Source organism: Ammospiza caudacuta, chromosome 26 (genome assembly GCF_027887145.1).
Source record: "Ammospiza caudacuta isolate bAmmCau1 chromosome 26, bAmmCau1.pri, whole genome shotgun sequence".
Lineage (NCBI taxonomy): Eukaryota > Metazoa > Chordata > Aves > Passeriformes > Passerellidae > Ammospiza > Ammospiza caudacuta.
In genome coordinates this window covers 3633665-3703704 of record NC_080618.1, presented here as the reverse complement: position 1 = coordinate 3703704, position 70040 = coordinate 3633665, and the positions used below count along the sequence as shown (strand labels likewise).

General features: G+C 49.9%; 3 protein-coding genes across 3 annotated transcripts; all 3 read right to left on the bottom strand.

The window, feature by feature from the left end:
- Positions 1 to 13371: 13371 nt before the first annotated feature.
- NKX3-1 (NK3 homeobox 1) lies at positions 13372 to 17866 on the bottom strand. The gene is made up of 2 exons (XM_058820072.1): positions 17626 to 17866; positions 13372 to 13754 (listed from the first exon to the last, which is right to left on the bottom strand). Exons 1-2 carry the CDS (start codon positions 17864 to 17866, stop codon positions 13372 to 13374), a joined length of 624 nt encoding a protein of 207 aa, XP_058676055.1.
- A 9886-nt stretch (positions 17867 to 27752) lies between these two features.
- NKX2-6 (NK2 homeobox 6) lies at positions 27753 to 31917 on the bottom strand. Its single transcript, XM_058820070.1, has 2 exons — positions 31830 to 31917; positions 27753 to 28279 (listed from the first exon to the last, which is right to left on the bottom strand). Exons 1-2 carry the CDS (start codon positions 31915 to 31917, stop codon positions 27753 to 27755), a joined length of 615 nt encoding a protein of 204 aa, XP_058676053.1.
- A 15253-nt stretch (positions 31918 to 47170) lies between these two features.
- STC1 (stanniocalcin 1) lies at positions 47171 to 62470 on the bottom strand. The gene is given in 6 exon segments (XM_058820318.1): positions 47171 to 47441; positions 55975 to 56186; positions 58295 to 58437; positions 61960 to 62104; positions 62178 to 62434; positions 62437 to 62470. Coding segments are annotated over 6 exon segments (1062 nt in total).
- Positions 62471 to 70040: the final 7570 nt, after the last annotated feature.

Sequence of the window (70040 nt, the reverse complement as noted above, 5' to 3'; positions counted from 1 at the left end):
TCCTTCATTTCCACCCTCTTTCCTTGATTTCCACCCCTTTTCCTTGATTTCTGTCCCTTTTCCTTAATTTCCACAATTTTCCCTCAATTTCTGAAATTTTCCCCTTGTTTTCAACCCTTTTCCTTTATTTCTACCTCTTTCCCTAATTTCCACCCCTTTTCCTTGATTTCTGTCCCTTTTCCTTGATTCCCTACCTATTTTCCTTAATTTCCACCCCTTTTGCTGGATTTTCACCCCTTTTCCTTGATTTCTGTCCCTCTTTCTTAATTTCCACAATTTTCCTTCATTTCCACCCTCTTTCCTTGATTGCCACCCCTTTTCCTTAATTTCCACCCCCCTTTCCCTTAATTCCCCAAATTTTTCCTTAATTTTCACCCTCTTTCCCTGATTTCCACCACTTTCCCTTGATTTCCCATTCCCAAGAGCTTTCCTGCTCTCCTGGGAGAACATCCCCACACCCCAAAGGATCCATTCCCATTCCCAAGAGATTTCCCTCTCTCCTTTGGAGGCTCCCCACATCCCAAAGGATCCATTCCTGAGAGCTTTCCTGCTCTTCTCCGGGGAAAAAAAAATCCCAAAGGATTCCTCTTCATTCCTGAGACTGTTCCTGCTCTTCTGGGAAAACATTCCCGCATCCCAAAGGATTCATTCCCATTCCTGAGAGTTTTCCCTCTCTTCTCCTGGGAGAACATCCCCACATCCCAGAGGATTCATTCCCATTGCCAAGAGCTTTCCTGCTCTTCTCCGGGGGAAAAAAAATCCCAAAGGATTCCTCCTCATTCCTGAAAGCTTTGCTGCTCTTCTCCTGGGAAAACACCCTCACATCCCAAAAGGTTTGTTCCCATTCCCAAGAGTTTTGCTGCTCTTCTGGGAAACATCCCAAAGGATCCACCCTCATTCCCATTTCTCTTCTGGGAGACACCCCCAACATCCCAAATGATTCATTCCCATCGCTGAGAGATTCCCTGCTCTGCTGCTGGGAAAACATCCCAAAGGATCCATTCCAGTTCCTCAGAGCTTTCCCACTCTTCTCCTGGGACAACATCCCCACATCCCAAAGGATTCCTCCTCATTCCCAAGGGCTTTCCTGCTCTTCTGGAAAACATCCCCACATCCCAAAGGATTCATTCCCATTCCCGAGAGCTTTCTCTCTCTCCCCTGGAGTATCCCCACATTCCAGAGGATTTATTCCCATTCCCGAGAGCTTTCCTGCTCTTCTCCTGGGACAACATCCCCACATCCCAAAGGATTCATTCCCATCCCAAGAGCTTTCCCACTCTTCTCCTGGGAGAACATCCCCACATCCCAACAGATTCATCTTCATTCCCAAGGGCTTTCCTGCTCTTCTGGAAAACATCCCCACATCCCAAACGATTGCTCCTCATTCCCAAGAACTTTCCTGCTCTTCTGGAAAACATCCCCACATCCCAAAGGATTCATTCCCATCCCAAGAACTTTCCTGCTCTTCTCCTGGGAGAACATCCCCACATCCCAACAGATTCATCTTCATTCCCAAGGGCTTTCCTGCTCTTCTGGAAAACATCCCCACATCCCAAACGATTGCTCCTCATTCCCAAGAACTTTCCTGCTCTTCTGGAAAACATCCCCACATCCCAAAGGATTCATTCCCATCCCAAGAACTTTCCTGCTCTTCTCCTGGGAGAACATCCCCACATCCCAACAGATTCATCTTCATTCCCAAGGGCTTTCCTGCTCTTCTGGGGAAACACCCCCACATCCCAAAGGATCCATTCCCATTCCTAAGAGCTTTCTCTCTCTCCCCTGGAGTATCCCCACATCCCAAAGGATCCATTCCCATTCCCGAGAGCTTTCCCACTTCTTCTCCTGGGAAACACCCCCACATCCCAAAGGACACATCCCCATTCCTGACAGATTCCCTCTCTCCCCTGGAGTACCCCCACATCCCAGAGGATTTATTCCCATTCCCAGGAGCTTTCCCTGCCTCCCTGCAGCCCCAGGGCTGTCCCTGCCCTTCCCACCCCTCCGCAGCTCCAAACCCGTTCCCTGCCCTTCCCACCCCTCCAGCCCGGCCTTTCCTTGGCTGCAGTCCCTGGGTTTCTGCCAGCGCTGTGGTTCAGGCCATGCAAATGTTCCTCAGCAGCTCCATTATCCACGGGAGCCTCCTCCCTCCCTCCCTCCCTCCCTCCCTCCCTCCCTCCCTCCCTCCCTCCCTCCCTCCCTCCCTCCCTCCCTCCCTCCCTCCCTCCCTCCCTCCCTCCCTCCCTCCCTCCCTCCCTCCCTCCCTCCCTCCCTCCCTCCCTCCCTCCCTCCCTCCTGTGTTTTTCGGGAGTTTTTTATCCACCCCTCAAGCCTGGAGTTCTTACAGCCATTATTTCATTTTCCCCTCTTGTTTCCCTCCAGCCCCACAGGAGAAGCAGCCCTGGGGAATTCTGCCCCTCCCCGACCTTCCCTCAGGGAATTCTGCCCCTCCCGGGCCCTCCCTCAGGGAATTCTGCCCCTCCCAGACCTTCCCTCAGGGAATTCTGCCCCTCCCAGACCTTCCCTCAGGGAATTCTGCCCCTCCCCGACCTTCCCTCAGGGAATTCTGCCCCTCCCGGGCCCTCCCTCAGGGAATTCTGCCCCTCCCGACCTTCCCTCAGGGAATTCTGCCCCTCCCCGACCTTCCCTCAGGGAATTCTGTCTTTCCCGGGCCCTCCCTCAGGGAATTCTGCCCCTCCCGGGCCCTCCCTCAGGGAATTCTGCCCCTCCCGGGCCCTCCCTCAGGGAATTCTGCCCCTCCCGGACCTTCCCTGGGGAATCCTGTGGCTCCAAGGAGCTGCTGGAGTGTCTGGGATGAACAAACCCCATGAAAACCCTTCCAAGGATATTTACCCGTGGGTTTGTTCTGGTTCCCAGTGTCCCGTGAGCTGCCAGGGCCCAGCCATGCCCGGCCCCGAGGGGACAGCGGTGCCACCAATGCCACAGCCGGGCTGGCACCCCCGGCAGGGGCAGAGCGGGGTGGGAGCAGCGCCCTTGGCCCCGAGCAGGGGCAGCGTTGTGCCAGCGCCAGCCCTGGGACAATCCCACGGATCAGGAGGGATTTAAAGGATATTTCCCCTTCCCTCGGGCACGAACAGGAATTCTGCTTCCCCGGGGCTGGAGGAACCCCCTGGCTCCGGGGTCAGGTGTGGGATTTTCCCCAGTTCCCATTAATCAATGGGATATTTATCTCTGGGAATGACTGATGCCTTCACGCTCCGCAGGGATTTCCTTCTCAAACAGCTCAGCCCCTTTTTTGTTTGCCCTGCTGTTGTGTGCTTGGAAAATAAAGGGAGAACTGACGGGAAGTGTGATTAATGTCCATAAAACCCCAACGGGACGGGAGGGGAGCGGGGAGGGCAGGGCTGAGCTGCCCAAGGGGTTTCTCCCAACAGAGCTGGGCTGGATCTGGAGCTGCTGCCTCATCCCTGCTCCATCCCAGAAGATTTTGGCAGGATCCCACCTGGATTTGGCTGTTTGGCAGGAAAATTTGGGATGGGGCTGGGTTGGGGAGCAGGGGGGGCTCAGCAGGGTTATCCAGCAGGAAATCCCAAATCCAGGCTGGCTGTGGGGCCGAGGCTGTTCTGGGACAAACCAGCCCTTGGAGAGGAGCTTTTCCCATCCCCTGATGGGATCTGCTGGGCTGGGCTCCATCCCCAGCTCCTTTTTCCCATTTTATTCCTGATTTGGGTTTTTTTTTTTTGGTAATTTTTTTTTTTTTTTTTTTTTTTTTTTTTGCATTTACCAGGATAGAAATTGAACTTGGCCATAAGGACGGGATTGGGGCTGATTTTCCATCTGGGAAGGAAGGAGGGAGTGTGGGGAGAAGTGGGATTGAAATCAGTCCCTCCACACCCTCCGAGGAGGAACACACACGGTGAGAATTGCCAGGACAAATGGGAATTCCCAGCACAAATCCCTGAATTTATGGTCCTAAAAAAAACCCCAAACCTGCCCCTGCCTGGGATTCCAGGACTATGGAAAGTAGAAATAACCAGGATGGGGCTTCCAAACCCCTGGATTGCTGAAATTGTGGGGTTTGGGGGTGATAAGGAAAGAATTTCACTTGAAAACTCTGAATTTTGGGGAATAATCAGCTGGAAATGGGATCAGGGGTGCTCAGGGATGTTGTGCTGAAATTGGGGGATTTTGGGGTGATAAGGAAAGAATTTCACTTAGAAACTCTGAATTTTGGGGAATAATCATCTGGAAATGGGATCGGGGTGCTCAGGGATGTTGTGCTGAAATTGTGGGATTTTGGGGTGATAAGGAAAGGATTTCACTCATAAATTCCAACTTTCTGGAATAATCATCTGGAAATGGGATCAGGGGTGCTCAGGGATGATTTTGGCCTGGCTGGAGGAGGGTTGGGGCAGGATTGGGTGCTGAGCACCTGAAATGGGGATGGGTGAAGATTTTGGGGCGATTCCTCACTCAAACCTCACTCCAGGGAGTTGTGTCCCAGTTTTTGGTGCTGCTGGGACACCCGGGGTCACTCACAGCAGAAACAGGCATGGAAAGAATCCCAAACTTGGAATAAAAATCCCAAACCTGGGATGAAAACCCCAAACCCAGGATAAAAGCCTTCAAACTTAAAATAAACACCCCAAAAGCAGGATAAAAACCCCAAACCCAGGATAAAAAACCCCAAATCCGTGATAAAAACCCCAAACCTGGGATAAAACTCCCAAATGTGGGATAAAAACCCCAAATCCATGATAAAACCCCCGAAGGCAGGATAAAACCCCAAACCCAGGATAAAAACTCCAAACTCAGGACAAAAGCCCCAAACACAGGATTAAAACCCCAAACCCAGGACAAAAACCCCAAACCCAGGACAAAACCCCCAAACCCAGGACAAAAACCCCCAAACCCAGGATTAAAACCCCAAACCCAGGATTAAAACCCCAAACCCAGGATTAAAACCCCAAACCCAGGATTAAAACCCCAAACCCAGGATTAAACCCCCAAACCCGGGACAAAATCCCCAAACCCAGGACAAAAACCCCAAACCCAGGACAAAAACCCCCAAACCCAGGACAAAACTTCCAAACCTGGGATAAAAACCCCAAAGGCAGGACAAAAACCCCAAATTCAGGAGAAAAGCCCCAAACACAGGATAAAAACCTCAAACCTGGGCTAAAACCCTAGCCACAGGATAAAAACCCCAAACCCATGATAAAAACCACCAACCCTGGGGTAAAACCCCCAAACCCAGGACAAAACCCCAAACCCAAATGGGATAAAAAACCCAAACCCAGGATAAAAACTCCAAACTCAGGACAAAAGCCCCAAACACAGGATTAAAACCCCAAACCCAGGATAAAAACCCCCAAACCCAGAACAAAAACCCCCAAACCCAGGACAAAACTTCCAAACCTGGGATAAAAACCCCAAAGTCAGGATAAAAACCCCAAATTCAGGAGAAAAGCCCCAAACACAGGACAAAAACCCCAAACCCATGATAAAAACCACCAACCCTGGGGTAAAACCCCCAAACCCAGGACAAAAATCCCAAACCCAGGACAAAACTTCCAGACCTGGGATAAAAACCCCAAACCCAGGACAAAAACCCCCAAACCCAGGACAAAAACCCCAAACCCAGGATAAAAACTCCAAACTCAGGACAAAAGCCCCAAACACAGGATTAAAGCCCCAAACCCAGGACAAAAATCCCAAACCTGGGATAAAAACCCCAAAGGCAGGATTAAAACCCCAAATTCAGGAGAAAAGCCCTAAACACAGGATAAAAACCTCAAACCTGGGCTAAAACCCTAGCCACAGGATAAAAACCCCAAACCCATGATAAAAACCACCAACCCTGGGGTAAAACCCCCAAACCCAGGACAAAAACCCCAAACCCAAATGGGATAAAAACCCCAAAGGCAGGATAAAAACTCCAAACTCAGGACAAAAGCCCCAAACACAGGATTAAAACCCCAAACCCGGGACAAAAACCCCCAAACCCAGGATTAAAACCCCAAACCCATGATAAAAACCACCAACCCTGGGGTAAAACCCCTAAACCCAGGACAAAACCCCCAAACCCGGGACAAAACTTCCAAACCTGGGATAAAAACCCCAAAGGCAGGATAAAAACCCCAAACCCAGGACAAAAAGCCCCAAACCCAGGATTAAAACCCCAAACCCAGGACAAAAACCCGAAACCCAGGACAAAAATCCCAAACCCAAATGGGATAAAAACCCCAAACCCAGGACAAAAACCCCAAACCCATGATAAAAACCACCAACCCTGGGATAAAACCCCCAAACCCAGGACAAAAATCCCAAACCCAAATGGGATAAAAACCCCAAACCCAGGACAGAAACCCTCGGCAGCCGCTCGTTCCTGGCCCAGCTCCTGCAGTTTTATTCCAGAGGGTCCCAGAGCAGCAGGAATGGGGCCAAAACCAGAGATAAAACCCAAGATAAAATCAGGGATAAAAACAGAGATAAAAACGGAGATAAACCCGAGATAAAACCACAACTGTGGGGTCTGGGCAGAGCTTTTGGGGTCTGCAGCACCACCAGGAGATTTGGGCTTGGGGACCCCGAGCAGGAACAAAATCAGCTGGGACAGAAACGTTGCCCAAAAAGTACCCAGCAAATCCAGGTTAGAGCTCATCTTAGTTCAGGTCTCAGTTTCAGTTTTGATCTCATTTTTAGTTCAGGTCTCATTTTTAGTTCAGATTTTATTTCCAGTTCAGATTTTATTTTCAGTTTAGATCTCATTTTTAGTTTAGGTCTCATTTCCAATTTAGATCTCAATTTTATTTTAGATTTGATTTTCAGCTTAGATTTTTTTCAATCTAGATCTCATTTTTATTTTAGATCTCATTTCCAGCTTGGTTCTAATTTTCACTTCAGATCTCATTCCTAGTTTAGACTTAATTTTCAGTTTAGATTTATTTTCCATTTCCGGTTTAGATCTCATTTGATTTAGATCTCAATTTCAGTTTATATTTCGAGTTTAGATTTTATTTTCAGTTTAAATCTAAACTTTATTTTTGATCTCTTTTCCAGTTTAGATCTCATTTTCCAGTTTAGGTCTCATTTTCCAGTTTAGGTCTCATTTCCAGTTTAGATTTAAATTCCAGTTTAGATTTCATTTTGAGTTTAAATCTAAACTTTATTTTTGATCTCTTTTCCAGTTTAGATCTCATTTTACAGTTTAGCTCTCATTTCCAGTTTAGATTTAAATTCCAGTTTAGGTTTAACTTACAGTTTAGATTCATTTTCCAGTTCAGTTTCATTCCCAGTTTAATCCCCTTTTCCCATCCCATTCCTCCCAGTTTAACGTTCCCATCCCAGCCCGTGCCGTGCGGGATGCTCCGAGCTGGTTTTAGCTTAAACTCGGTGTCCGAGCCGGTTTTAGCTTAAACTCGGTGTCCATGCATGTCCGAGCCGGTTTTAGCTTAAACTCGGTGTCCATGCATGTCCGAGCCGGTTTTAGCTTAAACTTGGTGTCCGAACCGGTTTTAGTTTAAATTCAGGGTCCGTGCCTGTCCGAGATAGTTTGAGCTTAAACTCGGCGTCCGTGCCTGTGGGAGCCGGTTTTAGTTTAAGCTCAGTGTCCGAGCTGGTTTTAGCTTAAACTCAGTGTCCGTCCGAGCCGGTTTTAGCTTAAGCTCGGGGTCCATGCTTGTTCGAGCTGGTTTTAGTTTAAGCTCAGTGTCCGAGCCGGTTTTAGCTTAAGCTCGGGGTCCATGCTCGTTCGAGCTGGTTTTAGTCTAAATTCTGCGTCCGAGCCGGTTTTAGCTTAAGCTCAGTGTCCGTGCCTGTCCGAGATGGGTTTAGTTTAAGCTCGGTGTCCGTGCTGGTTTTAGTTTAGGCTCATTCCCCGAGCCGGTTTTAGTTTAAACTCTGTGTCCGAGCAGGTTTTAGCTTAAGCCAGGTCCGTGCCTGTCCATGCTGGTTTTAGTTTAAACTCGGTGTCCGAGCCGGTTTTAGCTTAAGCCCAGTGTCCAAGCCGGTTTTAGTTTAAACTCTGTCCGTGCTGGTTTTAGTTTAAACTCGGTGTCCGAGCCGGTTTTAGCTTAAACTCAGTGTCCGTGCTTGTCAGAGCTGGTTTTAATTTAAGCTCGGTGTCCGTGCCTGTCTGAGCCGGTTTTAGCTTAAACTCGGCGTCCGTGCCGGTTTTAGTTTAGACTTTGTGTTGGGGCCTGTCCGAGCTGGTTTTAGTTTAAGCTCGTTCCATGAGCTGGTTTTAGTTTGAGCTCGGTGTCGGAGCCGGTTTTAGTTTAAACTCGGTGTCCGTGCCGGTTTTAGCTTAAGCCGGGTGTCCGAGCCGGTTTTAGCTTAAACTCGGCCTCCGACTGGTTTTAGCTTAAGCTTGGTGTCCGTGCCTGTCCGAGATGGGTTTAGTTTAAACTCAGTGTCCGCGCTTGTCAGAGCTGGTTTTAGTTTAAGCTCGGTATCTGTGCCTGTCCGAGCTGGGTTTAGCTTAAACTCGGTGTCGGTGCCGGTTTTAGATTAAGCCCGGTGTCCAAGCCAGTTTTAGTTTAAACTCAGTGTCCGTGCTTGTCAGAGCTGGTTTTAGCTTAAGCTCGGTGTCCGTGCACGTTTTAGTTTAAGCTCTGTGTCCGAGCCGGTTTTAGTTTAGGCTCGTTCTCCGAGCCGGCTCTGGCTTAAGCCAGGTCGGTGCCTGCCCATGCTGGTTTTAGTTTAAACTCGGTGTCCGAGCCGGTTTTAGTTTAAGCTCGGTGTCCGTGCTTGTCAGAGCTGGTTTTAGCTTAAGCTCGGTGTCCGTGCACGTTTTAGCTTAAACTCTGTGTCCGAGCCGGTTTTAGTTTAGGCTCGTTCTCCGAGCCGGCTCTAGCTGAAGCCAGGTCCGTGCCTGCCCATGCTGGTTTTAGTTTAAACTCGGTGTCCGAGCCGGTTTTAGTTTAAACTCGGTGTCCGGTTTTAGTTTAAACTCGGTGTCCGGTTTTAGTTTAAACTCGGTGTCCGAGCCGGTTTTAGTTTAAGCCCGGTCCATGCTGGATTCCAGCAGCCCCGCGGGATCCGGGCAGGAGGTGCCCTCGGGGGGGCACAAAGGGATTTTTTTTTTTTTTCTGAGGTGAATAAAGGGATTTTTGTTGCTGCCAGCGGACAAGAGCAGGGATGGGAACATTTTGTAACATTTTCCCTCCGTCCTTCCCTCTGTCCTTCCCTCGGCAATCCGGGATCCTCGGGGGCTGCCCGGCCCTGGCAGAAAAACGGAGCTGGAGATAGGAAAAGTTACTTTTCTGAAAAGTTATTGTCCTGAAAGTGCCAATCGCAGAGGCACGGCTCGGCCCCCGGAGCGCAGAAATTCTGATAGCGAGAGAAAAATTCCCAGCTCCGAGTTCGGCGTCCTCCACTCCCTGCCCTCCCTTCCCTGCAGTTTTGCCACGGAATTTTCGCCTCCTCTGCCTGGGAGCTCGGAGGATTCAGCAGATGAAAGAGAAATCCCAAAAATTCCTGTGGAAAAGGGGAAAACCCGGGCAGTTCTTCCCCTTCTTTGTTGGCTGCTCCAGGAGGGAATTTTCATTTTCATGGGAAGAGCAGGAATCACAGGAACACTGCTGGAGCTTCCCAGGGAAGAAACCTCGGTGGATTTTAATTGCAGGAGATGAAATCTGCTCCAGCAGAGCTTTGCTGAGTTAGTCCAGCTGAGAAAATGCATTTCCAGCTGAGAAAATCCATTAAAATTCATTCAAGGAAGTATTCAGAAAATATTTAAGGAAATATTCCTTAATGTCCAATGTTAAGGATGTTTTCCATCTACAAAAGGAAGCGATAAAGGAAATCTCCTTTTCTCGTGGAATCGATGAGATTTTAAGTATAATTAGTTTTTGAAATTTTGAATTTTTGCTGTTCTCTGAGTGCAAATGGGAAATTTCCCCCTAAAAACGACTCGTGGGGATTGTCCCGTTGCTGTTGTGGTGCCCCAGCGCTGGGATTTGGGCAGCTCCAAGGAATCCCGGGGTGATTTGGGGCTGGAAAACCACAACCGCCACCCCGAAATTGCATTTTCAGTGGGGATTTGCTGCTCTGCAGGTCCCGGAGCGCTCGCAGGGCCAACACCCGGATATGCAAAGCTCGTCTGTCATTGTCCCATTGTCCCATTGTCCCTGCCAGGGTGGCACCCGGGGCACCTCCGGCTGGGGAAGGGATCTGGGCACCTCCAGGGACGGGGCAGCCGCGGGTGCCCTGGGAATTCCCAGAGCGCTGCAATCAAACGCTGAATTAAATGCAATTAAAATGTCTTTGGTTATTTCAGTGTCAGTGGTTTGTGCTGGGACTGAAAATCCCACCCCTGATCTGATCTAGGAAGGGCAACGCAGAGTTCGAACACCCCAAATTTAGGGGAAAAAAAAAATTACATTTTCCACCTAAAAATGCGGTTTTTACCAGGAGGGGCTCCAAGCTCCATCCAGAGCAGATTTGGGCACTTCCAGGGATGGGGCAGCCACGGATTCCCTGGGAATTCCCAGAGCACTGCAATCAAACACTGAATTAACTGATATTAACATTTTGGGCTGGTTTTGGTTATTTCAGTGTTAGTGACCAGAGAAGTTTGTGCTGCCACTGAAAATCCCACCCCTAACCTGCTCTAGGAAGGGCAACGCAGAGTTATAACACCCCAAATTTAGGGGAAAAAAAAAAATTACATTTTCCACCTAAAAATGCGGTTTTTACCAGGAGGGGCTCCAAGCTCCATCCAGGGCAGATTTGGGCACTTCCAGGGATGGAGCAGCCACGGATTCCCTGGGAATTCCCAGAGCACTGCAATCAAACACTGAATTAACTGATATTAAAATTTTGGGCTTTTTTGGGTTATTTCAGCGTTAGTGAGGAGCAAACTTTGAGCTGCCACTACTGCCAATCCTTCTGCTCTGAATTTAAGGAAAAACTGGATATTTTCCTCCCAAAAAGCCAGGAGGTGCTCCAAGAATTCCCCAGGGCAGGAAGGGCCAGGTGGCCTCAGCTCCAGCCTGGATTTGGGCGCTTCCAGGGATGGGTTGCCCTGGGAATTCCCAGAGCACTGCAATGAAAATTTGGGGCTCTTTCTCAATTATTTCAGTGTTAGTGATGAGACAATTTCATGCTGCCACTACAAAACGCTGCCACTGCAATCCCTCCCTTCTGGATTAATGAAAAACCAAATCTTTTCCACCTAAAAAAGCCATTTCTACCCAGAGGTGCTACAGGAAAGGACGTAGTAGAGTCAGGGCAGGTAGAGCCAGGCACCCTCAGCTCCAGCCTGGATTTGGGCACCTCCAGGGATGGAGCAGCCACGGATTTGCTGGCAATTCCCAGGGCACTGCAATCAAACACTGATATAAAAGTTTCTTTGGTCATTCCAGTGTTAGTGATGAGACAATTTCACGCTGCCACTACAAAACATTGTCACTGCAATCCTTCCCCTCTGGGTTTATGGAAAACCAGACCTTTTCCACCTACAAAAGCCATTTCTACCAGGAGGGGCTCCAGGATTTGACATAGAACAGGCAGGGCAGGTAGGGCCAGGTGCCCCTGAGCTCCAAACCTCATCCAGCCTGGATTTGGGTGCTTCCAGGGATGGAGGGGCCAAGGATTCCCTGGGAATTCCCAGAGCACTGCAATTAAGATTTTGGGCTCTTTTTCAATTATTTCAGTGTTAGTGATGAGACAATTTCACGCTGCCACTACAAAACATTGTCACTGCAATCCTTCCCCTCTGGGTTTATGGAAAACCAGACCTTTGCCACCTACAAAAGCCATTTCTACCAGGAGGGGCTCCAGGAGTTGATGCAGTACAGGCAGGGCAGGTAGGGCCAGGTGCCCTCAGCTCCAGCCTGGATTTGGGTGCTTCCAGGGATGGCTTGCCGTGGGAATTCCCAGAGAACTGCAATTAAGATTTTGGGCTTTTTTTCACTTATTTCAATGTTAGTGATGAGACAATTTCACACTGACACTACAAAACGCTGCCACTGCATTCCTTCCCCTCTGGATTTATGAAAAGTCACCTAAAAAAGCCATTTCTACCACGAGGAGCTCCAGGATTTGACATAGTACAGGCAGGGCAGGTAGGGTCAGGTGCCCTCAGCTCCAAACCTCATCCAGCCTGGATTTGGGTGCTTCCAGGGATGGAGGGGCCATGGATTCCCTGGGAATTCCCAGAGCACTGCAATCAAACACTGAATTAACTGATATTAAATGTTCTGCAGTTATTTCAGTGTTAGTGATGAGACCATTTCACGCTGCCACTACAAAACCCTCTGAATTTATGGAAACCAGACCTTTTCCACCTAAAAAAGCCATTTCTACCAGGAGGGGCTCCAGGAGCTGACGTAGTAGAGTCAGGGCAGGTAGGGCCAGGTGCCCTCAGCTCCAGCCTGGATTTGGGTGCTTCCAGGGATGGCTTGCCGTGGGAATTCCCAGAGCACTGCAATTAAGATTTTGGGCTCTTTTTCAATTATTTCAGTGTTGGTGATGAGACAATTTCACGCTGCCACTACAAAACGCTGCCACTGCAATCCCTCCCTTCTGGATTTAGGGAAAAACAACTTAAAAAGCCATTTCTACCAGGAGGGGCTCCAGGAACTGATGCAGTACAGGCAGGGCAGGTAGGGCCAGGCACCCTCAGCTCCAGCCTGGATTTGGGCACTTCCAGGGATGGAGCAGCCACGGATTTGCTGGGAATTCCCAGAGCACTGCAATCAAACACTGAATTAATTGATATTAAAGTTTCTTTGGTTATTTCAGTGTTAGTGATGAGACAATTTCACGCTGCCACTACAAAACCCTCTGGATTTATGGAAAACCAGACCTTTTCTACCTACAAAAGCCATTTCTACCAGGAGGGGCTCCAGGAACTGATGCAGTACAGGCAGGGCAGGTAGGGCCAGGTGCCCTCAGCTCCAGCCTGGATTTGGGCACCTCCAGGGATGGAGCAGCCACGGATTCGCTGGGAATTCCCAGAGCACTGCAATCAAACACTGAATTAACTGATATTAACATTTTGGGCTGTTTCTTTGGTTATTTCAGCGTTAGTGATGAGACAATTTCACGTTGCCACTATGGAACATTGCCACTGCAATAACTCTCCTCTGGATTAAGGAAAAAACACCAAAAAAGCCATTTCTACCAGGAGGGGCTCCAGGATTTGACGTAGTACAGGCAGGGCAGGTAGGGCCAGGTGTCCTCAGCTCCAAATCTCCTCCAGCCTGGATTTGGGCACTTCCAGGGATGGAGGGGCCAAGGATACCCTCGGAATTCCCAAAGCATTGCAATCAAACACTGAATTAACTGATATTAAATGTTCTTTGGTTATTTCAGTGTTAGTGATGAGACCATTTCACGCTGCCACTACAAAACCCTCTGAATTTATGGAAACCAGACCTTTTCTACCTACAAAAGCCATTTCTACCAGGAGGGGCTCCAGGAGTTGACGTAGTAGAGGCAGGGCAGGTAGGGCCAGGCGCCCCTGAGCGCCAGCAGCGACATTCCCGGGAATTCTGGCGCTTCCTGCCGCGAGTCCAAGCGGCTCATCCCGGCCACCACCTGTTTCCTCTTGGTCTTGTACCTCCTGTTCTGGAACCAGATCTTCACCTGGGTCTCGGTGAGCTGCAGGTGCCGGGCCAGGTGCGCTCTCTCGGGGGCTGACAGGTATTTCTGGTGGCTGAATTTGCGCTCCAGCTCGATCACCTGGCTGTGCGAGAAGGCGGCTCGGGAGCGTTTGCCCGGCCTGGGGGGCGGTGGGGCCGCGGAGGGGCCGCGCTCGGGCAGGAACGGCCCCGGCGGCGCTTCTGGAAGGGAAAAACGGGAAAGAAACGCTTGGAAAAATCCCCATTGGGGAAAGATTCCCACTGGGATAAAAATTCCCACTCGGATAAAATTCCCGCTTGGACGCAAATTCCCTCTTGGACGAAAGTTCCCTCTTGGACGAAAATCCTCGCTTGGATGAAAATCCCACCGGGACAAAAATTCCTACTTGGGCAAAATTCACACCTGTACAAAAATGTCCACTTGTGCAAAAATTCCCACCTGACAAAAATCCCCACTTGGATTGGACACAAATTCCCACCTGGATAAAAATTCTCACTTGGACTAAAGTTCACACCTGGAAAAAAATCCCCACTTGGACAAAAATTCCTACTTGGACAAAATTCACAACTGGAAAAAAATCCTCACCTGGACAAAATATTCCCGCTTGGACACAAATTCCCACTGGGAGAGAAATTCCCACCTGGGATAGGATTGGACATCTGGACAAAAATTCCCAGTTGGATATAAATTTCCACTTGGACAAAAATCCCCTCCTGGACAAAAGTTCTCACTTGGACAAAAATTCCCATGCAGAAAAATTCCACCTGGACGAAAATCCCCACTTGGACACAAATTCCCGCCTGGACACAAATTCTCACTTGGGTAAAAATTCCCACCTGGACAAAATATTCCCATTCAGAAAAAAGTTCCCACTCGGATAAAAAACCCCACCTGAAAAAAATTCCCACTTGGGCAAAAATCCCAACTTGCACAAAAATTCCCACTAGGATAAAAATTCCCACCTGGACACAAATTCCCATTGGGACAGAAATTCCCACCTGGGACAGGATAGGATAGGATAGGACAGGACATCTGGACAAAAATTCCCACTTGGACACGAAATTCCCACCTGCACAAAAATCCGAACTTGGACACAAATTCCCACCTGGACAAAAATTCCCACTGGGAGAGAAATTCCCACTTAGGATAGGATATGATAGGACAGGACAGGACATCTGGACAAAAATTCCCACTTGGACACAAAGCCCCACCTGGACAAAATTCCCCTCCTGGACAAAAGTTCTCACTTGGACAAAAATTCCCATGCGGAAAAATCCCACTTGGACAAAATCCCCACTTGTCCAAAAATTCCCACCTGCACAAAAATCCCCACTTGGACAAAATATTCCCACTTGGACAAAATATTCCCACTTGGACACAAATCCTGGCTTGGAAAAAATTCCCACTTGGACAAAAGTTCCCACCTGGACAGAAATTCCTACTTGGACAAAATTCACACCTGGACAAAAAATCCTCACCTGGACAAAGTGTTCCCGCTTGGACACAAATCTCCACTTGGACAAAATATTCTCACTTGGACACAAATTCCCACCTGGACAAAAATTCCCACTTCCAGGGAAGTCTCACCCACAACAGCTAAAACCCCTCAGATAAATTTATTTCCGGAGTTAATCCCTTTTTGAGCGTTATCCAAATGGAAATCAGCCAATTCTTTTGGCTTTTGGCCATTTCTCCGTTTATTTTCTTAAGGTGTGAACAGAAGCTCGAGAAAACACCCAAGGGATTGAATGAATTCCCAGTTTGTGAATCCTGGTTGTCCCTGGAATCCCAGAGCTTTTATGTCGGAATTCCTGTTAACAGAATTGGGCTGGAAAGCCAAAATTCCCCTGGCAGGGCTGTCGGAGCCAGAGCTGGTGCTGGAGAATTCCAAAGGGATTTGGGGCTGTTTGGGCAGGGAAAGGCTGACTCCCCTCTCCAAAAATCTTGTCCCCAGATTCCTGTGTCCCACTGGGATTTTGGGATGCTGCTTCTCCCCCTCTGGGCAGCCCCTTCCCAAGGTGCCTTTTCTGGGATCTGATGAAAGGGAATTTCTTACTGAAGCTTTTGTAGAAATGCATCAAATTGGGTTTTTAGCAACATTTTAGGCAGATTCTGAGCTTGGAGCCCTTTGGGGCACTGGGGAAAGGTTCTCACTCAGTCTCTGAATTCCTTATGCTCCTCTGCTCCAGCTCAGACATTCCTGGAGTTTAATCCAAGAGTGGCTCCAGCAGCTGGGTCTGGATCCTGATCCATTCCTGATCAATGCTCTGACACCCCTGATCCATTCCTGATCAATCCCTGATTCATCTCTGATCCATTCCTGATCAATCCCTGATTCATCTCTGATCCATTCCTGATCAATCCCTGATTCATTCCCTGATTCAACAAGCACAGCCACTCCTGATCCATTCCCAGTCCTCGACCCAAGCACAGACTCTCCTGATCCATGCTCAGACACTCCTGATCAATCCCCGATCAATCCCTGATCCAAGCACAGCCATTCCTGATCCATGCCCAATCCATTCCCAATCCATTCCTTATTCCAGACTCAGACAATTCTCGATCAATTCCCAATCCATCCCCAACCGAAGCGCAGGCTGTCCTGATCCATTCCTTATCCCAGACTCAGACATTCCTGATCCAATCACGATCCTTTCCAAATCCACCCTCGAAGCACAGACTGTCCTGATCCATCCCTGATCCATTCCCGATCCATTCCCTGATCCAAGCACAGCCGTTCCTGATCCATTTGTGATCCATCCCTGATCCAAGCACAGCCGTTCCTGATCCATTCCTGATCCATTCCTTATCCCAAGCACAGCCGTTCCTGATCCATTCCTGATCAATCCCTGATCCATTCCCTGTCCCAAGCACAGCATTCCTGAGCCATTCCCTGATCCATTCCTGATCAATCCCTGATCCATTCCCTGTCCCAAGCACAGCCATCCCTGATCCATTCCTGATCCATTCCAGATCAATTCCCAGTCCATTCCCTGTTCCAAGCACAGCCATTCCCGATCCATCCCAAATCCACTCCTGATCCATTCCCAATCCATTCCTGGTCCATCCCTGATCAATTCCCTGTCCCAAGCACAGATGTCCCGATCCATTCCCAATTCATCCCCAGTCCACCCCTGATCCATTCCTGATCCATTTCTGATCCACCCCTGATCCATTCCTGATCCGTTTCTGATCCACACCTGATCCATTCCTGATCCGTTTCTGATCCACACCTGATCCATTCCTGATCCACTCCCGATCCATTCCCTGTCCCAAGCACAGCCATTCCTGATCCATTCCCAATCCATCCCCGCTCCATCCCCGATCAATTCCCAATCAATTCCCAATCCATTCCCTGTCCCAAGCACAGCCATTCCCGATCCATCCCCGATCGATTCCCGATCAATTCCCAATCCATTCCCTGTCCCAAGCACAGCCATTCCTGATCCATTCCCAATCCATCCCCGCTCCATCCCCGATCAATTCCCAATCAATTCCCAATCCATTCCCTGTCCCAAGCACAGCCATTCCTGATCCATTCCCAATCCATCCCCGCTCCATCCCCGATCAATTCCCAATCAATTCCCAATCCATTCCCTGTCCCAAGCACAGCCATTCCCGATCCATTCCCGATCCATCCCCGATCGATTCCCGATCAATTCCCAATCCATTCCCTGTCCCAAGCACAGCCATTCCTGATCCATTCCCAATCCATCCCCGCTCCATCCCCGATCAATTCCCAATCAATTCCCAATCCATTCCCTGTCCCAAGCACAGCCATTCCCGATCCATCCCCGATCGATTCCCGATCAATTCCCAATCCATTCCCTGTCCCAAGCACAGCCATTCCCGATCCATTCCCGATCGATTCCCGATCGATTCCCGATCGATTCCCAATCCATTCCCTGTCCCAAGCACAGCCATTCCCGATCCATCCCCGATCGATTCCCGATCAATTCCCGCTCCATCCCCGATGGATTCCCGCTCCCTCCCTCCCGCCCCAGCACAGCCGTTCCCGTTCCGTTCCCGTTCCCGTTCCCGTTCCGTTCCGTTCCCGTTCCCCCGGCTCACCCGGCTCTGCTCCCCGCGCTGTCCCGGGGGCTCCGCTGGGCTGGGGACCCTCGGGGGGCGCTCCCGTGGCCGCGCTGCCCGCGCTGCTCCCCTCGGGGGCCGCTCCCCGCTCCTCGTTCCCGCTGCCCGGGGCTCGCTCGGGCTCCCGCAGGATGTCCTGGATGAGGAAGGAGCTGCGGGGCCGTGCGGGGCCGGGCCCGGGGGAGCCGCTCATGGCCGGGGGGGTGCGGGCCGAGCTCATGCCCGGGGCTCGCTGCGGCCCCGCCCGGCCCTGCCCGCATTTATCCGGCCCGGGCCAAACCTCCCGGGGCTGATTGGAGCGCCCGCACGGTCCCGCCCCTGCCCGGGGCTCGGCTTTGGGGCGCTGCCTTCCCCATCCCGCTCCCGGAGTCCCTCCTGTGGATTTGGGGGGTCACAGCCGCCCCTCCGCGCCTCCTTCGCTCTCTCTGCTCACAAACCCCCCCCCGCACCTGAAGACGAGCGCGTGGATTTGGGATCAAATGCGTCCGGGCTGGGATTTTTTGGAAGAGCATCCTTGGAGGAGCTCTGCATCCATCACCCCGGTCCCAGCTCTGCTCCCCTCGCTCACGGGAGCTATTTGGGAAAACGCTCCCACGAGCGTTTCCACCCCTGAGCTCTTCGGGAAAATGCTGCTTCCACAGGGAAAAGCACGGAAATAAAATGGTTGGGTGGTTTAAAAATTTATTTTGAGGGTTTTCCTCAAATGGGAATGATTTCCACCCCTGAGCTCTTTAGGAAAAATCTGCTTCCAGGGGGAAAAGCACGGAAATAAAAGGGTTGGGTGGTTTTAAATTTGTGATGGGAATGATTTCCACCCCTGAGCTATTTGGGAAAGTGCTGCTTCCACAGGGAAAAGCAGAGAAGTAAAATGGTTGGGTGGTTTTAAAATTTATTTTGAGGGTTTTCCTCAAATGGGAATGATTTCCACCCCTGAGCTCTTTGGGAAAACGCTGCTTCCACGGGGAAAAGCAGAGAAATAAAAGGGTTAAGTGGGTTTTAAATTTATTTTGTGGGTTTTCCTCAAATGCATCCCCTTTGATGAACTCCCAGCGTCTCGGAAAACGGGGAAATGTCAAAGCTTTGCAAAGCTGCCTGGGGATGATTTAAAAGCCAGGGAGAGCAGCTCCAGAGGCAAATCCTGGCATGGAAAAGGCTGAAAGTTCAAGTCTGAACCTCAGACTAATCCCTCAGGTCATTTAAGAAGCCTCAACACCTTTAACAACAAAGTCTCGGTCACCCAAAAGGAGCAAAATCCAAATAAAAACACAGAGGGAGCCGCCTGCTGGAGCAGATTCTGTCCTGAGGATCCGATTTGTTTGTGGTTGTTGGAAAACAACCCCAGCAGCCTCGGGATCCCCCGGATGTGGGAAAAAAAGGGATTAAAAATTCACCTGGTGCCATCCCAAGGCAAATCCATCTCCTGGGGAAGGTCCCGTGGGAGCTCTGGGGATGCTCATGAGCAGAATCCCTGAGAATTGCGGGCAGTTTCTATTTAAATAAATCTCTAAATATGAATTTATCTCTAAATATGAATATTATCTCTAAATATATAATTTATCTAAATATAAATTCATATAAATATGAATTTATAAATATGAATTTATAAAAAAAATTATTTATTTACTCCTCCACCTCTGCTGTCTCCAAACCCCTTTTCCTGCTGGAATATCAGCCCTGTTGCCTCCTTTAATTCCCAAACCCATCCCCTTCAGCCCGGCCTGGCTTTTTTTTTTTTACCCTTAAAAAGGGAAACAAAAGATTTTCCTCAAATCCCCCACGGGCTTTGTTGATTCTACAGGAGGTGTTTGGTTACAGCCGCCGGTTTGTGCAAACGCGCCCCAAATTTGGCTTTTCCAGCCCTTTTTTCCTTCTGCAGCCTCTGGTTTGGGAATTATCCCCCCAAGCTTGGGAAAGCTCAGGGGCTGCAGTGGCTGAGCCTGGGTTTGGGCAGAGAAAGGGAATTTTGGGCAGAATTATGGAGGAATTGGGAAAATCCTGAGCTGGGAGGGACCCACGGGCTCATCGAGTCCAAATCGTGCCCTGGGCGATCCCAACAATCCCAGCCCGTCCCTGGGGGCTTTGCCCGGAGCTCTCACCATTCCCAATTCCAGGCTTTTATTCCTGGGGGAAAAAAGAAAATAATTCCTTCCTTATTTCTGCCTTCATTTGGGGGAGATTCCTGGGATTTGTGGCTGGAGCTCCAAGGAAAATCCCGGTGTTGTTGGGGATTTCAGGTGAGGGCAGGGAAAAGGAATTCCCTGTGGGATTGCAGGGAAAATGGAATTCCATGTGGAGTTGCAGGGAAAAAGATCTTGTGGAATTCAGGGAAAAGGAATTCCCTGTGGGATGGCAGGGAAAATGGAATTCCATGCGGAGTTGCAGGGAAAAAGATCTTGTGGAATTCAGGGAAAAGGGAATTCCCTGTGGAACTGCGGGGAAAATGGAATTCCATGAGGAGTTGCAGGGAAAAAGATCTTGTGGAATTCAGGGAAAAGGAATTCCCTGTGGGATGGCAGGGAAAATGGAATTCCATGTGGAGTTGCAGGGAAAAAGATCTTGTGGAATTCAGGGAAAAGGAATTCCCTGTGGGATGGCAGGGAAAATGGAATTCCATGCGGAGTTGCAGGGAAAAAGATCTTGTGGAATTCAGGGAAAAGGAATTCCCTGTGGGACTGCGGGGAAAATGGAATTCCATGTGGAATTGCAGAGAAAAGGGATTTTCCTGAGGGATTCAAGGGTGAGGAGAATTCCCTGTGGATTTACAGGGAAAAGGACCCTGTGGAATGCAGGGGAAAGGGAATTCCCAGTGGGATTGAAGGGAAGAGGGAATTCCATGTGGAATCACAGGGAAAAGGAATTCCCTGTGCAACTGCAGGGGAAAGGGAATTCCTTACGGAATTGCAGGGGAAAGGGAGTTCCCTGAGGAATTGCAGGGAAAATTAATTCCCTGTGGAACTGCAGGTGAAGGGAATTCCCAGTGGAATTGAAGGGAAAAGGGAATCCCTGGGGAACTGCAGGGAAAAGGAAATTCCCTGTGGAAATGAAGGGAAAAGGACACTGTGGAATTGCAGGAAAAAAGGAGTTCCCTGTAGAATTGCGCGGGAAAAGGATTTTCCTGTGGAACTGCAGGGGAAAAGAGAATTTTCTGTGGATCTGCAGGGAAAAGGACCCTGTGGAATTCAGGAAAAAGGAATTCCCTGTGGAATTGCAGGGGAAATTAATTCCCCGTGGAACTGCAGGGAAAAGGACCCTGTGGAATTCCAGGTAAAGGAATTTTTCTGTGGAATTGCAGGGGAAAGGGAATTCAAGGGAAAAGGGAATTCCATGTGGAATCACAGGGAAAAGGGAATTCCATGTGGAATCACATGGAAAAGGACCTCGTGGAACTGCAGGGAAAAGGGAATTCCTGTGGAATTGCAGGGAAAAGGGAATTCCCTGTGGGATTCAAGGGTGAGGAGAATTCCCTGTGGATTTACAGGGAAAAGGACCCTGTGGAACTGCAGGGGAAAGGGAATTCCTTGCGGAATTGCAGGGAAAAGGGAGTTCCCTGAGGAATTGCAGGGAAAATTAATTCCCTGTGGAACTGCAGGTGAAGGGAATTCCCTGTGGAATTGAAGGGAAAAGGACACTGTGGAATTGCAGGAAAAAAGGAGTTCCCTGTAGAATTGCACAGGAAAAGGATTTTCCTGTGGAACTGCAGGGGAAAAGAGAATTTTCTGTGGATCTGCAGGGAAAAGGACCCTGTGGAATTCAGGAGAAAGGAATTCCCTGTGGAACTGCAGGGGAAATGAATTCCCCGTGGAACTGCAGGGAAAAGGACCCTGTGGAATTCAGGAGAAAGGAATTCCCTGTGGAACTGCAGGGGAAATGAATTCCCCGTGGAACTGCAGGGAAAAGGACCCTGTGGAATTGCAGGTAAAGGAATTTTTCTGTGGAAATTGCAGGGGAAAGGGAATTCAAGGGAAAAGGGAATTCCATGTGGAATCACAGGGAAAAGGGAATTCCATGTGGAATTCAAGGGAAAAGGGAATTCCATGTGGAATCACAGGGAAAAGGACCTCGTGGAACTGCAGGGAAAATGGAATTCCATGTGGAGTTGCAGGAAAAAGGGATTTTCCTGTGGGATTCAAGGGTGAGGAGAATTCCCTGTGGATTTACAGGGAAAAGGACCCTGTGGAATGCAGGGGAAAGGGAATTCCCAGTGGGATTGAAGGGAAGAGGGAATTCCATGTGGAATCACAGGGAAAAGGAATTCCCTGTGCAACTGCAGGGGAAAGGGAATTCCTTACGGAATTGCAGGGGAAAGGGAGTTCCCTGAGGAATTGCAGGGAAAATTAATTCCCTGTGGAACTGCAGGTGAAGGGAATTCCCAGTGGAATTGAAGGGAAAAGGGAATCCCTGGGGAACTGCAGGGAAAAGGAAATTCCCTGTGGAAATGAAGGGAAAAGGACACTGTGGAATTGCAGGAAAAAAGGAGTTCCCTGTAGAATTACGCGGGAAAAGGATTTTCCTGTGGAACTGCAGGGGAAAAGAGAATTTTCTGTGGATCTGCAGGGAAAAGGACCCTGTGGAATTCAGGAAAAAGGAATTCCCTGTGGAGCTGCAGGGGAAAGGGAATTCCCCGTGGAACTGCAGGGAAAAGGACCCTGTGGAATTGCATGTAAAGGAATTTTTCTGTGGAAATTGCAGGGGAAAGGGAATTCAAGGGAAAAGGGAATTCCATGTGGAATCACAGGGAAAAGGGAATTCCATGTGGAATCACATGGAAAAGGACCTCGTGGAACTGCAGGGAAAAGGGAATTTTCTGTGGAATTGCAGGGAAAAGGGAATTCCCTGTGGGATTCAAGGGTGAGGAGAATTCCCTGTGGATTTACAGGGAAAAGGACCCTGTGGAACTGCAGGGGAAAGGGAATTCCATGTGGAGTTGCTGGGGAAAGAGAATTCCCTATAGAGTTGAAGGGAAAAGGAATTCCCTGTAGAATTGAAGGGGAAAGGAATTTTCCTGTGGAATTGCAGGGAAAATTAATTCCCTGTGGAACTGCAGGGGAAAAGGGAATTTTCTATGGATCTGCAGGGAAAGGGAATTCCCTGTGGAATTCGGGGAAAAGGAATTCCCTGTGGAATGCAGGGAAAAGGGAATTTTCTGTAGAATTGCAGGGAAAAAGGGGATTTTCTGTGGATCTGCAGGGAAAAGGACCCTGTGGAATTCAGGGAAAAGGAATTCCCTGTGGAATTGAAGGGAAAAGGAACTCACTGTAGAATATCAGGGAAAATGAATTTCTTGTGGAATTGCAGGGAAAAGGAATTCCCCGTGGAATTCCCAAACTTGGACTAAAAGGTGATTTTTGCCTGGACCATCAGGATTTGATTTGATTTTGATTTTTCTTTGGCTCAGGTTTGGATGCTCAGGTGCAAATTGCAGATGGTAAAATTCAAAATACCAAGTGAGAAATGACAAGAGAGCGAAACCACAATTGCGCTGTTCAGTTTTTACTTGCAAATAATAATAATAATAATAATAATAATAATAATAGTAACAATAATATTAATAATAAAGGCAGAAATCCATACCTGTGCTGGGACTTATTGAGAAAAACAAACCAGAAATAAATCTAGAAATTACAGGAACACAAAGCATTAAATATTGTCAATAATTGGAATCCTTTGGATTTGGCTGCTGAAATCCTTTGGGCTGGCAGGAATCTTTTGGATTTGGATGCTGAAATCTTTTGGGCTGAGGGAAATCTTTGGATTTGGCTGCTGAAATCCTCTGAGCTAGCAAGAATCCTCTGGATGTGGCTGCTGGTATCCTTTGGGCTGGCAAAAATGAATCTAGAAATTACAGGATCACAAAGCATTAAATATTGTCAATAATAGGAATCCTTTGGATCTGGCTGCTGAAATTCTTTGGGGTGGCAGGAATCCTCTGGATGCGGCTGCTGAAGTCTTTGGGCCTGGCAGGAATCCTTTGGATTTGGCTGCTGAAACCCTCTGGGCTGACAGGAATCCTTTGGATATGGATGCTGAAATCCTTTGGGATTTAAAAAATAAATCTAGAAATGACAGGAACACAAAATATTAAATATTGTCAATAATAGGAATCCTTTGGATTTGGCTGCTGAAATCCTTTGGAGTGACAGGAATCCTTTGGATTTGGATAGTGAAATCCTTTGGGCTGGCAGGAATCCTTTGGATGTGGCTGCTGAAATCCTTTGGGATTTAAAAAATAAATCTAGAAATGACAGGAACACAAAACATTAAATGTTGTCAATAATAGGAATCCTTTGGCTCTGGATGCTGAAACCCTTTGGTCTGGCAGAAATCCTTTGGATCTGGCTGATGAAATCCTTTGGAGTGGCAGGAATCCTCTGGGGTGGCAGGAATCCTCTGGATGCAGCTGCTGAAGTCTTTGGGGCTGGCAGGAATCCTTTGGATTTGGATGCTGAAATCCTTTGGGCTGGCAAAAATGAATCTAGAAATTACAGGAACACCAAACATTAAATATTGTCAATAATAGGAATCCTTTGGATTTGGCTGCTGAAATCCTTTGGGATTTCAAAAATAAATCTAGAAATTATAGGAACACAAAACATTAAACATTGTCAATAATAGGAATCCTTTGGATCTGGCTGCTGAAATCCTTTGGATCTGGTTGCTGAAATCCTTTGGGATTTCAAAAATAAATCTAGAAATGACAGGAACACAAAACATTAAATATTGTCAATAATAGGAATGTTTTGGATGTGGCTGCTGAAATCCTTTGGGGTGGCAGGAATCCTGTGGATGTGGCTGCTGAAGTCTTTGGGCCTGGCAGGAATCCTTTGGATTTGGCTGCTGAAATCCTTTGGGATTTCAAAAATAAATCTAGAAATCACAGGAACACAAAACATTAAATGTTGTCAATAATAGGAATCCTTTGGATCTGGCTGCTGAAACCCTTTGGAGTGGCAGAAATCCTTTGGATTTGGCTGGCAGGAACCCTTTGTGTTTGCTGGCAGGAATCCTTTAGATTTGGATGCTGAAATCCTTTTGGGCTGACAGAAATCCTTTGGATGCGGCTGCTGAAATCCTTTGGAGTGGCAGGAATCCTCTGGATTTGGATGCTGAAATCCTTTGGGATTTCAAAAATTAATCTAGAAATTACAGGAACACAAAGCATTAAATATTATCAATAATAGGAATCCTTTGGATGTGGCTGCTGAAATCCTTTGGAGTGGCAGGAATCCTCTGGGGTGGCAGGAATCCTCTGGATGCGGCTGCTGAAGTCTTTGGGCCTGGCAGGAATCCTTTGGATTTGGCTGCTGAAATTCTTTGGGATTTCAAAAATTAATCTAGAAATTACAGGAACACAAAATATTAAATATTGTCAATAATAGGAATCCTTTGGATTTGGCTGCTGAAATCCTTTGGGCTGGCAGGAATCCTTTGGATGTGGCTGCTGAGATCCTTGGGGCTGACAAGAATCTTTTGGATTTGGATGCTGAAATCTTTTGGGCTGATAGAAATCTTTGGATTTGGCTGCTGAAATCCTCTGGGCAGGCAGGAATCCTCTGGCCGTGGCTGTAGAAATCCTTTGGAGTGGCAGGAATCCTGTGGATCTGGCTGCTGTAATCCTTGGGACTGGAGGGAATCCTCTGGATTTCGGTGGTGAAATCCTTGGGGCCGGCAGGAATCCTTTGGATGTGGCTGCTGAAACCCTCTGGGCTGACAGGAATCCTTTGGATCTGGATGCTGAAATCCTTTGGGATTTCAAAAATAAATCTAGACATTACAGGAACACAAAACTTTAAATATTGTCAATAATAGGAATCCTTTGGATCTGGCTGCTGAAATTCTTTGGGGTGGCAGGAATCCTCTGGATGCGGCTGCTGAAGTCTTTGGGGCTGGCAGGAATCCTTTGGATTTGGCTGCTGAAACCCTCTGGGCTGGCAGGAATCCTTTGGATATGGATGCTGAAATCCTTTGGGATTTCAAAAATAAATCTAGAAATGACAGGAACACAAAACATTAAATGTTGTCAATAATAGGAATCCTTTGGATCTGGCTGCTGAAACCCTTTGGAGTGGCAGGAATCCTTTGGATTTTGCTGGCAGGAACCCTTTGTGTTTGACTGCTGGCAGGAATCCTTTAGATTTGGATGCTGAAATCCTTTTGGGCTGACAGAAATCCTTTGGATGCGGCTGCTGAAATCCTTTGGAGTGGCAGGAATCCTCTGGATGGGGATGCTGAAATCCTTTGGGATTTCAAAAATTAATCTAGAAATTACAGGAACACAAAGCATTAAATATTATCAATAATAGGAATCCTTTGGATGTGGCTGCTGAAATCCTTTGGAGTGGCAGGAATCCTCTGGGGTGGCAGGAATCCTCTGGGGTGGCAGGAATCCTCTGGATGCGGCTGCTGAAGTCTTTGGGCCTGGCAGGAATCCTTTGGATTTGGCTGCTGAAATTCTTTGGGATTTCAAAAATTAATCTAGAAATGACAGGAACACAAAATATTAAATATTGTCAATAATAGGAATCCTTTGGATTTGGCTGCTGAAATCCTTTGGGCTGGCAGGAATCCTTTGGATGTGGCTGCTGAGATCCTTGGGGCTGACAAGAATCTTTTGGATTTGGATGCTGAAATCTTTTGGGCTGATAGAAATCTTTGGATTTGGCTGCTGAAATCCTCTGGGCAGGCAGGAATCCTCTGGATTTGGATGCTGAAATCCTTTGGGATTTCAAAAATTAATCTAGAAATTACAGGAACACAAAGCATTAAATATTGTCAATAATAGGAATCCTTTGGATGTGGCTGCTGAAATCCTTTGGATCTGGTTGCTGAAATCCTTTGGGATTTCAAAAATAAATCTAGACATTACAGGAACACAAAACATTAAATATTATCAATAATAGGAATCCTTTGGATCTGGCTGCTGAAATCCTCTGGGGTGGCAGGAATCCTCTGGATGCGGCTGCTGAAGTCTTTGGGCCTGGCAGGAATCCTTTGGATTTGGCTGCTGAAATCCTTTGGGATGTGAGAAATCTTTTGGATGTGGCTGAGATCCTTTGGGCTGGCGGGAATCCTTTGGATTTGGCCGCTGAAATCCTTGGGGCTAGCAGAAATCTGGATTTGGATGCTGAAATCCTTTTGGGCTGGCAGGAATCCTCCGGACCTGGATGTGCCATCCTTGGGACTGGCGGAATCCTCCGGATGCGGCTGCTGAAACCCTTTGGGGTTGGGTGCCGAAACCCTCTGGGCCCGCAGGAATGCCTTGGCTGTGCCCGCTGCCCGACCGGGGCTGGGCTCTGGAGCACGGGGCGCTGTCCCGGTGCCCGTCCCGGTGCCCGTCCCTGTGCCCATCCCTGTGCCTGTCCCAGTGCCTGCCCCGGTGCCCATCCCTGTGCCTGTCCCAGTGCCTGCCCCGGTGCCCGTACCGGTGCCCATCCTTGTGCCTGTCCCGGTGCCCATCCTTGTGCCCATCCCTGTGCCTGTCCCAGTGCCTGTCCCAGTGCCCATCCCTGTGCCCGTCCCTGTGCCCATCCCGGTGCCCGCCCCGCTGCCCATCCCGGTGCCCATCCCGGTGCCCGCCACGGTGCCTGTCCTGGTGCCCGCCCTGGTGCCCATCCCTGTGCCCATCCCAGTGCCCATCCCGGTGCCCGTCTCGGTGCCCGTCCCTGTGCCCATCCCTGTGCCTGTCCCAGTGCCTGCCCCGGTGCCCGTACCGGTGCCTGTCCCTGTGCCCATCCCGGTGCCCATCCTTGTGCCCATCCCGGTGCCCGTCCTGGTGCCCGTCCCTGTGCCCATCCCGGTGCCCGTCCCGGTGCCTGTCCCTGTGTCCATCCCTGTGCCCATCCCGGTGCCCGTCTCGGTGCCCATCCCTGTGCCCATCCCTGTGCCCATCCCTGTGCCCATCCCTGTGCCCGTCCCGGTGCCCGTCCCGGTGCCCATCCCTGTGCCCATCCCGGTGCCCATCCCGGTGCCCGTCCCTGTGCCCATCCCTGTGCCCATCCCTGTGCCCGTCCTTGTGCCCGTCCCTGTGCCCATCCCGGTGCCCGTCCCGGTGCCCATCCCGGTGCCCATCCCTGTGCCCGTCCCGGTGCCCATCCCGGTGCCCGTCCCCGCTATCCCCGGCTCCCGCTGCCGATCCCCGCGGGCACGGCCGGGCGCTGGCGCTGGCGCTGGGCACCGCCGGGGGTGGCACCGGGTGGCACCGCGGGGAACCCGCACCAAGCGCCGCCCCCGGGGCAGGAGCCGCAGGAGAACGGCCCGGGAGCTCCCCAGGGAGCCGGGGAGGGCCGCGAGCCCCCCGGGCAGCGTTCGCCGTCCCGCACCAGCACCGGCACCGGCGCCGTGCGCGGGGGCACCGCGGGCACCGCCGGCTGCGGGCACCGCTCCCGCCGCTGCCGCTTGCTCTTGTAGCGCCGGTTCTGGAACCAGATCTTCACCTGCGTGGGGCTGAGCTGCAGCAGCAGCGCCAGCTGCTCCCGCTCGGGCCCGGACAGGTATTTCTGCCGCTGGAAGCGCCGCTCCAGCTCCAGCACCTGCGCCTGCGAGAACAGAACGCGCGGCCGCCGCCGCCGCCCCGGCGCCTCTCGGGGCTCCCCCGGCTCCGCATCGGCCTCGAAGCTCGCGGCGAGCCGCGATTTCCCTGCGGCGGGGGGGGAACAAAGCAAAATCAGCCCCAAATCCGGCTCCGTTCCCGGCCGGAGGGAGGGATGAAGCGGGGAATGGCATCCCGTGGGAATAGGGTGGAGGAGGGCTGACGGTTCATGAAGTAAAGGTGGACGCTTGCTAAATTTAATATGAATTTTCCTGTGATATTCATTGAGAACTCAATAAAATTCCCCCCTCCCTTTTAAATTTTTTTATTATATTTTTTATTATATTTTTATTATTTTTATTTTTATTATATTTTCTATTATATTTTATTTTTATTATATTTTATTAATATAATAAAATATAATAAAAAGATTATATTTTAATATTTTAATATTATATATTATGTATATTTTAATTTTAATATATTATATATATTATATATAATATATATATTGTATATATATTATTTTATATATTTTTATATATAATATATATAATATATATAATATATATTATATATATTATATATATTATATATATTATATATTATATATAATATATTATTATATATTATTATTATATATATTTTAATTTTAATATTATATATTATATATATTTTTATATTTTAATATTATATTTAATATTCGTGTAAATTGTTACACGAATTCTGGATAAAATTTCCTAATTTTTCCCCCTCCCTTTTTTTTTATATTTTAAAAATTTTTTTATTAAGCGGTTTGGTAAATTTAGTTGGTAAATTTAATATGAATTTTCCTGTGGTATTTAATGAGAACTCGATAAAATTCCCCCCTCCCTTTTAAAATTTTTTTATTATTTTTTATTAAGGTGTTCCACGAATTCTAGATAAAATTTCCTAATTTTTCCCCCTCCCTTTTTTTTTTTATATTTTAAAAATTTTTTTATTAAGCGGTTTGGTAAATTTAGTTGGTAAATTTAATATGAATTTTCCTGTGGTATTTATTGAGAACTCGATAAAATTCCCCCCTCCCTTTTAAAATTTTTTTATTATTTTTTTATTAAGGTGTTCCACGAATTCTAGATAAAATTTCCTAATTTTTCCCCCTCCCTTTTTTTTTTTTTTTATTTTTAAAATTTTTTTATTAAGCGGTTTGGTAATCCTTTGGTAAATTTAGTTGGTAAATTTTATATTAATTTTCCTGTGGTATTTAATGAGAACTCGATAAAAGTCCTCCCTCCCTTTTAAAATTTTTTTATTATTTTTTATTAAGGTGTTACACGAATTCTGGATAAAATTTCCTAATTTTTCCCCCTCCCTTTTTTTTTTTTTTTTATTTTTAAAATTTTTTTATTAAGCGGTTTGGTAAATTTAGTTGGTAAATTTAATATGAATTTTCCTGTGGTATTTAATGAGAACTCGATAAAATTCCCCCCTCCCTTTTAAAATTTTTTTATTATTTTTTATTAAGGTGTTCCACGAATTCTGGATAAAATTTCCTAATTTCCTCCCACCCCCTTTTTCTATTTTTAATTTTTTTTTATTAAGTTGTTTGGTAAATTTAGTTGGCAAATTTAATATGAATTTTCCTGTGGTATTTAATGAGAACTCGATAAAATTCCCCCCTCCCTTTTAAAATTTTTTTATTATTTTTTATTAAGGTGTTCCACGAATTCTAGATAAAATTTCCTCATTTTTCCCCCTCCTTTTTTTTTTTTTTTTTAATTTTTAATTTTTTTTATTAAGCGGTTTGGTAAATTTAGTTGGTAAATTTAATATGAATTTTCCTGTGGTATTTAATGAGAACTCGATAAAAGTCCTCCCTCCCTTTTAAAATTTTTTTATTATTTTTTATTAAGGTGTTCCACGAATTCTGGATAAAATTTCCTAATTTTTCCCCCTCCCTTTTTTTTTTTTTTTTATTTTTAAATTTTTTTTATTAAGCGGTTTGGTAAATTTAGTTGGTAAATTTAATATGAATTTTCCTGTGGTATTTAATGAGAACTCGATAAAATTCCCCCCTCCCTTTTAAAATTTTTTTTATTATTTTTTATTAAGGTGTTACACGAATTCTAGATAAAATTTCCTAATTTTTCCCCCTCCCTTTTTTTTTTATATTTTAAAAATTTTTTTATTAAGCGGTTTGGTAAATTTAGTTGGTAAATTTAATATGAATTTTCCTGTGGTATTTATTGAGAACTCGATAAAATTCCCCCCTCCCTTTTAAAATATTTTTATTATTTTTTATTAAGGTGTTCCACGAATTCTGGATAAAATTTCCTAATTTCCTCCCACCCCCTTTTTCTATTTTTAATTTTTTTTTATTAAGTTGTTTGGTAAATTTAGTTGGCAAATTTAATATGAATTTTCCTGTGGTATTTAATGAGAACTCGATAAAATTCCCCCCTCCCTTTTAAAATTTTTAAATTTTAAAAAAAGGAAATTTATTAAGGTGTTAGACGAATTCTGGACAAAATCTCCTTTTCCCCCCTCCTAATGACGCCTCGGATGTTTTGGGGTTGCCGCCGTTGTCCGAGGGGGGGGCACACCGCGATTCGGGCGTTCCAGACCCCAAATCCCCTTTCCCACCATCCCTGCACCCAGCCCAGGAAAGGACAATCCCACATTTCTCCGAATTTCGGCAAAACAAAATCCCCCGAAGGAGCTGGGAGCGGAGGGGAGAGAAATCCTTAAATCTGAGAGGAGATGCTGTTTTGGGGGATTTCTGATTTTTTTTTTTTAGGAATTTGTGCGGCAGAGGAGCGGCCGGGATCGGGTCCAGCTCCGGCCGGGATGCTCTTGGATGCCCTGGGAAGGAATTTGGGATTTCCAGGGGGTGCTGGAAAGCTCTGGAAGGTGTGGAGGGGACAGAATCCTTCCCGGGCCCCCCTCCCGGTCTGCCCGGTGCTCCCGCTCTGTCCCCACTGGTTTCCCCACCTGTTCAGGGAACACGAGCAGAGGAAATTTTGGGATTTTTGGGATTTTAGCTGCGGGGAGAAGCGGGACAGCCCCGATCCCTCTCGGGGCTGCTCTGCGCTCCCGGGCCGGGCGTGTCCCCAGCGGGACCAACTCACGGAGCGCGGCACGGGGGTGACATCGGGCAGGAAAAAACCCCTGAAAATCCCAAATCCAGCCCCAACCCCAAGCTCCATCCACCCGCGGACGTCCCGCTTCCCTGAGCGCACACGGAGCTGCGGGGATGCGCGGGGGATGCGCGGAGGGCGCACCGGCATGCCGGAAAATGCCCCAAACAACCGTAAAAAAAAAAAAAAAAACAAACAAAAAACCCCCCCAAAAAAACCCCCAAAACAAAAAACCAAACCAAACCAACAACAAACAAAGAAAACAAAACAAAACAAACAAAAAAAAAAACCAACCAAAAAAAAAAAAAAAAACAAACCAAAAATAAACAAAAAAAAAAAAAACAAAAAAAAAAAAAAAAAACAAAAAACAGGGGGTAAAAACCAGGGGAATAAAGGGAAAAGGGAGGATAAAGGGGAAGCAGCGGGGCTGGAGGGTGCGAGGATGCAGCGCTGCCCTCGGGGAACGGCAGCGGCTCCGCGGGGTCCCCCCGGCGCTTCCCCCGTCCCGTCCCGTCCCGTCCCGTCCCGCGGGCACTCACGCGGCCGCGGCTCGTCCTGCGCGGCTCGGGGAGCGCCGGGAGCCTCCAGCTTGAGGATGTCCCGCACCGAGAAGGGCGTGGGCAGCATCTCCGGGCACGGCGGGCACCGGGCACTGCCAGCCCCGCTCCCGGCTCGGGGGGTCAGTGCGGCTCGGGGGCGCAGGAGGAGCAGGAGAAGGGGAGCAAGGAGAAGGATCAGGGGGAGCAGGGACAGTGCCGGGGGTCCCCCCCTGCCATCCGGGGGGCTCCGGCTGCCCCCTGAGCCCGAGGAAGGAGCAGCCCCTTCCCTTCCCTTCCCTGCGTGTTTCCAAAACAAGGCAGCCGAGGGAGGGAGGGAGGGAGGGGGGCAGGGGGTGCCGGGCTCTGCGCTGAGCCGCAATAAAACAAATCGAGTCCATTTGAGCTCCATTAAGGTCACATTAGCGAGCGGCTGCGGCAGATAAGCGCTGATAAGGAGCGCAGACCACCAAGCTCCTGCGGGAGGGGAGGGGACGCTGCCGCAGGGACGTGGGACAGCCCCAGCTCCTCCCAGTTTGTCCCAGTTTGTCGCACCGGCAGAGCCTTATCAGGGCATGGACAGGGGTCAGGGTGCTCCATGGATTCGGGTCTGGTGCCCCGTGGGACAGCGAGGGGCTCCCCTCGGGCCGGGGGTGATGCTGCGCCTTATCTGAGCCCAGGGAGCGGCGATTGCAATTAAAATTCCAGCCGGGCTCGGGGCGGGTGTGCGCTGACAGCCCTGACAGAGCCGGGCCGGGCTGGGCCGGTGCCCCCGCCCCAGGGAGAGCGGCCCCGAGGGGAGGGTGGATAAATAAACGGCCCCGAGCGGGCAGGGAAGGGAGAGGCTGCGGCAGGAGGGAAAATAAATCCAGGGGATGGGGGGGGGAAAAGGGCTCGGAGCCCCCCACGGGTCTGTTCTGATCCCTGGGGAACGGCCGGGCTCGTTCCCAGCCCTGGGTTTGGCTGCGGGTGCTTTCACATCCCTGCTCGTGGGGTCCTGTCTGAGGGATTTCCCGGCCTTTCTGAGATTCCACGATTCCCATTTTCCAGTCTAAAGTGGGAATTTTGGCTGGACACACCACGGGAATCACCGAGCTCACCTCCCCAGCTTCTCAGGCTCAGGGCTCAGCATCTCCTGAATCCCTCTGGTGGGGGAAGCCCAGGCCCCGCTCAGTGATTTCTTTCCTCTTACACTCTCCTCTGAGATTCCTTTTTCCTTTCCTTTTCCCTTTCCTTTTCCCTTTCCTTTCCTTTCCTTTCCTTTCCTTTCCTTTCCTTTCCTTTCCTTTCCTTTCCTTTCCTTTCCTTTCCTTTCCTTTCCTTTCCTTTCCTTTCCTTTCCTTTCCTTTCCTTTCCTTTCCTTTCCTTCCCTTCCCTTCCCTTCCCTTCCCTTCCCTTCCCTTCCCTTCCCTTCCCTTCCCTTCCCTTCCCTTCCCTTCCCTTCCCTTCCCTTCCCTTCCCTTCCCTTCCCTTCCCTTCCCTTCCCTTCCCTTCCCTTCCCTTCCCTTCCCTTCCCCATTTTTTTTTTGTTGCCGTTTTTGGTAAATTTTGGGCCATTTTTTGCCATTTTTTTGTCATTATACTGGCAGCCCACCCCCAAAATTTCCATTCCCACAGAAGAACGAGGCTGCAGCTCCTTGCCCCAGCCCCTCCTCAGAGTGAATCCTCCCCGCGGTGCCAGCCCTGCCTCAGTTTCCCTTGCTCCAAACGCCTCCCCAGCCCTTTCCCGGTGCCCGGGGATCCATGGCCGGCTCTGGCCGCTTTGTTTGGGGCTGCGAGCGGACAGGGCTCGTTTTACACCTCGGCGCCGAGCTGAAACGCCTGGCTGGGATCGAGACGAGCAGCAAGGACCTGGGGGAAGCGGCTTCACCCGGCCCTGCCGGCTCCGGGGTTAATGGGCGGGCGGGGTTTGGCTCTCGGCACCGCTGGGCTCGGGGATGGCAAATGGATTTTCAGCCCCGATCGGTGTCCCGGGATGGCTCTGGGGCCGTGTGGCCGCCCCGTCCCCTCTCCGTGTGCATCCCACAGGGCACGTCCAGCCCTCCCTCGCTGGCTGGTGGCCTCTGCTGCACCCAGGGGCTTGGATGAGGCTCCTAAATCAGCTCGCAGGCCAAAACCTGCTGCTGAGCCTTCCTGCAGCCTTTGTGGGGTTTTCCCAGCGGCATCCAGGAGGGATCAGAGCCTTCCCAAAGGATTCAGGCCCTTCCCAAGGGGCTCAGACCCGTCCCAAGTGCCATCCAGGAGGGATCCAGTGCCATCAAGGGTCATCCCGTGCCATCCAGACCCGTCCCAAGAGGATCAGACCATTCCCAAGTGCCATCCAAGGAGGATCAGACCCTTCCCAGGGACACCAGACCCTTCCCAAGTGCCACCCAGGGGGGATCAGAGCATTCCCAGGGGGCTCAGACCCTTCCCAAGGGGACTCAGACCATTCCCAAGTGCCACCCAGGATGGATCATCCCCTTCCCAAGGGGCTCAGGCCCTGCTAGGGGGGATCATCCCCTTCCCAGGGGTCTCAGGTCCTTCCCTAGTGCCATCCAGGAGGGATCAGAACTATCCCAAGTGCCACCCAGGATGGATCATGCTCTCCCAAGGGGCTCAGAGCATTCCCAGGGGTCTCGGGCTCTTCCCAAGTGCCATCCAGGAGGGATCAGACCCTTCCCAGGGGCACCAGACCCTTCCCAAGGGGGATCAGACCATTCCCAAGTGCATCCAGGAGGGATCATGCCCTTCCCAAGAGGCTCAGACCATTCCTAGGGGTCTCAGACCATTCCTAGGGGTCTCAGACTCTTCCCAAGTGTCATCCAGGAGGGATCAGAACATTCCCAGGGACACCAGACCCTTCCCAAGTGCCATCCAGGAGGGATCAGACTCTTTTCAGGGGGCTCAGGCCATTCCCAAGTGCCAACCAGGGGGCTCAGACCATTCCCGGGGGTCTCAGGCTCTTCCCAAGTGTCATCCAGGAGGGATCAGAACATTCCCAAGTGCATCCAGGAGGGACCATGCCCTTCCCAAGGGGCTCAGGCCCTTCCCAAATGGCTCATGCTATTCCCAGGAATCTCAGGCTTTTCCCAAGCGCTGTTCAGGAGGGATAAGACCCTTCCCCGGGGGGACCAGACCATTCCCAAGTGCCATCCAGGATGGATCATGCCCTTCCCAAGGGGTTCAAATCACTTCTAGGGGTCTCAGGCCATTCCCAAGTGCCATCCAGGAGGGATCAGACCCTTCACAGGGGGACCAGACCTTTCCAAGTGTCACCAGGAGGGAACAGAACATTCCCAAGTGCCATCTGGGGGAATCATGCCCTCCCCAGGGGGCTCAGTTCAGTCCCAAGTGCCATCCAGGGAGGATCAGACCCTTCCCAAGGGGGATCAGACCCTTCCCAAGGGGGATCAGACCATTCCCAGGAGTTTCAGGCTTTTCCCAAGGGCCATCCAGGGGGGATCAGAACACTCTGAAATGCCATCCAGTAGGGATTACGCCCTTCCCAAGGGGCTCAGACCATTCCTAGGCGTCTCAGGCCATTCCCAAGTGCCGTCCAGGAGGGATCAGACCCTTCCCAGGGGGGGATCAGGCCCTTCCCAAGAGGATCAGGCCCTTCCCTGGTGCCATCCAGGAGGAATCAGACTCTTTTCAGGGGGCTCAGGCCATTCCCAAGTGCTACCCAGGATGGATCATGCTCTTCCCAAGGGGCTCAGGCACTTCCCAAGGCCATTTCCACGTGCCATCCAGGGGGAACCAGACCCTTCCCAGGGGGCTCAGGCCATTGCCAAGTGCCATCCAGTGCCATTCAGATCCTTCCCAGGGAGGATCAGATCCTTCCCAGGCATCTCAGAATCTTCCCAGGGGTCTCAGGCCCTTCCCAAAGGGCTCGGGCCATTCCCAAGTGCCATCCAGGAGGGACCAGATCCTTCCCAGGGGGGATCACACCCTTCCCAAGTGCTTCCCAAAGCTCTGGGCTGGACAGGGATGTCCCCGGGGGAGTTCCTGTGAGAGCCTGGCAGGATCCATCTCAGATTCCCGGCAGGATCCATCTCGAATTCCCTGCAGGATCCATCTCAGATTCCCGGCAGGATCCATCTCAGATTCCCGGCAGGATCCATCTCGAATCCCTGCAGGATCCATCTCGAATCCCTGCAGGATCCATCTCAGATTCCCGGCAGGATCCATCTCAGATTCCTGGCAGAATCCATCTCAAACTCCCGGCAGGATCCATCTCAGATTCCCGGCAGGATCCATCTCAGATTCCCGGCAGGATCCATCTCGAATTCCCTGCAGGATCCATCTCGAATCCCTGCAGGATCCATCTCAGATTCCTGACAGGATCCATCTCAGATTCCCGGCAGGATCCATCTCAGATTCCTGGCAGAATCCATCTCAAACTCCCGGCAGGATCCATCTCGAATCCCGGCAGGATCCATCTCAGATTCCCAGCAGGATCCATCTCGAATCCCTGCAGGATCTATCTCAAACTCCCGGCAGGATCCATCTCAAACTCCCGGCAGGATCCACGGCCCGCTCCCCTCCATCCCGGCTCCCTCCGGCGCGGGGCTGATCCGGTTACGGCTCCCCAGGGCCATTACTCCTCTCTCTAACCAGGTTAGGTGAAACAGGGAGAAAACCATTTTGGGATGGCACCGGGGCGTTTCCATGGCAGCCGCAGCACCGCAGCCCCGGGGGTATCGGATTTCGGAGATATCTGGGATGCATCGGGAGCTGCGGGAGCATTCGAAGCGCTGGAAACCCGCACCTGCCTCTCAGAACAGCCAACACCCCCCCCCAGAGCTTCAGCCCTGCAGCATTTGGGGTTTGGAGTGGTCAGGAGTGAGGGAAAAATGGGAATGTTGACACTGGGAATATTAGGAATGAATAAATGGAGTAATGAGGTGGCGCACGGGGGACTGGGGGGACCTCCGAGGGGTTTGGGGATGCTCTGGTACAGCTGAAATCCAACTTGAAAAGGTTTTCTGCATCCTCGTCTTCCTCCCGGCTGCTTTCTGTCCTTTTCCATCAGCAAAATAAAAGGAAAAGTGGAGAGGATGGGGATGGGAGTGAGAAGGAGCTGCAGGGGGATGAGGGGAGGAGATTCCCTCCCCAGGGATTTCTAATAAACATCAGCAGGGAAAAGAAGAAAAAAATCTTCCTTTTCAGAATCCATGGGATAAAAACAGGAAAGTTTAGTGGATTTTTGTGAGGAACCCGCTCTGTGACTCTGGGGTGGAGCTGGGTGTCAGGACGTCCCGATGAGCCCCAAACTGGGCCAGGCTCTCATCTCCTGTGCCCATTTTATCTCTTTCCCCCCGCAATTTTCCTATTTTCAGCACTTGCCCAGTGCTCTCCATCACTGCTCTGTTCGACTGGGTGTTATTCCCAATTTTCAACTTATTTTTCCTGGATTTTTTAGGACCCGTTGGAATCAGGGCGATGAAGGGGACACAGGTTTGGTTTCTCAGCTGCTGCTCCTGGGATTTCTGTGCCAGGACTTTGGGATGGGCCCAAAGAGCAGAGCCCCGGCTGGAATCGTGAGCCAGCAGTGCCCTCTGCTTGGCCAGCCGGGATCTGCAGCTTTGCTGCTCCTCCAAATCCCCAAAATCGATGGTTGGAAAGGTGGGAAAATCCCCCTGTGCTCCTCCAGCCCCCGATAAAAGCAGCGAGGGGGAATTGTTGATTTTTGGGGCTTTGCGGTGTCGCGGGAGATAAAATCCAGCGGGGTTCAAAGTGCTCGGAGTTGTTTTTAACGGGATTTTTTTTGGTGAAGCCTCGTGGATAATTCTGGCGGTGGGAGAGGGGTGTGGGAAGGAAAAAACCGGGAGATGCTGGAAAATGAGCGGGGAGGCTCCGGGGCTGCGGGGACACCGAGCTGCGGTCAGCAGGTGGCACAAGACGAGTGGGGAAAAAATAAAACAAAAAAAAAAGAAAAAAAACCCCCAAATAACGACAAAATACAGGGATAAAGATCTCCCGGGGAAAAAAAACAAAAACCAAAAACCCCAACAAACCAAACAAACAAACAAACAACCCCCCCCCCCAAAAAAAAATCCAAAAAACTCAAAACACCCCAACAAAACAAATTAAAAAAAAATCAATAAAACCCCCCAGAAAACAACAACAAAAAAAATAACCCCAAAACCCCCCAGAAACCAAAAAACAAACCAAACCAAAACAAAACCCCAAAACCAAACCAAACAAAACAAATCCACAAAAACTCCAAACAAAACCAAAAAAACCCCCAAAAATAAAAAAAAAACCCCAAAAACAAAACAAAGCCCCCCAAACAAAACAAAACAAAATCCCAAAACCAAACCAAACCAAACCAAACAAACCCACAAAAAACCAACAATACAAAACAAACAAACAAACAAAAAAACCCCTCAAAAACCAACCCCCCCCCCCCAAAAAAACCCCAAACCCCCCAAAAAACCAAAAAAAAAAACCCCAAAAACAAACCAAACAAAACAAACCAGCCAAGATAAAACCCCTGGAGTGTTTCACGCCATGACAGCCTCGGGTTCCTTCCAGCCTCACCCACATCTCTCAGAAATTCCCGTTGGGATAATGCCTTGGAGCATCCCAAACTCACGGTGGGAAAGGCACAGCTCTCCCCCTCAGGGGGTACGATGGGCCTGGGATGGAATTCCCAGAGAATTCCTCCATCCCTGGCAGTGTCTCTGGACAGGGCTTGGAGCCCCTGGGACAGGGGAGGTGACCCTGGGGCACAGGATGGGATCTGAGGTCCCTCCCAAGCCCAACTATTCCAGAATTCCACAATTCTGGGATTTGAAAGCCATGGCAGAAGTGCTGGGACTTAATTCCAGCTCTGGAGCTCTGGCCCAACATCTGTTGGGTTTGGGCATTGTTTTGCTTTTGGGTTTCTTTATTTTAACAGATTTATTTAGATTGAGGAAAGGTCCCTTGGATTCTGGCCCAAAAACGTAACTGAAAATATCTGGATTAAAGAAACTCCTAAACCCAGAATTGCTTCATTTTTGTTTCTCTGATGTCATCCCACACTGAAATCCCGGGCATGGCCCAGCTTAAATCCAACCCCAGAATTCCCAGGGCAGGGAAATGCCTCAGGAGTTGTGGTGTCTTTGTGCCTCTCTCATACTTCAAATCCATCTGTGGCCACGGAGACCTCTGAGACTGCTGGAGGTCACCCCAAAAAGCCCAGAAATTGAATAAAAATTAAAAAAAAAATATTGAAAAACCCTGGAGAAGCTGGGATCTTCCAAAGGCTGCCAAGAGCAAGAGGCTCCTTCAGACCAAAGGGTGAGAGCTGGGTCTGTTCAGGGCTAAAATTCACCCATGATGGGATGATGGGGCTGAAAATCCTGGAAAACCATGGGGCCAGAGGATGTGGTCCCATCCAACCCAACCATTCCATGGCTCCATGGTTTCCCAGGATTTCCAGCTCCACCATCCCATCGGTTGGAGGATCTGGATCTTCCAAGCCAAGCCAAGCCAACTCAACCCATTCCACGGCTCTGTAGTTTTCTGGGATTCCCAAACCCACCATCCCATGGGCTGGAGGATCTGGTGTAACCCAACCCATTCCATGGCTCCATGGTTTCCCAGGATTTCCAGCCCCATCATCCCATTGGCTGGAGAATCTAGATCCCAACTCAACCCAACCAACCCAACCCATTCCATGGCTCCATGGTTTTCAGGAATTTCCAACCCCATCATCCCATGTGTTGGAGGATCTGGAGAATCTGGACCAGAACCTAACCCAACCCATTCCATGGCCCCATGGTTTTCAGGGATTCCCAGCTCCACCATCCCACGGATTGGAGGATCTTGTCCTGTCTAACCCAATCCAACCATTCCATGGCTCCGTGGTTTTCTGGGATTTCCAGCCCCATCATCCCATGGGTTGCAGCTGGAGGATCTAGTCCTATCCAACCCAACCCATTCCATAGCTCCATGGTTTTCCAGGATTTCCAGCCCCATCACCCCATGGGTTGGAAGATCTGGTCCAACCCAACTCAACCCATTCCACGGCTCTGGTTTTCAGGGATTCCCAACCCCATCATCCCATGGGTTGGAGCTGGAGGATCTGGTCCTTTCCAACCCAACCCATTCCATGGCTCTGTGGTTTTCCAGGATTTCCGGCCCCATCCTCCCATGGGTTGGAGCTGAAGGATCTGGTCCTTCCCAACCCAACCCAACACAATCCAACCATTCCATGGCTCTGTGGAATTCTGGGATTTCCAACCCCACCATCCCATGGGTTGCAGCTGGAGGATCTGGTTCTTCCCAACCCAACACAACTCAACCCATTCCATGGCTCCATGGTTTTCAGGAACTTCCAGCCCCATCATCCCACGGGCTGGAAGATCTGGTCCTTTCCAACCTAATCCAACCCAATTCATGGCTCCGTGATTTTCAGGAATTCCCAACCCCATCATCCCATGGGTTGGAGGATCTGGATATTCCAACCCAACCCAACCCATTCCATTCCATGGCTCTGTGGAATTCTGGGATTTCCAACCCCACCATCCCATGGGTTGCAGCTGGAGGATCTGGTCCTTTCCAACCCAACCCATTGCCTGGCTCCATGGTTTTCCAGGATTTCCAGCCCCACCATCCCATGGGTTAGAGGATCTGGTCCAACCCAACCCAACTCAACTCAACCCCACCATTCCATGGCTCCGTGATTTTCAGAGATTTCCAGCCCCACCATCCCATGGATTGGAGGATCTCGTCCTGTCTAACCCAATCCAACCATTCCATGGCTCCATGGTTTTCCAGGATTTCCAGCCCCATCACCCCATGGGTTGGAAGATCTGGTCCAACCCAACTCAACCCATTCCACGGCTCTGGTTTTCAGGGATTCCCAACCCTACCATCCCATGGGTTGGAGCTGGACGATCTGGTCCTTTCCAACCCAACCCATTCCATGGCTCCATGGTTTTCTGGGATTCCCAACCCCATCATCCCATGGGTTGGAGGATCTGGATATTCCAACCCAACTCAACCCATTCCATGGCTCTGTGGTTTTCCAGGATTTCCAGCCCCATCCTCCCATGGGTTGGAGCTGAAGGATCTGGTCCTTCCCAACCCAACCCAACACAATCCAACCATTCCATGGCTCTGTGGAATTCTGGGATTTCCAACCCCACCATCCCATGGGTTGCAGCTGGAGGATCTGGTTCTTCCCAACCCAACACAACTCAACCCATTCCATGGCTCCATGGTTTTCAGGAACTTCCAGCCCCATCATCCCACGGGCTGGAAGATCTGGTCCTTTCCAACCTAATCCAACCCAATTCATGGCTCCGTGATTTTCAGGAATTCCCAACCCCATCATCCCATGGGTTGGAGGATCTGGATATTCCAACCCAACCCAACCCAACCCATTCCATTCCATGGCTCTGTGGAATTCTGGGATTTCCAACCCCACCATCCCATGGGTTGCAGCTGGAGGATCTGGTCCTTTCCAACCCAACCCATTGCCTGGCTCCATGGTTTTCCAGGATTTCCAGCCCCACCATCCCATGGGTTAGAGGATCTGGTCCAACCCAACCCAACTCAACTCAACCCCACCATTCCATGGCTCCGTGATTTTCAGAGATTTCCAGCCCCACCATCCCATGGATTGGAGGATCTGGAGGATCTGGTCCAACCCAACCCAACCCAACCCAACCCATTCTGTTACTCCATGGTTTTCCAGGACTTCCAGCCCCGTCGTCCCATGGGCTGGAAGATCTGGTCCAACCCAACCTAACCCAACCCAGCCCAACCCAACCCATTCCATGGCTCCATGGTTTTCAGGGATTTCCAGACCTGCCATGCTCTCAATCCCTCAGATTAATTTTTGGCCGCTGCTTTCCACTGAAATTGATAAAAATACATCAAAATCTGAGAATCTGAGAATTCCCTGGCCAAATCCTCATCCCTCTGCATTTCTCCTGCCTTTTCCTCTGCTCCTCACCCATTCGAGCTCTCCCAAAGGGAATCACCTCAGGATCCATGCCATTTCAGCTTTGATTTCTATTTTTAGCAATTCCACTCCTTTTAATTTTTGAACTCCTTCTGTATTCCCACTTGGAATGGCTGAATCACGGCAGCAAAGACAATATTCTTCATTTCTGTGGGAGCTTTTTTTGTCCTTCATTTCTGCGGGAGTTTTTCTTGTCATTCATTTCTGTGGGGATTTTTTTTCCCCTCCTTTTTTATTTTTCTCAGTTCCTGGGAGGCAGGAAGGGAAGTCTGGTCCCGAATTTCATTCCCAGCCCTTTGGAAGTGTCAGGGATCCCCTTCCCTCCTCCTTCCCTCTCACTCCCAGAGCTGGCAGGAAGGGTGAGGACTGGGAAAATCTGGATTGGTTTTCCCTTTGTTTCGTCACGAAACTGCAAAAACCTCCATTAAAAGAAAAGAAAATCCAGTCAATCCTTTGGATCCTGGCCAAATAAAACTCCTGGGGTTTTTTTCCAGGGGAAAATCAACCAGGATTTTAAAGCTTCCCAACCCCTCTGTCACCACCGAGCCCAGATTTCCTTTTCCAGGACTCTTTTCTTCATCACTGAGCTGAAATTTCCTTTTCCAGGACTTTTGTCTTGGTTATCAAACATAAATTTCCTTGTCCAGGGCTTTTTTCTTTGTCACCGAGCCAAAATTTATTTTTCCAGGACGCTTTTCTTCATCATCCAGCGTAAATTTCCTTTTCTAGCACAATTTTCTTCATCACTGAGCCAAAATTTCCTTTTCCAGGATGATTTTCCTCTCCACAGAGCCCAGGTTGATCTGACCCCTCTGCTTCTGCTCTTTTTTTTGGGGAATTCAGCTCCCTCCATTACCGGCACTGACCTAAATGTGTCCATTTTATTCCCAAATCTTAAAAAGTCATCAAAATTCTGGAATATTGTCAAGGTTGGGATCTCCAGGTGGAAGTGTCTGAGGGAATTTCCAATGGTGTCAATAATGTCAATAATTATAATAATGAAATATAAATATTAATTATAATTAATTTATTTTAATACTTATTTTAGTAATCTTAATAATTTAATTAATTAATTTTATTTATAATGATGCAATGATAATAATAATGATTATATAATGAAAATTAAATTGATAATAATGATGATGATGATGATAATGGTAATGATAATGATACTGATAATGATAATAATAATGCAGCAACACTAATAGTGCAGGGGATAGTAGGAGTTCAGCTTTAAGGTCCTTTCAGTCTGAACCTTTCCATGATTTTAGGGCAAGAAATCTTTTAATAATCCTCTTCTATTCCCAATATTTATTCTTACACTCTCATGCAATGGTAAAATGATTTTTTAAACTTCACAGCAGCTTTTGGAGCAGAATTGGAGTTAAGATCTCACTTTTGCTCTGCAGATTATTAAATGTATTTTGATCTTCCAGTGGAAATCTGAGATTTCCTGACTGGATAAAGTGCACATGGAATTGCAGTTTCCAGGTGTTTTATTTCCCTGCAGGGGTGTTGCAGCTGCATTCATTAAAAAGTGCTTCTGCCTTAATAAGCAGGGTGAATAAAATGCAATTACCATGTCAAGCCATAAACAGCCAGAGGATATAGCAGAGCTCTGATACTCAAACCAAGGAAAAAAAAATTACATAAATTAATTCTAAATTATATTAACTTTACATGATAGTTATATTTATTTTATAAATTTATTTTATAAAAGTGAAAATTTTATCCTATTGTCATCAACAGCCCAATAAAGACTCGGACACCAAAACCCTTTAAATTTGACTTTTTTATTTCATTGCAGAAGAAAATCCAACGTGGGCCTCATTACGTTATGCATCTTTAATTATAAAAATAAGCAAAGAAAATAACTTGCCTCTCTCTCCTCGCTATGATATGTTTCAAATAACCTTTATATGAACACACGGAGCTTTACAAACGTCATGGAAACAATAAATAAGGACATATACCAGATATGCTCACTGTTTATTCCAGTACTCAGCAAAAAAAACCAAAACCCAAAACCCCCCCCAAAACCCCCAAACTCTCTCCCTTTTCCCTTTCCTAGGTCTCTTTAAATTATAAATACAAATAAGGCAAATTCCAAATGGCACAAAAACGTCTAAAGTGCAAACAAACACGAGACTCATGCAAACCTTCCCAGAGAAGCCCCTCCCCGCCCCGAGAGAAAAAAAAATCCTTTTGTGACACCAAAACCACGAAGCAGAGATGAACTCCAGGGTGAAATTGCTGGACTTGGTCGTGGGGATCATTCCCCACCCTGAGGGATCTCTCACCCCGAATCCAAACCTTTCCCTCATTCCTGAGGGAGGGGCAGAGCTCCCAAATCCCCTCAGAAGAGATCCCAAATTTCCCTCCTGAGGGATGGGGAGAGCTGGGAGTGTCCAGGTCGCGTGAGGGATCCCAAATTCCTCCCTGCTCCGGCACAGGGACAAAAGTGGCCTCAACGCAGCTCAAAAATTGGGAATTGTGGTTTTAGGGACAGGGATGGCACTGGGGGAGCTCCCTGGGGTATTTCCAGGGATGATCCCCTGGGACACCACAGCAAACCCCACCAGGGGCAATCATCTCCCCGCTCCTCTTCCCACCCACATTCAGCAAGGTTGGAATTACTGCTGGAAAGGGAAATTTCATTCTGGCACCCCAAAAAAAGATGGGACTGGGAGGCCCAAGGCTCCTCCCCAGCCCCAAATCTGCTCCAGGCGCCTTTTTGGGGTTGCAGAGCAATGGGTGGGTGGAGAGGCCACTTTCCATATCCCTGCCCAGGTGTCCTTGGAAAGCTCCTGGGAGCTTTGGGGTCCCACAGTGGGAGCTCTGGAGCACTGCCCCGAGGCAGGGAAAGACTTTTTGTGACCAATTCCCAAATAAAAGCATGGACTGGAGGCACAAACCCCAGCAGAATTCCCTGGCTCCCAACAGCTGCAGGGTGGGGAGTCAGGGATGCGCTCCTGGGATCAATTCCTAAATATAATCCCAATTTTAGGGTTGGGATATTCCAGAAGCTTTTGGTTTTCACCTCTCAGAATTTCTTTGTGTTGGCCTCTCAATCCCTGCCTGATTCAGGAACTTTGCATCTTCCTTGCCCTGCACGGCTCTGTTCAGAGTATCCCAAAAAAAATTACAAATTCCAACCCTCCACCAATATCAGCAATTTTTTTTTGCTGCTTCCAACTCTCTGCCAACACTTCTACATTTCGTGAAGACAGCGACATCTGAAACGCTGCCACTGCATCTGGTTTTGATATTTTAGCAGCAAGTTCTGGTTTAAAGGCTTTGTGGTTTCCCAAACAACACAAAAAGTAAAATAATATTGCTTCAGGTTTCCAGAAGAAAAAAAGAGATCCCTCCTGTATCAGCTCTCCAACGCTCTGAGGCAGAGTCTCCCACGCCGCAGGGACTCTGAGGCTTGGATTTGGGATTGGCCTGGTGGATCCCACACCACAAAAGAGCCTTTGGTGGATCCCAATCAACAAAGGGCCTCTGGTGGGTCCCACACCACAAAGGGCATTGGGTGGATCCCACACCACAAAGGGCCTTTGATGGATCCCACACCACAAGGGGCAATGGGTGGGTCCCACACTACAAAGAGCCTCTGGTGGGTCCCACACCACAAAGGGAATTGGGTGGACAACACATCACTGAGGACATTTGGTGGGTCCCACACCACAAAGGACATTTGGTGGATCCCAATCCACAAAGGACATTTGGTGGGTCCCACACCACAAAGGACATTTGGTGGATCCCAATCCACAAAGGGCATTGGGTGGATCCCACACCACAAAGGGCCTCTGCCTCTGATCCCACCACAAAGGGCATTGGGTGGATCCAAAGGGCATTTTTGGGCTCACCAGGGCCTGGCTGTGCTGTGGAGCAGCTTTGGGGTCTCCAGCTCTGCTCCTCTTCCCAGAGCCCGCTGAGGAGGAGGAGGAGGGTGGAGGAAGGGCAGCTCCCAGAGCATTCATTGTGTCCTCAGCTCTCCTGCTGGAGCTTGAGAGAATTACAGATTTTCCCTGCCTTGCCCCAGAAATCCTGAGGGGAATTTTGCCCCGTGAGATTCCCAAAGGATCTGACAATTCCAGAATTCCCAGCAGCTCTGCCCTGGCTCTAAGTGCATTTCCTGGCAGCCCAGTGGGGACAGGACTGACCAGCCTGAACTTGGGTTTTTAATGGATTTTGCCTCAATTTCAGCTCTGAAAGGCTGTTCCTGGTCCTGCGATTCCCATTCTAAACCTTCCCCCTCTTCCTTTCTTAAAAGGCCACAGAGTGGAATGTGAATTCCTGACTACGACAGAGGTGCTGCTTCCAGGAAAAAGAAAGCAATAATAATAATAACAACAATAATAACAATAATAATAATAATAATAATAATAATAAAAGAAAGAGCTAACTTACAAAACTCAGTTTAGGCAATAAAGTTATTCTGTTCTGCTCCTTTGGAGCAGACTCTGGTGGAGTTTATGTACAGTACAGACAGATTTTAGCACTATTTATACCACAGTTAGAGCAAGGCCTTTAATACTCTAATCTTAAGACAGGCTTTGTTTCTGTTAGGCTTGGTTTAAAGCTTCAGGCAGTTAAATACAGTACAGAGATATGAGCTTTGAAATACAACACACGATTATGGGACCTCCTGACCAGCTGCAGCCACAACCTCTTTCCATGCTGGAATACGTCCCTCTCCTGCTTTTGGGCTTTGTGGGGTGGTTTGAGCTCATTTTGCACCGTGGTGCCAGCTCCTGGTGATTAAACCACGCAGTGAGTTTGGTAAATCCTGACTTAAACATATTCACAGGAAGGAATCAGGGATGAGGGTGACACTACAGGACCAGGAATGTGACATCCATGCTCGTCCATGGCCAGCACAGATTCATGGCATGAATCCCACGGATGTTTTTAGGATTTGTGAGAGCTTTCAGGATATGTGAGAGCTTTTAGGGTGTGTGAGAGTTTTTAGTGCATTTTTCATCACCTGCAGGAGAGGAGCGGCTCCTCCCCTCAGTGCCGAACCTCCAGGCCTGGCTGGTGTCAGCACAACAGCTTGGGACAAACTCAGCCTCCAAACCTTGGGAGTTTGGTGCCTGAAGGCCCAACCACTATAGGGATCTACTAAAGACTAAGATTTTTTTGGGATAACAGATTTTTGTGTGGGGAAGAGAAGAGACAGAGCCGTCTGGCTGGTGGGAAAGCCGCGACACCGAACACAGACCCATGCAGAAGTGTTGTTGGAGAGGAACAGAGAAGATGAACAAACGAAACGAGCCCTAAGGAACTAAGCCCAGCTCCTGGGGGTCACAACACCTACAGTCCGCTGGCTTTGGGTGCAGCACTCCTAGAGCAGAGCCCTCAGCTTTGGTCGTGCTCGGCCTGCCCGGCCCGGTCAGGCGCGCTCGGCGGAGCCGCGCTTGGCGTGGGCGGCTGTGGAGCCCTCACCTCGCAGGTTCCTGAGCAGCAGCTTCAGCTTCTGGGGCTCCGAGAGCCTCCTGCGCAGCAGCTCGGAGCGGGGGTGGCCCTGGGCGCAGTGGTCGCTCTGCAGCAGGTGGAACAGGCTGGCCATGTTGGGGCCCAGCTTCTCCATCAGGCTCTCCTTGATGGTGCTCACCGTGTCCTCGTCGCACTCCAGCAGGCTCCGAACCAGCTTGTTGTAATACCTGCAGGACAAGGACCTGGTTAGCCCACGGTGTCACCCTGTAGCAGGCTCTGGGCTTGCTGGGGCTCCATGGAGAGCCGAGGCTTAAAGATAGGAAATGCCAAGTCATGGTGAAATAGTGTAGCCATGGTATTTTCTGAAAAATCCTTTCCTTAGAATTTTTCCTCCTGAGAAGCTGGGAAGCCTCAGGAACAAAATGTAAACAATGGTTATCTGCTGCTGTGGGATGCAACAGGTGCATCTGTGATTGGTCTCATGTGGTTGTTTCTAATTAATGGCCAGTCACAGTCAGCTGGCTCGGGCTCTCTGTCTGACACAAAAGCCTTTGTTATAATTTCTTCTTTTTCTATTCTTAGCCAGCCTTCTGATAAAATCCTTTCTTCTATTATTTTAGTATAGTTTTAATATAATATATATAATAAAATAATAAATCAAGCCTTATGAAACATGGAGTCAGATCCTCGTCACAAAAGAGCAAGAAGCCCCTCTCTTCCACCTTTCAGACCCCTGCTTATCTCTGTGTAACCCCATAGGTCACTTTCCCTTAACTCCTGCTACTGGACAATTCTGGATCCCCCTATACCCCATATAAAGGGTTGTTTTAGCCCATTCTGGTCAGAAGAGCTGTCCCTGGAACCCTTCACAGATCCCCAGTAAAGACATTGCTGTGGAACTGCCTTCTCCTCTCTCATGTCTGCATTCTCGGCCTTCATCAGCACCTTAGCAAGCAAAGAGCTGAAATCATGAGAGAGCTGACAAATCCCTAAAGAGCTGATATCCCTTAAGCTTGCTAAGGTTGCCTGGGGCTAAGAGCAGCCTGGGTACTCAGACACTCTGTCCCCAAAAGAGGACTGAATTATCCAGTGCTGTCTGCTTGGGGGCGAACCAGCCCAGCAGGAAATTGGGATATCACCCAGCCAGGTGAAAAAACTGCAAAAATCAGGGTTTTTAACTCAGCCAGAGTGTGTTTGGAACTGATTTCTGACGGTGTTGTGGCAGAATTTTTAAGGTTGGGAAAGGACCATGGAGATCCATTTCCTATCACAGAAAACTCTCTTGTAGATGGAGGTATTTTTTTCTTGTCTATCCAGAAAATGGCAACATTGGGAAGGCAAAATTATACTGGGGGGAGTAAAGATGAAACTTGTGTAGCAAATTTGGGGGGGAAATTGGAACCTTTCAAAGAGGATTTCTGGGAGAGGAGCAGGCAGCTCTGTGGAGGCCCGGGTTAAACTGATAGACTGGGCAGATCAGCAGAAAGAAGAAGTCTTTTCTTTCCATGTCCTGCTTTAGAAAGGGACATGGGGACACTTGGGCAGTGCTGGTTGTGCTCCTCTGAGAGGACCCAGCCCTGGAGCCTCTCCCGAGGCACAGGAGCTCCTCCCCAGCCCAGCAGAGGATATTGTGACAAATTGAGGAACAAAAGCAGCAGGACTTCCCAGCTCTGAGGGGAGGCTGAGGGCTCCCAGGGCCCCCACTCCACACCCTGGGCACGGAGGTGCTGTGCCCCTGGCACAGGAGAGGAACACCATGGCCAAAATTCTGATTTAATTGCTCTAAACCAGCAGCTGCCCCAGCTCTGGGAGGGGAGGGGTGAGCACGGTGGGTTTGGAGTGATCCTGGTGGATCGGGAAGGTAAAACAAGGAGCTGAGAGATCAGGAATGGGTTAAAGGCTGTGATTTACTCTCTGCTCAACACCAGAGTTCCTGGAGCTTTGGGAAGGAAAATAATTGATGTTGGCAGCAACAGATCCTGCCGGGATCCCAGCCTGGCCTGGCCTCTGAGCCACGACTGCTCCATCCCCGTGGCACCATTCCCTCTGTCCCTCCCGTCCCTTTCCCTGCACAGCCCTTGCAAGGACCAGAAGGGGGAGAAGCAGCCCAGCCCAAGCCTGGCAGATTCCTGGGGACAGATCTTTAGCACACGCAATCCACTGTCACTTCCATTCCCTTTGTCCCTCTTGTCCCTTTCCCTTACAAGGGCCAGAGGGAGGAGCGGCCCAGCCCAAGCCTGGCAGATCCCTGGATTCCCTGGGGACAGTCCTTGGGACAATCCATGGTCACTTCCAGCCCAAGTGAGGCCTCCCCTGCCTCCTCTCCAGCTGCACCTTCCGCTCCCAGCAGCGCTGGGCACAAATTCCTCGTCCAAGGAGCAGCCAGGTGTGGTGGCAGCGAAAGAGAGAAAGAAAGAGAGAGAGAAAGAAAGAGAGAGAGAAAGAAAGAGAGAGAGAAAGAAAGAGAGAGAGAAAGAAAGAGAGAAAAAGAAAGAAAGAGAGAGAGAAAAAGAAAGAAAGAGAGAAAGAGAGAAAGAAAGAAAGAGAGAAAGAGAGAAAGAGAGAAAGAGGAGAAAGAGAGAAAGAGAGAAAGAGAGAAAGAGAGGAGAAAGAGAGAAAGAGAGAAAGAAAGAAAGAAAGAAAGAAAGAAAGAAAGAAAGAAAGAAAGAAAGAAAGAAAGAAAGAAAGAAAGAAAGAAAGAAAGAAAGAAAGAAAGAAAGAAAGAAGCTAAATAAGTTTTCCCAGAATCAGCCTGGGAAGGTTTGAGGAGCTGTAGATAAACAGTGATATCCAATAATTAAAAACAACCTGCAGGTGTTGTTTCTCTAGTATCTGTTTTCTTGTTATTCTCATAAGATTGTTCATAAATGGGTGTATAATTATTTATATGTTATAAACATAAGATTGTTTATAAATGGGTGTATAGCCATTTATATTTTATGTTATAAACCATTTATAGCAATCATAAGATTGTTATAAATGGTTTATAAATTGTTCATTAGCCAATAGTGATGGTGTTTTAGTTAGAGGACCAATCAGGTCCACCTGTAGCGAACTAGGGTATAAAAAGCAATGGGTTTCTCAATAAATTGAATTAATTTTCTGTGAATGCCTTGGGAGTCCAGGTCACTAAATTGAATTAACTTTCTGTGAATGCCTTGGGAGTCCAGGTCACTTTTTCCCCAGGCCTGACTCACAGTGACAGCACAGGGGTGCTGCTGTGCATTCTGCATTCCCAACCCTGCTGAGAATTCCCCCAAGGAATGTTCCCCCAGGATTAGGGCTGGGAGAGCTCCTGGCACCTCCCTGTGCCAGGGAACATCTTCCCAGGGAGACAGAGCTGGGAAAAAGGGCAGCAGGCCCACACTCGCTGGGATTTCTGCCTGAAAGGAACTTATTTTAAGCACTTTAAGGTCACGCTGACATTTTTCCACAGGAGCAGAGAGGAGAACAACCTGCAGGTGGAGGAGGGGAAGGAAGAGGGAAATGAGAGTTCCCATTGAAAATCCTTTCCCAACTCTCAGCCCTGGGGAGGTCAGGTGAGGTCAGAGCTGCACAAAGGGATCAGGCTCTGGCTCGCTCTGAGCAGGGCTGCGAGGGTCTGGAGTGGAGGTGAGCAAAGCTGAGCCAGCCACAAACCCGGCTTAAACCAGGGCCAGACACAGAGCCCGTCCAGCCCCGTGGCTTCCACGCCGGGACACCTTCCAGAGCTGGGCTGTGAGCAGAGATTGCCCTGCCCCAGCTGGGATGGCAGCAGGATGCAATGACCTGTAAGGACTTCCCCTGGGGCCGGGCCAAGTGGCGCATTCGGATCCCGGGCTGGGAAAGCAGGATGCTCCCGAGCCCTCAGCCTTACCTCGGAGCTGGGAAATCCTGCTGCTTTTGTTCCTCAGCGTGTCACAATATCCTCCGCAGGGCTGGGGAGGAGCTCCTGGGCCTCGGGAGAGGCTCCAGGGCTGGGTCCTCTCAGAGGAGCACAACCAGCACTGCCCAAGTGTCCCCATGTCCCCTTCCAAAGCAGGACATGGAAAGAAAAGGTTTTTTCTTTCTGCTGAGCTGCCCAGCCCATCAGTTTAACCCAGGACTCCACAGAGCTGCCTGCTCCTCTCCCAGTCCTCCAGAAATCCTCTTTGAAAGGTTCCAATTTCCCCCCCAAATCTGCTGCACAAGTTCCATTTTTACTGCCCCAGTATAATTTTGCCTTCCCAATGTTGCCATTTTCTGGATAGACAAGAAAAAATTATCTACAAGAGAGTTTTCTGTGATAGGAAATGATCTCCATGATCCTTGTGGGCCCCTCCCAGCTCTGGATATTCTGGGATTCTCTGAATAAATTCATGCTGCTTGATGTAACATAAAATGTATTCATCACCTGCAGACCTGTCCTGGGACAGGTCTGGAGGTTTGGGCTGCTCCTGGACCCAGCCAAGGCCATCCCAGAGGAGCTGAGGACAGGACCCAGTGCTCTGTTTGCACTCCAGTTCTGGGGTTATTTACTCCAACCTCTCCAAAAGGTCCCTTTTATCCCGATCACAAGACTCAGCACTGATTGTTCCAGGACTGGGAGCAAGAAATCCCTGCCCTGCAGCGTGACTGCAGCAGCCCTGAGGCTCCCTGTGTCCCTTGTCCTTGGAGGATGGGGACAGGGCAGCCAGGGGAAGGTGCCAGGCACCAGTGTGACATTGCCATCCCTATGGGCAGCAGGGACAGGGACAGGGCAGCCAGGGGAAGGTGCCAGGCACCAGTGTGACATTGCCATCCCTATGGGCAGCAGGGACAGGGACAGGGCAGGGCAGGGCAGCCAGGGGAAGGTGCCTGGTGTGACATTGCCATCCCTATGGGCAGCAGGGACAGGGACAGGGCAGTCAGGGGAAGGTGCCTGGTGTGACATTGCCATCCCTGCAGGGACAGGGCAGGGCAGTGCTGCCCAGGGGAAGGTGCCTGGTGTGACATTGCCATCCCTGCAGGGACAGGGCAGTGCTGCCCAGGGGAGGGTGCCAGGTGTGACATTGCCATCCCTATGGGCAGCAGGGACAGGGACAGGGCAGGGCAGCCAGGGGAAGGTGCCTGGTGTGACATTGCCATCCCTGCAGGGACAGGGGACAAGGCAGTGCTGCTCAGGAGAACGTGCCAGGCAGCAGAGTGACATTCCCTCAGGGACAGCCCCAAGGCATGAGCAGTGAGAGCCCCAGGCTGTCCCACGTTTGACAATGCCAGTGCCCCCATGAAAATCTGTTCTCCCTGGTGTCTGCTTGTGGATTGCAAATGATGCTGACCTGACCATGCCTCAAACCCAGGGCAGCAACCAGAAGAAAGTTCCCCTGCGCTTTCTCTGCTTTTAACCCCTCTGTTCTCAGAGGTGTATCCATGGTCTCAGTGGCCACGCCAGGTGCCAATATTCCAATTTCAGCTCTGATTGGTTTGACCACAAACTCCAAAAAACCTCACTTCCTTTTCAAACCAGGACACCAGAGACGAGGAACACGGGGTTGGCACAGGGGGGTCATACAGGACCAGGGGTGCTGGCTCCTTGTGGTGTTACATTTTAGTTAAATGTTGTGCTCTGTCTCACCCCTCGTTATTCCAAGTCCGTGATCCTCCCCTGAAGTATCATGGATCTGTAATCCCCTTGGCCCAAGTCTGATTCTGCACCCACTTGAATCTGCCTGTTAAACTGTGCAGGAGAGACCACAGATTCTCTCTTGGCACTTATTTCTGTTAATCTTTTCTTTCTAACAAAAAAAGGGTGAATTGTGGTGTCACATTTTAGTTAAATGGTGTGCTCTGTCTCACCCCTTGAATATGTACGGTTTAATCCAAGCCTGATCCTCCCCTGGAATATCATGGATCTGAAATCCCAGTGGCCCAAGTCTGATTCCGTGCCCACTTTGAATCTCCCTGTTCAGCTCTCTGAGGGAGACCACAGATTCTCTCTTGGCACTTATTTCTCTTAATCTTTTGTTTTTAACAAAAAAGGGTGAATTGTGGTGTCATATTTTAGTTAAATGGTCTACTCTGTCTCACCCCTCATTATTCCAAGCCCATGATCCTCCCCTGAAGTATCATGGATCTGTAATCCCCTTGGCCCAAGTCTGATTCTGTGCCCACTTTGAATCTCCCTCTTAAACTGTAAGGGGGAAATCACAGATTCTCTTTTGGCACTTAGTTCTCTTAATCTTTTCTTTCTAACAAAAAAAGGGTGAATTGTGATGTCACATTTTAGATAAATGGTGCGCTCTGTCTCACCCCTCGAAAATGTAGGGTTTAATCCAAGCCTGTGATCCTCCCCTGGAATATCATGGATCTGAAATCCCACTGGCCCGAGGCTTATTTGCACCCACTTTGAATCTCCCTGTTAAGCTTTGAGGGGAGACCAGAGATTGCTCTTGGTCCTTCTCTCCCTGGGCTCTCCCTCTCTCCTCCCTCAGAAACCATGCTGCTCCCGAGGGTGGGACCCCCAATAATTAGCACCCTCAGTAATTAGCACCCCCAGAATCCATCTGGGGAGTGGAGTCTCCTTGCCTGCCTGCTGCAAGTGAACGCACAGTTTAGGGGACTCCCCAGGGACCACAAACAAAGAGCAACAGCTCTTTTCATTTCCCTGGGTTTTGCAGCAGTGTGGTGACCTGGAGGACAAGAATCCCAGAGGACAAGAATCCTGGAGGACAAGGATTTTGGAGGACAAGAATCCTGGAGGACAAGGATTCATTTCCCAGTGCCATATGAGCCCCAGGAAGGGCATGGCTGTGAACACCTTTAAGTCGTGATTTACCAAACTCTCTGCATGGTTTGGTCACCTGGAGCTGGCACCACGGTGCAAAATGAGCTCAAAACCAGCCCAGAGACCCCCAAAGCAGGAGAGGGATGTGTGCCACCATGGAAAGAGGCTGCAGCTGGGTATGAGACCCCATAATCAGGAGAAGGGAATGATGGAAATGGATGGAGAAGGCCACCATGGAAAGAGGCCGTGGCTGGAGCTGGGTATGAGACCCCATAATCAGGAGAAGGGAATGATGGAAATGGATGGAGAAGGCCAGGCTGGACAGGGCTTGGAGCAATCGGGGACAGGGGAAAGTGTCCCTGTGCTTGGAGGGGTGGGATGAGATGGGGTTTAAGGTCCCTTCCCACCCAAACCATTCCACGATTCCCTGAGCAGCTCAATGTGCCACACATGCCGAATTAATCCACCTGATTGGGATCATTGATCATTACAGAACACCCAAACAACAACAAAAAAAATTAAATTAACATTTAAACAAACTCCAGGCTTTGGAGTAAGGGACGTGTGGATAATTTTATGGTTCTCCTCTGGAAATTCTTTTAAATGTATTTCCCCAAAGGAGAAATAAATGGATTTCCCCAAAGGAGAAATAAATATATATCCCAAAAGGAGAAATAAATGTGTTTGCCCAGAAAGGGAAATACACATATTTCCCAAAATGTAAAACAAGCAAAAAGGGAAATAAATATGTTTTCAAAAAGGGAAATAAATATGTTTTCAAAAAGGGAAATATGTATATTTCCCAAAATGTAAAACAAGTGTGTTTTCCCAAAAAGGAAAAGAAAGGAATTTTCTCAAAAAGTGAAATAAATATATTTTCTCAGAATGGGAAATAAAGGTATTTGCCCAAAAAGGGACAGACATGTATTTTCCAAATTGAAAAACAAGTGTGTTTTCCCAAAAAGGAAAATAAATTAATTTCCCCCAAAAGGGAAATAAATGTGTTTCCCAAAAAGGAAAATAAAGGAATTTTCCCATAAAGGGGAAATAAATGTATTTTCCCCAAAAATGGAAATAAATATATTTTCCCAGAATGGGAAATAAATATTTTTTTCCCAGAAAGGGAAATGTGTGTATTTCCCAACATGAACAAGTGTATTTTTCCAAAAAGGAAAACAAAGGCATTTTCTCAAAAGGGGAAATAAACGTATTTCCCAAAATGAATGACAAGTGCATTTTCCCATAAAGGAAAATGAATGAATTTTCCCAGAAAGGGAAATAAATATATTTGCCCAGAAAGGGACAGACATGTATTTCCCAAAATGAACAGCAAGTGTATTTTCCCAAAAAGGGAAATTAATGTGTTTCCCAAAAAGGAAAATAAAGGAATTCTCCCCAAAGGGGAAATAAATGTATTTTCCCAAAAGGGGAAATAAATGTATTTTCCCTAAAATGGAAATTTGTGTATTTCCCAAAATGAGCAACGAGTGTGTTTTTCCACAAAGGAAAACAAGGAATTTTCCCAAAAGGGGAAATAAACGCATTTCCCAAAATGAACAAACAAGCGTGTTTTCCAAAAAAGGAAAAGAAATGTGTTCTCCCCAAAAGGGAAATGTATTTTCCCCAAAAGGGGAAATAAATGTATTTTCCCAAAAGGGGAAATAAATGTATTTTCCCTGAAATGGAAATTTGTGTATTTCCCAAAATGAGCAACAAGTGTGTTTCTCCACAAAGGAAAACAAGGAATTTTCCCAAAAGGGGAAACAAATGCATTTCCCAAAATGAACAAACAAGCGTGTTTTCCAAAAAAGGAAAAGAAATGTGTTCTCCCCAAAAGGGAAACGTATTTTCCCCAAAAGGGGAAATAAATGTATTTCCCCAAAAGAGCGTGGAGAATGCTGCTGAAGCTGCGCCGGGCGTGCAGAGGCAGGGAGCTTTCCTGGCTGGGATGTCCCAGGCCCTGCACAGGTCTGTCCCCCGTCCCCCGTGGTTCCTCCCCTCACTTCCCCTCCGTATCCCGGGATTTCCCCGTTCCGTACCGGTTGGAGAAGTGGTTTGGGAGCTGCACCACCTCGGTGATGGCCTCGGGGTTGCGGCGGGCGATGCCGCACAGGTCCAGCTTGCTGTAGCACTCCTCCTGCACCTCCGAGATCATCCTCTGGAACGTGGAGCACCTGCGGATGGCCAGGAACACCTTGGAGGTCACCCCGTTGGCGATGCACTTCAGGCTCTCCTTCACGAACGCTTTTCCCTGCGCACGGAAGGAAAACCAACTTCAGCTGAATTCCAGGGAGTCTGGAATAAATTCCAGGGATAAAAACGAGAGCAGGGTCCCGGTGCTAAAGTGATTTCAGCTTTTACTACGAAAAAAGAAAGGCCTAAAGCAAGGGGGCCTGTGGGAATGGGGATGGGGCTGGGAATGGGGATGGGAATGAGAAGGGGAATGGGGATAGGGATGGGGATGGGAATGGGAATGGGGAATGGGAATTGGATGAGAAGGGGAATGGGGATGGGGATGGGAATGGGAATTGGATGAGAAGGGGAAGGGGAATGGGGTTGGGAAAGGGAATGGGAATGGGGAATAGAAGTGGGAATGGGGATGGGAATTGGATGAGAAGGGGAATGGGAATGGGGTTGGGAATGGGAATGAGAAGAGGAATGGAAATGGGAATGGGGCTAGGAATGGGATGAGAAGGGGAATGGGAATGGGGTTGGGAATGGGGAATAGAAGTGGGAATGGGGATGGGAATTGGATGAGAAGGGGAATGGGAATGAGAAGGGGAATGGGGATGGGGCTGGGAATGAGAAGGGGAATGGGCATAGGGATGGGAATGGGGTTGGGAATGGGGATAGGAATGGGGAATGGGAATTGGACGAGAAGGGGAATGAGGTTGGGAAAGGGAATGGGAATGGGGAATAGAAGTGGGAATGGGGATGGGAATTGGATGAGAAGGGGAATGGGAATGGGGTTGGGAATGGGAATGAGAAGGGGAATGGGAATGGGGTTGGGAATTGGATGAGAAGGGGAATGGGAATGGGGTTGGGAATGGGAATGGCAATGGGGCTAGGAATGGGGCAGGGGATGAGAATTGGGCTGGGAATGGGGATGGGAATGGGAATGAGAAGGGGAATGGGGCAGGAAATGGAAATGGGGCAGGAGTGTTCCCGTCGAGGATGCTGCAGCGCCAGCTCTGGGGCTTCTTGAGCAGCCCCAGGTGGAGCAGCACAATTCAGTGGGTCAGAAACCCTTTTTTATCCTGTTTTTTTGTCCCTTTGGATTGGTTTCTGTTTGGATCCTTCATTTGCATGAAGGTTTTAGGCCTTGATTGGCCATTCCAGCTCTGTCCAGCCTGGCTCGTGGTGCATTCACTGAGGTGTGTTATGGTACCTTGAGTACCGGATTTCCTACAACTGCCCTTTGAACCCCTTTTACAATAGAATAACCAAACTAACTGTACATGCTTAACAATCTATCAACTATTTTGCAGCAGTTTCTAAATTATTTTTAACAGAATCCAAAGGAAGGAGAAGTGTTGTGGATACTCCACCGGGCCTGGCTGTGCTAATTACCCTCCTGCAATTAAGGCAGGGCATGGGATTTGAATGTTCCCGATTACTGCAGAGTTGTCACTCTCAGCAGTCGGGGTGCTCTGAACTCCCATTCCCAAAGGATTTAGGCATTGGGAATCTTCAGCCTGGAAGTTCGAGGACCAGAGATGGAGCAGCTCTGCCCCACAGATCAACATCAATTTAATGCCGGCAGTTTAACACTCCTAGTTCAGACCTCAAGAGCCTTTATGAGCTTTTAAATCTGTCCTTGGGAGCACAGGGAACAAGGGGCTGTGTGGATTTTAGGAGGAAAGCACAGAGGGAATGGGATTTTGGCAGAGCAGAGCTCTCCAATATCATCCCGTTTATTCTCCCTGCAATCCCAGTCTGGCCGTGCATTCCCAGACCCGAACGCTTCCAAGCCAAAGCCCAGCCCTGTGCCAGGTCACACAGTCAGGAGATTTATTTTGTTAGAAGAACATTTCTATTTCCTCCTGGAGAGGAAACCTCGCTCTCCACCCCTCGGAACCCTCCGTGCCAAGTCCTCACCCGGAGCGGGGAGCGGGTGGAAAAAGAGCCCTGGAGCCAGAACTGGGGCTGAGAGCAGCAGCGGGAAGGGCTGCAGGGAGGGGAGGGTTAATCCTGCCCAAAGCACAGCTTAAATTAAGGCAGGCACTGAGCAGAGCGCCTTGCACGTGCTTCAGAACCCGCAGGACTTGTCCGGGCCATGAAAAGGCGGCTCCCATTTATTCTCGGCCGGGTTTGATTCATTCCCGGCCGGGTTGGATTCCCGCGGTGCCCGGGCCGTACCTGAGTGTCGAATTTAGCAGCGCTGTAGAGGAAGGATTTGCAGATGTCGTACATCCCGTCCGTGTCGCACGTGGAGTTCTCCAGGCAGGCGAAGGCTCCGCAGCCCACCTGGAGGGCGCTGTTCAGGCACCGAACCACCTCGGCTGCGACAGAGGGGCACAGGAACATCAGCACGTGGAGAGTGAGCTCTGCCAGCCCCAAAAATCCTGCCCAGCCCCAAAAGTCCTACCCAGCCCCCAAAAATCCTGCTCAGCCCCAAAAGTCCTGCCCAGACCCAAAAATTGTGCTCAGCGCCAAAAATCCTGCTCAGGTCCAAAAGTCCTGCCCAGACCCAAAATCGTGCTCAGACCCAAAAATCCTGCCCAGACCCAAAATCCTGCTCAGGTCCAAAAGTCCTGCCCAGGCCCAAAAATCCTGCTCAGCCCCCAAAATCTTGCTCAGACCCAAAATCCTGCCCAGCCCCAAAAGTCCTGCCCAGCCCCAAAAATCGTGCCCAGCCCCAAAAATCCTGCCCAGCCCCAAAATCGTGCTCAGACCCAAAAATCCTGCTTAGCCCTAAAAATCCTGCTTAGCCCCAAAAATCCTGCCCAGCCCCAAAAATCCTGCTCAGGTCCAAAAGTCCTGCCCAGCCCCCAAAATCCTGCCCAGGCCCAATAGTCCTGCTCAGACCCAAAAATCGTGCCCAGCCCCAAAAATCCGGCCCAGACCCAAAATCCTGCTCAGACCCAAAAATCCTGCCCAGACCCAAAAATCCTGCCCAGACCCAAAAATCCTGCTCAGCCCCAAAAGTCCTGCCCAGACCCAAAAATCCTGCTCAGACCCAAAAGTCCTGCCCAACCCCAAAAATCCTGCTCAGGTCCAAAAATCCTGCCCAGACCCAAAAATCCTGCTCAGCCCCCAAAATCCTGCTCAGCCCCAGAAATCGTGCCCAGACCCAAAAATCCTGCTTAGCCCTAAAAATCCTGCTCAGCCCCAAAAATCCTGCCCAGCCCTAAAAATCCTGCTCAGCCCCAAAAATCCTGCTCAGGCCCAAAAATCCTGCCCAGGCCCAATAGTCCTGCTTAGCCCCAAAATCCTGCCCTGCCCCAAAAATCCGGCCCAGACCCAAAATCCTGCTCAGCCCCAAAAATCCTGCCCAGCCCCGGCCAAATCCTGCTCCAGCACCGTGACCAGGCTCAGAGCCTCTCTGAGACCCCAACATCTGCCTGGAAGAAGAGATGGAGCAGCTGGAGAAGTGAAGGCTCCTCCTGGAGAAGAGAAGGCTCCAAGGAGAGCTCAGAGCCCCTCCTGGTGCAGAAAAGCAGATTATAAAAAAGAAAGAGAGAGAGTTTTTATATGCACAGTGCTAGAACGGCTGGGATTGGTTTTAGGCTAAAAGAGGAGAGATTTAGGTCAGGTATTAGGGAGAAAATCCATCCTTGGAGGGCAGCGAGGCCCTGGGACAGGGTGCTCAGAGAGGCTGAGGATTCCCCATCCCTGGAAGTGCCCCCAGGCCAGGTTGGAGCACCCTGGGATGGTGGAATGTGTCCCTGCCCATGGCTGGGGATGGAATGAGCTTTAAGGTCCCTTTCCAACCCAAACCATTTCAAGATTCCATAATTCTATAATTCCAGAATTCTACAATCCCACGATTCCGTAATTCCATGATTCTACAATCCCAGGATTCTATAATTCCAGAATTCCACAATTCCATGGTTCTCCAATACCATGATTCTACAATTCCAGAATTCTACACTTCCATGATTCTGTAACTCCAGAATCCCACAATTCCAGAATTCTACACTTCCATGCTTCTGTAATTCCAGGATTCTACAATCCCAGAATTCTCTGAGGACACGACCAGCACCCCAAAGAACAGAAATTTCAGCTACCAAAGCCCTCGAGGGTCACACAAGGATTAGAAGAGGCAGCACCTCACCCTCCTTGCTGAGATGGGCACCCAAATGTCCATCCCAACCTCATTCTCTCTTCAGGCATTCACATCTTTATCCCAATTCCCTCTAAAGCAGGAGCAGGGATGAGGATGGGCCATGGAAAGCTCTGAGTGCTGAGAGCTCTTCCTTGGGGAGCAGCCTTGGCTCATAAAAACCACTGGAAAAGGAGATGGAAGTGTTGGCAAATGCCAACAAGTTGGCAGGAAATTGCACTGATCGGGAGGCATTTGTGCTTTTCTAAAATGCTGAATTACCTAGAAAGAAGATTTGAGCTGGAGACTCAATTCTCAGCGCCCAAAAGGACTCGATCCAGCAGCTTGGAGCTAAACTGCCCCGGGAGCTCGCAGGTACAGCCAAAAAGGGGAATTTCTGCTGAGATTCGGGAGGGGAAGGGGAATTCGGGCAGGGAAAGTTCAGGTAACGCCGCTCCGAGGATGATTAAACGCGAGGGTGTCCGTGTCATCCCGGCGTTCTCAGAGCACATCCAGGGCATTTTAACCATGAATCAGCAGAATTGCCACATGATTGCCCTGAAATTAGCCGGGATTAACCTTTCTGGGCGAGCCGAGCATCTGTCCCCTCCCAGCGAACGGGCAAGGCACGTTCGCTGCTCTGCGGCTCAGGTTACCAGACATTCCTGGGGGAGAAACGCGAGGCCGGGGTCCCCTGGAGCGGGGGAAAGGGAGCCTTAACTGCGACAGAACACACCTTAATAAACCTAACTCGCATCCTAAAGAGAATTCTTTACAACCGGGATTTTCCCCGGGAAAAAAAAAAAAAAAAAAAAAGAAATAATATTAAAAAAATCCCCCCAATTAACCCCTGCTCGTTCCGCGCTGCTGCTGGCGTGCCTGAAGGGAGGAATATTCGGTAATTCATCCCCTCCCCGGTTCACAGCCTCCCGCAGCACGAGCCAGCCCCGTAATTAGCTTTCCACAGGTTCCAATTAGAACTTCGCTCGCAGCGGGGTCCGGGTGCGCTCTGATTGTCTCGGGCGCGGTGCGAGGGGAGACCCCACGTTCCTATGGCAACCAAATACAAAAGCGAACGGAGCAAACACCCCGCTCCAGCGCCGCAGAGCCTCGCCGAGCTAAAATAAGGCAGCTGCTAATGAGCCCCGAACCGGAGCGTTAATATCTTTGCAGTACAGTAGAGGCGGATTTTTAATTCCCATTGTTCCAGGCAATGTCTCCAAGTTAATCTAAGCGGCAAAGTCCGCACATCCAAAGCGATTTTTTTTTTTTTTTTTCTCTCTCCATATTGGAAGCAAGTTTGGAAAATGTCCCCGATGTATTTTTACGGCGGCAGCTGCCCGATAGCGATGGGTTTGTGACACTTTCTGGGTTCTGCATTCCTCCGAGGCTGCGCCTCTTTGAACACAGAGATGTTCCAGGACAATGGGGCAGTCCCAGCGCCGCGGATCCCACCAAGTTCCTAAAAAGCAAAGGTTTAACCCCAAAGCAGCGCTGCATCGGGGGAGGGACAGGGATGCATGCAAGCAGGAGAATAAAAATGATAAAAAGTGCACGGAACTGCCTGGGGAGCTGCGGGAGGAGGGGAGAGCCCGGATCGCATCCTCGCTGCTCCGGGAGATTCCTGCTCCAGCCCTGCAAGGAACATTTCTGCTGCCAGCCGGTGAGTTTATAAGGGGAAGGAAAAGGGGGAAAATTAAAAAGAAGCAGAAAAATCATCAGCAGAGAAATGTGAGGCGGCTGAGGGCAGCGGCGTTACCTGAGTTCTGCGCCGCCACCCGCGCTTTCCTGGGGCTCACAGAGTCATTCTGCTCGGCTTCGTGGGATGCGGATGCACTGATCAGCAGCAGCAGCAGCAAACCAGACTTTAGGAGCATTCTTTGACAAGTTTCCGCTAAGTGTGGGGTTGGCTTGGTTTAGTTTTTTTCCCTTTTTTTTTTTTTTTTCTTTTTCTTTTTTGAGTGGTTGATTTTTTTTTTTTTTTTTTTTTTTTTTTTTTTTTTTTTTTTTGGATGTGTGCGCCTCTCCTCTTGCACTCGGGCTTGAGCGAAGATGTGGAGCTGGAAGCGAGGGAGGGAAGGAAGGCGGGAGGATCCTGGCGAGGCCGGGGATGAGCGCAGGGATGTGCGGAGGATCCGGGTGGCCCCTCTGGCTGCTGCTCGCTGGGGGACCGCGAGCTGCGAGCGTTTTATAGCCGCCCTTATCGGTCCCCCCCGGGCTGCCGAGCCAATCGGTGGCGCTGGGCAGAGCCAGGGGAGGACTGGACTCATTCAAGCCCCGCAAAACTGCAACTTCACAGGAAGAATATTTTCCAGCCCATTAAAAGTACCTGCCAAAGAACAATGAGCGAAAAGTTCATCCTCGGAGGAGCGCTGGGAAAGGGAGGGGATGGAGGGGGGGGGGGGGGGCGCTTCCTATGGATGGCGGAGCTCGAGGAAATGACAGCGCCGTCCTAAAGCGCCCCCACCCCAGCAGAAAATCACCTGCCCTGGAGGCAAAGCTGCTCCCATGCGTGCGAGGGGATCCCGGCGCTGGGGAGGGGAAGGGGCGGCTCTGAGGGGCTCGGGAATGGGGATGGGGGCGGAGATGGGGCTGGCGGGGATTCTGCCCCGGCTCTGAGGATGGGGCTGGCCGGGATCCCCGATCCTGTCCCCGCTCTGGGGCTGGCGGGGATCCCCGCTCCTGCCCCGGCTCTGGGGATGGGGATGGGGCTGGCAGGGATTCCTCTCTCCTGCCGGGCTCTGGGGATGGCAGCGATCCCTCCCTCCTGTCCCCGCTCTGAGGCTGGCAGGGATCTCTCACTCCTGCCCCAGTTCTGGGGATGGGGATGGGGCTGGGGGGGATCCCCCGCTCCTGCCCCGGCTTTGGGGATGGGGCTGGGGGGGATCCCTCGCTCCTGCCCCGGCTTTGGGGATGGCGGGGATCCCCCTTTCCTGCCCCGGCTCTGAGGATGAGAATGGGGCTGTCATGGATCCCCGGCTCTGGGGATGGGGCTGTCAGGGATTTCTCGCCCCTGTCCCCGCTCTGGGGCTGTCAGGGATCCCCCGCTCCTTCCCCGGCTCTGGGGATGGGGCTGTCAGGGATTTCTCACCCCTGTCCCCTCTCTGGGGCTGGCGGGGATCTCCCATTCCTGTCCCCGCTCTGGGGATGGATCTGGCGGGGATCCCCGGCTCCTGTCCCCTCTCTGGGGCTGTTCAGGGATCCCCCTTCCCTGCCCCGGCTCTCACCTCTCCCTGCCGCTGCCTCCCTCCCGCCCCAGCCCGTGGGAGCCGCGGCACGCAGCCCTGCGCTCACGTAGGCACATGCAAATCCATCAAATAAATCAAATCAATCCCTGCCTGCCCCGAACCTCGCCCAGCCCTCCTGCGCTCCCCTCACCTGCGCCGTTCCCCCCACAAAATCACCCAGCCCGCCCTTTGCCCGCGCCCCAACCCCCAATTTTCAGGTGTTTCGTGGTTTTCCTCGCCCTCCCCTCTCCCTGCTCCCGGCTCAATCCTGTTTTTCAGATTTCATAACGGGAGGAGGCAGCCTAATGCCTGATTCAATCTCGGCTCTAATGGGCACGTAATGAGGATTAACACGCTGCAGGATGGATTCTCCCCCATCCCAGAGACGATTTAAAGCTCCGGGTGTTTCAGGGATGAAAGTGCAGCTCCTTAGAGCTGTAGGGAAATCGGGAAAAGTGAGTGCAGAAAGATTTCCAGATAAAAAGTTACAAGTTCCTGCAGCTTAGAATGAACCCAAGGATTCAGAGACCAGCTCTGGCTGATGCGAGCTGAGATTATTTGGATCAGAGCACGTTTGGGGCTCCCTCTGCCGCCCCTTTTGCTGGGGAGGGGGAGGACTCAGCTCTGCGGTGCCAGGCAAGGAAATCCAGCTTGGATAATCCATGGATCCACCCGGGGGCAGAATTCCAGTTCCACAAATCCCATTCAAATGGAGGTGCAAAACTCCCCACTTTGGGGCATTTAGTCCAGTTTACGGCAAAATAAGAATTTAAAGAGGAGAAGGAGGAGGCTCTGTCCATGGGGGTCTGGAAGCTGTGCCTGGTGCTTTACCCCATCCCTGCCTTTTTTTCCTTAGGACAATGGGATCCCTCTGGATCTGCCCATCCCTGTGTCCCCTCTCTCCAGCGCTGCCCATCCCCGCCGCTGTCGGCTCCCTTTGGAACGGGGCTGTGCTGCTGCTGCCCGGGGCTCGCAGGAACAGCTGTGCCAGATGTTCCCAGCGCTCGCCAAAAGCCCTGAAACAGGAGGGTTTCGGGTTTCGGCTCCGGTTTGGGACACCGAGCCAAGTTCATTAAATAAAGAAGAAAAAAAAAAAAAATTCAAGAAAAAGAAGCAGCAGCCCCACAAAGCGTTGTGGTTTCTCCACTTCAGAGCCCCGGTCCAGTTTGGAAGCGAGAATAATCCCAGAGGGTTTGATCCTGATTAAATCAAAAGTAACTCTGGCAGCCGCCTCAATGGGGGCTGACTCAGGGCTCCAGAGCTCTCCTCTCCTCTCCTCTCCTCTCCTCTCCTCTCCTCTCCTCTCCTCTCCTCTCCTCTCCTCTCCTCTCCTCTCCTCTCCTCTCCTCTCCTCTCCTCTCCTCTCCTCTCCTCTCCTCTCCTCTCCTCTCCTCTCCTCTCCTCTCCTCTCCTCTCCTCTCCTCTCCTCTCCTCTCCTCTCCTCTCCTCTCCCCTTCACCCCAATTTGAACATTCCCACTTGGCTTTTTTGGGGTTTTTTTTGGGTTTTTTTTGGCTTTTTGAGGCTGCAGACCCAGCCAGGTTGGCCTGGCTCTCCCCAGGATCCCATCCACACCCAGGGGAGCCCAAGTGTGGGGTGGAATTGAGCCAAGGGGACCCTGAGATTATTCCAGCACATTTTCTGTTCTTCCTCCTATGGTTTTCCCAGGGATTTGCTCCTTTAGGGCCATGTTTGATATTTGTACCTGCTGCCTGTTTTAATTATGAGCAGTAGGAACAGGAGGTGAGTGAGGCTCAGCTTGGTTCATGGGCGTGGTGACCCCATGTGTTGGATCAGGACACAAATATTAAAACACCAGCCTGAGAAGACTCCAAAAAGACCCCATGGAGGCAGAACTTTGATTATTTTTCTCTAAAAGAGTGGGAGGATGATTTCAGGAGTGAGGGACCTGCTCTGAGCCGCTGTCAGGTTTGGCAAATTTCTGCCCAAGCAAACTTCTGCCCAAGACCTCGGAGTCCTGTGTTACCACAGCACATTTGCATTTTTTCTTTTGCATATTGAAGGCAGCAAGGGCTCAAAATTCCCTGGAAACTTCCACTCTGCCCTGGCTGTGGGATTTCCAGGGGTTCGGTGGCAGAGGATCTTGGCTTCAATCCTGTCCCAGGTTTTGAAGGAAAAAAGGAACGGCCAGAGATGGAACCTCTGCCCCTAATCGGTGCTTGGCTCATTCAAGGGCCCTTCAAAAGTGTTGTTAGAAGGTTTAGGGATACAAGAACACCCATTATGGGATAAGGTTTTCCCTCCAAACCTTCCTTCCTCCCTGTCTCAGGTGACAGCTTTACAGCCTAGTGAGCTCATTTAAAAAAAAAAAAAAACAAACAAAACAAACAAAAACCAAAAGAAAAAGTTTCCCTATTTGTTCCCAAGAGCTTGGCACAGCCTGCTGGAAGATTTTCCCCGCGGCTTCCCTCGGAGGTGAAACGCGGGAGGGTTTCTGTTCCTGCCTGGTGCGTGGAAAGAGAAAAAAGAACGGCACTGTTAGCCCTGGGAGAATCCCCCCCTTCTTTCCATTCCCATTCACGGCCCCGATTAAATTGCACAGCCCGGCCTTTTGTGCCTCTGTTCCTCTATTCCCAAGGTGTTAAGATTTTTATCCAACCTCCCGCGAAAAAAAAAAAAAAAAAACACCAAAAAAAAAACAAGAAAAAAAAAAAAAAAAACAAAAAGAAACGAAGAAAAAGAGAAAGGGGACATAAAGTGAGTGACCCTCCCTCCCCTGCCGGGTTTCTGCTCAGCTGCTCCCGCTGGGAACGGCTGCGAGGGCGGCCCCGCTTCCCTCCCATTGTGTAACTGGATCCTCCCCACCTTTATCCCCCCGTGCCCGGCCGGGACCCTCCGCTCCCCGCGCTCCGGAGGGACGTGAGCAACTGCACCGCCCCGGCACGAGGGATTGGCACGGCACGGCACGGCCCGGCCCGGCACGGCACGTCCTGCCTGTGGAGCGCCCTGTGCGGCTGCTGCCTGAGGCCAGCGCTCCCTCATCCTTTCCTGATCCTTCCCTTCCCATGAAACCAGCGTTCCCTGATCCTTCGCATCAAATCAGCATTCCCCGATCCTTCCCTTCCCTTCCCTTCCCTTCCCTTCCCTTCCCTTCCCTTCCCTTCCCTTCCCTTCCCTTCCCTTCCCTTCCCTCAACCACTGTTCCCTGATTCTTCCCACCAAACCAGCATTCCCTGATCCTTCTTAACAAACCACCCTTCCCTGATCCTTCCCAAAAACCAGCACTCCCTGATCGTTCCCAGCAATTCCCTTCCCCTTCCCGCAGACCCAGCTCTCCCCAGTCCCTGAGCTGGGGACCCCGCAGGATCCCGAGGGGCCGTCCCGGTGCTCTGGACTGGAACACGATCCCATTCCAGCCCCTTTCCACCAGCCCGGGCTGCTCCGATGCCCTCCAGGCTCGCGGGGACGGGGAATCCACAATTCCTCCGGGCAGCCGGACCCGTGTCCAACAGGGCGAGGCGATTCCTGCTCAGTGGGGTTTGAAGGTGCTCCCAGCCCCACGGGTCTCGGGTTTTGGTTGTGAACTGCTGGCCCGAGATGTGCAGGATGTCTCTGCTTCAGCCCATGCAACTGAAGAACGAGTCTGGACTCTTCACTTTTCGGTCTTGAGGTTGTTTATTAATTCTGATCTATAAAATTTTCTTTCTGCCCAGCCGAGATGTGCTCAGCAGGGCAGCCACAGGCACTCTGTGTTGTCCTTTTATACTCCAAACTACGTGTAACATATTTACACTTAATTCCCAATACCTATCACCTGTGTTAGACAGTGCACATCTACTCTAGACCAATCCCAAAGTGCCAACATCACTGCAGAAAATGGAGGAGAAGAAGAAGAAAGGAGAAGAAGAAAAGAGGAAGAGAAGGAGGAGGAGAAGGAGAAGGAGGAGAAGGAGAAGGAGAAGAAAGGCTGGACACACTCAGATTCCTCCATCTTGTCCCCATAACCCCCACACCAAAAATCCTAAAATCTACATTTCCACCCTGCGAATATTTTATTATTACACCATTCAAACCTGTGTGACTTTCACGTTCTCATACAAAGCTGGCAACTTGCTCCAGGGGTCAAAATCAAATCCCCAGGTGCTCTGGGCAGCATTCCAGGGTCTCCAAGCCCCCTGACAGGGTCCTGGGCAACTCTGGACACCCAGAGGGATGCACTGAGTTCCGACACACGGGAAGCACTCCAGGATTTCCAGGGATCAAACCTGGCAGTGTGGAGGCCCTGGCCCGCAGCCAGCCGCCCTCGCAGCCCGCCGGACCAGCTCCCCGGCAGGTGCACATTAAACCCGACCACAGAATTCCATCCCCTCCTCCTCCTCTGCCTCCCGCCATGGCTGCGGCGCGTCCCCGCACGCTGCCGGGCTGCGATTCCCCATCCCGGGGCTGGGAGCCGGCAGCAGCTGCAATTACCCGCCAGGAGAACAGCAAAGTGAGGGAGAGGCCGAGCAGAACCTTTTAATTTGCTTAGCCCAGGTGAACAACCCCGGCTGCGCCGGGGCAGGGGTGTCAGAACTTGTTCCAAAAGGCAGGATGCAATTTCGGAGTTACCTGGGAGTCTGCCCCGACAGAGCCGCTTGGATCTGGCTACAGGCTCCATAAACCTGGCAGAAAACTGCTGCAAATCTGATTATTGCAGGGATTTAATAGCTCAGCTTTGTGTGCAGGAAGTCGTGGTGGGTTTGGCTGTGTCACAGAGGAGCTGCGATTGTTTAATGCCTGATGTGAGGTGGGAATTATTGACAGGACGATTGTTTAATGTCTGATATAAGGTGGGAATTATTGACAGGACAATTATGTAATGCCCGATGTCAGGTGGCAATTTTTGACAGGATGATTGTTTAATGCCAATATAAGGTGGAAATTATTGACAGGACAATTATTTAATGCCCGATGTCAGGTGGCAATTTTTGACAGGATGATTGTTTAATGCCAATATAAGGTGGGAATTATAGACAGGACAATTGTTTAATGTCTGATAGAAGGTGGGAATTATTGACAGGACAATTGTTTAATGCCCAATGTAAGGGGGCAATTATTGACAGGACAAGGGGAAATGGCCTCAGGTTATGCCAGGGCTGGACATCAGCAGGAATTCCCTCCTGGAAAGGGCTGTTAAATATAGGAAAGAGTTGCCCAGGGAGGTTTGCAGTCCCCATCCCAACTGGTTGTGGCACTCAGAGCTCTGGGCTGGGTCAGTCACAGCTTGGACTTGATGATCCTTGAGGGCTTTTCCAACTTTAATGATTCTGTGAACTTTTGTCTTCTGCTGAACTTGAATTGCCAACATAAATGAAGGCAAAATAAAAGATTTTTCATATTATTGTGATTGGTTTGCATTGCACAATTTGATTTTTTTCAAATAACAGGAATCCCACATTTCAGCCTCTTTTTGCTGGGCTTGTTCTGCATCTTGTAGCTGCAGAGTCTGATGAAAAGTGATTGCTAATAATAACCTGGAATTACTCATAATCCTGGGCTGGAAATCCCAGTGCCTGCTGCAATGGGATTTTGATTCAAACCAAATGTGCCTCGTGGATGAGACACATCGAGAACTTCCAGCACTCAGCTCCTGCTACACCAGGCACTGAAAACACTCCGAAAAGGGAAAAGTCCTTCAAAGGCACTGCTGGGAGTTTTGCCAAACACGGGGATCACTGCCTTGGGTGGGTTTGTCTCTTAAAATGGACTCAGAGGGCTTGTAATGCTTCCCTGCAGCAGGTAGAGCAGCCAGCCCCATTCCCATTCCCATTTCCTGCCTCATCCCCATCCCCATTCCCATTCCCAGCTCCATTCCCAACCCCATCTTCAGCCCTATTCCCTGCCCCATTCCTATTCCCATTCCCTGCCCCATTTCCTCATTCCCAGTCCTATTACCTCATTCCCATCTCCATTCCCATTCCCTGCCCCATTCCCAGTTCCATCTCCAGCCCCATTCCCATTCCTTGCCCCATTCCCTCATTCCCAGCCCTATTCCCTCATTCCCTGCCCTATTCCCTGCCCCATTTCCAGCCCCATCCCCAGCCCCATTCCCTCATTCCTAACCCCATCCCCATTCCTTGCCCCATGTCCTCATTCCCAGTCTTATTCCCTCATTCCCAGCCCCACTTCCTCATTCCCAGCCCCATTTCCTCATTCCCAGCCCCATTTCCTCATTCCCATCCCCATCCCCATTCCTATTCTCAGCCCCATTCCCTCATTCCCAGCCCCATTGCCATTCCCAGCCCCATTCCAGACCCCATTATCTCCTTCTCTGCCCCATTCCCTGCCCCATTCCCATTCCCTGCTCCACTCCCTTATTCCCTGCCCCGTTCCCAGCCCCAGGGCAGTGCCCAAGGGGAGGATCAGGACCAGGATGTGCCCTGTGGGGGTGGGGAATTGGCATTTCCAGGGGGGGAAAAGGCTTTGGAACTCACCCCACCCCCAGCTGGGGATTTTGGGGACAGAACTCCAGGATTTGAGTGCAGGGACAGAGCTGCTCACCCAGAGGAAAAGCAGGAAAAAAGATTAAAAGAGGAAGGAAAACCCCCAAAATCTCAGAGCGGTGGGGTGGGAGTCCCAGCAGCTCCAAAGTCTCCAGCAGGGAGATCCCAAC

Excerpts from the sequence above, each read along its gene's own strand:
- NKX2-6 (XM_058820070.1), bottom strand. The coding sequence starts at position 31,917 with ATGCTGCCCACGCCCTTCTCGGTGCGGGACATCCTCAAGCTGGAGGCT. Across the intron at positions 28,280-31,829 it reads GCAGGACGAGCCGCGGCCGC|GGAAATCGCGGCTCGCCGCG; the intron begins GTGAGTGCCCGC and ends CCCCCGCCGCAG.
- NKX3-1 (XM_058820072.1), bottom strand. The coding sequence starts at position 17,866 with ATGAGCTCGGCCCGCACCCCCCCGGCCATGAGCGGCTCCCCCGGGCCC. Across the intron at positions 13,755-17,625 it reads AGCGCGGGGAGCAGAGCCGG|AAGCGCCGCCGGGGCCGTTC; the intron begins GTGAGCCGGGGG and ends TTTCCCTTCCAG.